The sequence below is a fragment of the Amblyraja radiata genome, chromosome 12 (assembly GCF_010909765.2).
Source record: "Amblyraja radiata isolate CabotCenter1 chromosome 12, sAmbRad1.1.pri, whole genome shotgun sequence".
NCBI lineage: Eukaryota > Metazoa > Chordata > Chondrichthyes > Rajiformes > Rajidae > Amblyraja > Amblyraja radiata.
In genome coordinates this window covers 34,811,256-34,883,344 of record NC_045967.1, presented here as the reverse complement: position 1 = coordinate 34,883,344, position 72,089 = coordinate 34,811,256, and positions in this window count along the sequence as shown.

Genomic DNA, 72,089 nt, shown 5'->3' with positions numbered 1-72,089 from the left:
ATGTGACATGTTTTTGGAACTCACATTCTTTTACTACAGAGAATCAGATGCACCAGGTTGACATGGAGCACCTAAAGCACCAGTTTTGTGTGCTCCATCACCTTCCCAAGTCTTCTGCATTCAGGACACCTACAATTCTAATAAGTGCACATGTTCCCTTTACCCGATGGTCAATTAAGATAAGAGATAGCCTCCCCTTTTTCTCTTGACAGAGAGCATGGACGACTTCCCTAATGCTGCGGTGAGCTTCAGCATGAAAAGTACACCATCGCTTTGAATGATGCAGAGGCTGGGAAATCTAGGGCAACATCGATTTCACCTGCAGGCTGAGCAGTCAAGCATGGGCTGGAATCTAAGTAAGTAAGTTTATTGGCCAAGTATTCAGATACAAGGAATTTGCCTTGGTGCTCCGCCCACAAGTAACAACATGACATACAGTGACAGTTACGAATGACTCAGAAAACACTAAACATTAATAATAATAAAACATTAATGATAAAACACCATTGATCAAGCATGTGAACCAACAAAATACCAGATCAAAGGGAGGCTACAGATTTTTGGCTGTTGAGTAGAGCAACTATTCGTGGATAAAAACTGTTTTTATGTCTGGCTGTGGCAGCTTTGACAGTCCGGAGTCGCCTTCCAGAGGGAAGTGATTCAAAGAGTTTGTGGCCAGGGTGAGAGGGGTCAGAGATGATCTTGCCCGCTCACTTCCTGGCCCTTGCAGTGTACAGTTCATCAATGGAGGGAAGGTTGCAGCCAATAATCTTTTCTGCTGATCGGATGATTCGCTGCAGCCTCCAGGTGTCGTGCTTGGTGGCTGAGCCAAACCAGGCCATGATGGAGAAGGTGAGAACAGACTCTACGGTGGCCGTGTAGAATTGGACCATCATTGCCTGTGGCAGATTGTGCTTCCTCAGCTGCCACAGGTAGTACATCCTCTGTTGTGCCTTTTTGACTGTGGATTCGATGGTAGCCCCCACTTAAGGTCCTTGGAGATGATGGTTCCCAGGAACTTAAAAGACTGTGGAGTGGTAGTAGAGATCCATATCAATGCAGTCTTTGTAAACCTTTGCCACCAAATACATTGGTCCTCTATATCCTTGGCCTAATTCGAGCTTCTCTTCGGTATCCCCGGATGTGTCTGCATTACGATTTGCAAAGCCTGTGCTGCTGTTCCAGTTCATGCATCACACCCACTGGGAACACACACGATAGACCATGGCATAAATGTACCTGGTTAAATGAAAATGTACATCTTCAAAGTTGCTGGAACTGCTTATGTTATACACATGTGGAACATGGCAGTTTCCACAATGCAAAACAGCACACTGAATGAAAAGCATTTGAGTAATTCTCTCAATAGCATAGGTGTAGTAAGTAGAGTGCTATGAAAAACTGATTTGTTGCAAGTGGTTCTTACTCAAAAAATGTCAACCAGTTTCATTTGGGAGTACTCCACATCAGCATAGCATGACTATTGACACCATCTTTGTGTATTATGTAGGTCAAAGGTCATGTGCTCCTCGCGCACTTGTCCCATTATGTCTACGAGTCCTTCATTGGCTTCATTGCTCACCTCAGAACTTACAAAAGTAAAGTGGAAGCAAGTCATTCTTGATGACTATGAACTGTCTCTCAGAAGGAAAGGTACCATACCCAGAAGTACTTGTACATGTTGATGGACTCAGATCCACAGTTTACCATGTTTGTGCAATTATTAATGAAAAGCATAAGAGTGTGCTCATGTAGTGTCACACAATCCTGCACCTGGGAGGAGTTATTAGGAATCAATGTTAATCATTCCATTGTCGGCGCAGAAGCTGAAGGTTTTGAAAAACATTTGTGAAAAGCATAGTAGAGCTGTGCTGCCGCAGACCTTCGTGGTGGCAAAATATCATAACAAAAGAGAGAGGTGCCAAAAAATTAGACCACACAAATTCCTTATTTTCAAATCACATTTTCTATTTTATTTTTATGTTGATGACGAAAAGGTTCAGAACAAGATGTGGTGAACTGGAGGCTATTTTTCAACTAAATTGTTTGATTATCACTCACCCTGTTGGATGGCTTATAATTTTGAAAGGTTGGTGTATGTAAGAGTTGATTAGTTGCACATTCGAGGATGTTAAGATTTTCCTTCACATCTTTGTGGTTATAAAATGACATGGAGTTGTACAAAATAGTTTAAGAAAATCAAGCCATGTGCAGGGTTGCAGTCTGCTATCATTTATTTGAAAATGTAAGAAATTGGATATAATATTGAAAAAAGAAGAGATGATTCTTACATTTGGCACTGCATATAGCAGTTAAATCCTTTTTATATGCTTCTGTATCTATGAATTATGTAGAGAAGAAAAATGCTACGAATGATAAAAAGGACGAGCTGCAGGTTAAATCTGATTCAAATGAGTTATAATTGTGTTATAGGCTCACCTAATGGGGCTTCTCTTCTCTACTAAATTAATTATCTCTGTAAGTGATGTTTGTTTAAATTTTCCAAATGACTGCATTCTTAAGAGACTTTGGTCTAGATTTTCCTTAGAATCACTCATTTAACGATGGTCTTGGGTTACAAACTAAGTAAGTTAAAATGATCAATTCTACCACATCAAAACATCCCCTTAAAAAAATTGTCATCTTACTGGAGCAGACAGGAACATAGAAAAAAGGACACATTCATCCCTTTGAACCTGGTCTGCATTCAATACAACTATTGTTTATCCTTATCTCAATACCATTTCCCCCTCCCCTTTATCCCCAGTGGCTTTTTGTGATTAGAATTCTATTTCCTTCTTAGAATAGACTTGACCTCCATAGGCTTCAATGGCAGAGAATTTTACAGATTCACGTTTCACAGCGTGAAGAAAAATGTTATTCTGTCCTAATGTTTTGCCCCATATCCAGAGAATGTGACCCTTCATTTTGCCTCCCTCCCGTCCAGGAGAAATGATCCCCACTGCATTCAAGCTCTGTCAGAATTTTATATGCTTTAGTGAGATCCTTTCATAATCTTCTAAACTCCAGTGAATAAAATCCTGATCTATTCAATCATTTTTTATAGAAACATCCTGCCATCTCAAGAATCAGAATGGTGAACCTTTGCTACACACGTTTTTATCATGTACTAGGCCAAGTGGGACCTGTTGGGTCCCTTCCCCTCAACGTGGGCAGGGGCAGAGGAATGGCAGGGGATGGGAATGGCAGGGGCAGGGGCAGAGGGAGTGCAGGGGCAGAGGGAGGGGGCAGAGACAGAGGGCAGAGACAGAGGGCAGAGAGCAGAGGCAGAGGGCAGAGGTAGAAGGGCGGGGGGAGGCAGAGAGGGAGTGGGGGACGGAGCGGGGGGGCAGAGAGGGAGCGGGAGGGGGCAGAGAGGGAGTAGGGGGCAGAGAGGCAGGGGGGTAGAGTTTGAGGAGTGGGGGGGCGCGCGGCATCACAGGGGAGGGCTGGTTCCGGAACGCAATACTCCCTCGCCCAGGCTCCAGGCACTGCTTCTGCCCAGGTCCTGTTGCCGGACTCGGCCTGAGGCAGTAATCTCCCCACCATGCGCCGACCCGGGGCGAGTATTGGGCCCAACTTGCTTGTTCTTTCTGCGTCTTTTCAATAACCGGGGGTGGGGGGAGTGGTCGGGGGGAGGGGGTGACGTCACTCACAGTGCGTGGAAGAAGGGCGCATTGAGCTGACCCATTGTGACGTCATCAGGCAGTGGTTTTAAATACAAGTTTTGTCAGATTTTTGAATATTTTCAGTAATAATTCGAGAAATAAAGCCTGAAATTTTCAGATAAGGCGATTTTGGACTCCAAGGGAAAAATTTCTACTGGAACATGTAAACATTTTACCGTTATCACGTCGTTTTTCCACGAAGATGTGATTACACACAGACACACAAATAAATACATATCCAAGATCAGAGTTTTATAAGTATAGAGATATGTTTTCTTAGAAAAGACTGAAACTGCACATAGTATTCCAAGTGTGGTCTCACAAGACCCTGTGTCACTCTAACTTCCTTGCTCCTGTAATGAATTGTGTTGAAGACAGACTGGCCATTTCCTTCTTAACTGAATGCTACCCTGCTATGTTCAATTCCAGTGACTGATGCACAAGATCATCCAAGTCTCTTTATATATTATATATCTATTGTCATTTAATAATACTCTTCCCTTCTCATTTCTGCTAAGTGGATAACTTAACATTTATCACTCATTCAATTGGCCTAAATCACCTTGAAATCCTTTATTTTCCTCATAACTCACAACTCCACCTATTTGTGGCATTAGCAAACTTAAAAATAATACTTTTGGCCCCGCAACCAAATCATCAACGAATATTGTGCATAGGTGAGGTCCAGGGATTGATGCCCATGGCACTCCACTGTTCAACACTACCGTCTGAGAAACACCCATTATTTCCTACTCTGGTTATTATCTGTCAGACAATTTTCATTCCATGCCAGTACACAAACTCCAATCTTATATAGTATAATTTTACACACTATGTCTTACGTAGGACTTTATCCAGGGCTGTCATGAAACGGTAACATGTATTTAATAAATTAAGAGCCTGGTGACATTTCCTTCTACAATGTTTTTAATATCGTGAATGAAAATCCCAAATGATTTGATTGTTGACTTCACCTTATGATCTGACCCACATTAAAGAAGATTATTTGAATAAAGATGCAATGAGACTCTAACACAATCTGATCTTAAGGTAAACTTTGGTTGATTTTATTCACTTTCATTAAATCAATTGTAGCAAAAACCTCAAATCGACCCCTGTAGTTTTGTCAGTTGCAAATTAACAGCCTGCCTGCAATAAATGGCTTATACCACTTCCAAAATCTGGTTATTAAAAAAAAATATGGTTTCAATGAGTGTGTTCAACATTTACAGTATATGGTGTACATCAAAACCCTTTAGTTTTTGCATAGTGGACAATTTGGCCTTCAAGATCATTTTTTTTTTAAAGATGCGAATCTCAGATGTTTGTATGTAGGTGTGGAATTTCATCAATAAAACCATGAGTATGGTGTTGGATCATGAGTTAATGGACAAATTCACACAGGTTCCAAAATTAGATTTCCGGTTCCCTGATTTATGCCGAAAGATGTTGATATCCTGATTTGAATTGTTAGCCTTATCATGATCTAATAGATTTACTGATTGTAATGCATTGTTAGATTTTATCCATGTAAGACTTGGTCAAATATCTGAATATAATATTGATTTAAACTTTACAGTGTAATTTATTATTATAGGAAATACGTTGCTATGAAATTGCAGAATTCAAATCTGATATTGGATTGTAATCATGGAAGTATATTAGATTAAATGATTGCAATACCATAAGCTCGATTATTATCATGATACTATGTTAGATTACAATGCATTATGAGCTATAGCAATTCCTTATATAATACACGAAGATTGTGATATGATGAACAGATCCAATGTGATTTATGTTACAGGATAATTTTTACATTACATATTATTTTTTATTAAGAGATATATGTTGGTTAAATTCTAGATAGTTGTATGTCATTTAAAGTAAAAACTACCATGTGAATTTAGATATATATTAAATTATTATATTCTAATTCAAACTGGAATAAGATTTAAAATTCAATATTGATATTAGATTTGAAGTTCTGATCTAGAAATAGCCAATTGCATATCGATTCAATTTTTGAGCCCTAAAGTTGGAATGTGTTATTTAATTATTAATACATAATCAAAATGTAGAATAATACATAGTTACATTTCAAAATAAGTATGTAATGCTGAAAATGTAGATTATGTATGACGGTACATCTAATTATTACAATATAATGTGTATTAAATTTTAAAATTGCATTGTTGCAAAAGATTAACAATTTACATTAGATGATAACTGGATTTAATTATCACAACTAAGATATAAAAGTAATTATGGTAATAAGTTGAATGGGCACAATTTAATGTAATAGTGGAGAATTATGCTGTAAAATGTAAATTGAAGATTTCAATTTAAATATTTCATTTTGGTACTGGAATTATGAACTAAATGTAATATTAAATTGAAATATTATGATTTAAAAATTGCAGATTTTAATGCAAAGTGGAAGTGAAGAATTGTTATGCTCTATGTAAGGGTTGATAATAAGATCTTAAATTATAGTAGCATCACATTTAATTACTACCAAGTGACAAAGTGTAATATTTCATCATCTGCAATATTAAATAAAAATATTACTATATTTGATAATAATCTGCAGAAATATGGTTAATTTTATTCAGGAATAATTTCTTTCTAGATAGAAGTATTTATAGTTACATTAAAGATATTAGATTATAATGAAATATTGAATTTAAGTGCTACATAATTATTTACACTGATTATAATGTACTGTTGGATTTAAAAGTTAGAATACTATAATAAATATGATTTTGGTTAGGTTGGAGGCTTCAATTTTTAATTATAACTAATAATCCTAATATTTTAGATATTTATTCTGATTGCTGCATATATGCTAGATTTGTTGATTATTGAATAATGGTAAAAGTAATCATGATTTGTGATTTTGAAATGTGAAGTTATAATCCATTATTTGATTTAAGTATTGTGATAAAACATAATAGCAGGTTCTAAAATCAGAATGTGATCAATTACAAGATTTCACATGAGATTTCTGGGCATTATATCATATTTAATTATCATGTAATATTACATTGCAGGATCAAAGTCCTGTAGATTTTAGGACAGAACTGTAATATAATCAATGGTTATTCGTTTATCACATTTTCCTCATTACTATTTCAGCAGAGTATTGATGCTGTTTATTTTACTGAAATTGTAAAGGAATTGTGCCTGAGTCCATTAAGCCTTCTTCAGATAACATTACTGGTATTAACCTTTCCTCTTGAAAGAAAATATTCAAACATAATAATAAAGTATTTGATTTAAAGATAACATTTTATAGTTGTGCTTTCAATGTAAGAGAGAAGATTGTGGACGTTTAATTTTAATGTTGTTATTAAATTTGAATAGAATATATTGTTTTGTTTGGACTTTAACATTCAGTGTCCATTTATGAATTCAAGTCGACAAATGTGCATTTTAATCTAAATTCAAAATACTACAAATATCCTTCATGTAATAATTAGGGAAAGCGTGATCCTCAATCTTCGAGAAACCTTTCACGATGTTTCTTGAAATGAAAGGAACTAGACAAGAAGGCTTCCCCCTGGAGAATATTTGCATATTAGATATGAAAATGGTTATCTTGAGGAACAAAAGTCATTTAGGTTTGCTCTCCAACCTAAAATTAATGTTACTGTGATTTTCCTTTCATAGTTCTTTTTTTATCTTCACTCGTCAGTTTTCTTCCTTGCTCCTGTTCACAGAAGATGTTGAGTCCTGATTGGAATATGATCAAGTGGACCTCAGTTAGCTCTGCCAATGAGAACCAACTGTACTAGTGAGAATCAATATACCATTTCCATAGAGGACACACATAACCAGCCTTATTCTTTGCCCGCCTGATATAGAGACACATGCACCACCGTCATGGGGTTCAGACAATAATCAAAAGTAAGGACCCATGCAGGCTTTCCTCTCTCTGTTTCAAGGATACTGATGGGAACTGTAATACACCAATTTTCAATGCAGCTGAGATCATTTAACTCAGCATTAACTGGGGATCAAACGTGCACTGAGGTTCACCTGTTCACCACACAAACTACACGAATTATAGGAGTAGTTAATCTTTGTTGGTTGAGAAGAAACGTGAGCCTAGCTTGGTTTTAGTTTAGTTTATTATGGTCACGTGTACCGAGGTACAGTGAAAAGCTTTTGTTGTATGCTATCCTGTCATTGATAGCTTGATTACAATCAAGCCATCTACAGTGCAAGTACAGATAAAGGTGCAATGTTTTATGCAAAGATATAACATTGAAGTCTGTTAAAGTCTGACTAAAGATAGCTCAAAGGTCTCCAGTGAGATAGATAGGAGGTCAGGACCACACTCCAGTGCATGAGATGACTGTTCAGTTGCTTGATAACACCTGGGAAGAAACTGTTCCTGAATCTGGAGGTATGCATTTTCAAACTTCTTGCCTGATGGGAGAGCGGAGAAGAGGGAGTGACAGGGATGAGACTGATCCTTGATTATGCTGGCAGCCTTGCCATGGCAGTGTGAAATGTAGGCTGGTGTTGAGTAAATCACACATACTCACGGATCTGGTACAACAGTATTTATTAGAGTAATATATACAACACACAGCAGCATGTTAATTCTACCGTGCTGCATCACCAACTAACAGCACATGTCGGGTTGCGATAATATGAATGGTGTAGTAGTAGGTGGAGCTTATATTAATAAAACACCATGTTGGTTAGTAAGTAATGTAACCAATCTACATCTTTCGTAAGAATAAAAAGTGAAACATCTACAATAAAGATATATATATGTATAAGCACATTACCAGGTGCTGACTGATTAATAATGCAACCGAAAATGTTAGTGGCGCATACAAGGGAATTCAGGTGGTTCAAACAAAGTTGTTGTATCTAAGGGGTGGCCTACAAACCTGTCCCATGCGCGTATGGTACAGATCCGCATCTCCTCCCTTCACTGGCGAGAATGCCGGTGTCCTGGGCGGCAGGAGCACTGGAGACACAGGGGACAAACACGGCGAGGCAGGCGAGCGGGGCACCGAGCGTGGTGGTGAGGGAGCTGGAGACACAACCAGGGGTGGGTCTGCAGCTGCAGGTCGTGAGGGAAGAGAAAGTCCATCAGTAGATGGGTAGATCGGACGCGAAGTATCAGGATATGAGACAGCAGGACATAGTTCCTTCACAAGAAGGAGATGTCGGTGATCGCGCCTGTAGATCCGTCCGTCTGCACTCACCAGGTATGAGCGTGGATCTTTTGCGGGACTGTGGATGAAACCCAAACCGGCCATAGCCCTTGGTGGTTTGAAAGCGGACTACTTGGCCACTGGAGAGAGGTGTAAGTGGTTTGCTGGATTTACCAAAAATCACTGGCTAGTGAACTGACTGCCGTTATCTGACAAGAGGCGTGCGGGGGCACCATGTACGGCAAAATGTCTCACCAGCGTTTGGATTACTGCAGCGGATGTTGGGCTTTGGAGCAGGTCGATTTCGAACCAGCCCGAATACGAGTCAACGAGAACGAGATATTGTTTTCCACACCACTCGAATATGTCAGTAGCAACCATGGACCAAGGCAGAGGAGGAACAGGATGTGAGAGCAGGGGCTGCTTCTGTTGGTGTGGCATCAGGTTGTTGCAGATAGCGCAGGCTTCAACTTTCCCATGCATGAATTCGGTCATTCCGGGCCAGAAAAACATGCTCTTTGCTCAGCATATGCTTGTTTCCACGCCGGGGTGACCCCTGTGGACAGCATCAAAATATTTGTCCCGTAGGGCAGTTGGGATGACTGCCTTGTAACCCTTGATTACGACACCATCCTGCAGCACCAGTTCATCGCGGACCAGGTAGTATGGGCGAATAGGAAGTGGTGCGCGATTTTTTTTATCCAGCTAGCCATGCCGGATGACTGAAGAGTAGCTGTAAAGTGTTATCTGCAGCCGTTTGCTCTGCCAGGTCACTTAGGCATTCTGTAGGGATGTACAACACCATCATTACTGTGAACTGGTCATTTTCAGACGGCTGTTGTTCCCAGGTTTTTCGTGGGGCTCGTGATAGCATGTCAGCCAGATGCATGTCCTTGCCCCTTTTGTAGACAAAGGTGAAATTGAAACTCTGTAGCTGCATCATCATGCATTGCAGGCGAGCAGGAACAGCATGAATGGGTTTGTTCAGAATAGTGACCAAAGGTTGATGATCTGTTTCAACAACCACAGACTTCCCAAAAATAAAGTCCTTCATTTCGTGCAGGCAAAAACCACGGCTAGTAACTCCTTTTCGATCTGGGCGTATCACTGTTCCGTCCCAGATAAGTATGAGAGGCGGAAGCAACAGGCCTGCAGTCTCCCGCGCCGGAATTCTGGAGGCAAGCAGCTCCTTGTCCATAATGGGAGGCATCACAAGTAAGTGTCGGTAGTTTCAAATCGAAATAAGCGAGGGTAGGAGCACTGAACAATTGTAATTTAAGGATTTCGAACGCCCTCTGGTATTGTGGGTACCAAGACCATGTAGTGTCTTTGTGAGTCAGTTGTCGCCGGGGAGGACAGATATTTCGCTGAGGTTGGGAATGAATTTCCCCAAGTTGTTAACCATCCCCAGGAATCTCTGCAAACTTGTCACATCAGGGGGGTCTGGCATCTCGTTGATGGCAATGGTCTTGGAGGGGTCAGGTCTGAGGCCGTCACTGGTGAATACGTGTCCGACAAACTGGACCTCCTTGACACGGAATCTGCACTTCAGAGGGTTGAGTTTGAGGTGGATGTCTTTTGCACGGTCCAGTACTTTTTAAAAATTGGCATCATGTTCACTCATGTTGCGTCCAGCAATGGGAATGTTGTTGACAATGATGACACAAGGATACCATGCAAATAATTGTTCTATTGTACGCTGGAATACTTTGTTAGCAGAGTTGATGCCAAAGGGCATCCGCAGGAACTTGTAACAGCCAAAGAGGGTGCCGAACGTGGTGAGTTAGGACGAGTCGGGGTCCAGCTGGATCTGCCAGAATGCGCTTTTGGCATCCAGAACAGAAAACACAGAGGTACTGCCTAGCTGAGCAGCAACATCCTCCAATGTGCGCATCAGGTAGCGCGGGCGTTTGATTGTGGTGTTCAGATCTCTGGGGTTGATACAAATTCAGATTTCTTCGTTGTTTTTCTGTGTTGCGAACACCATGGTGGCAACCCAGTCAGATGGGTCAGTAGCCGTGGCAATGACACCCAGGGACACCATCCGCTGGAGCTCATTGTGTACTCTGTCACGCATAGCATGTGGAATGCGGTGTGGTGCTCGTACCACAGGTAAGACATTTGCTTCGGTGACAATATTGTACTTGATGGGTAGCTTCCCAAGCTTTTCGTCAAAAAGTTCCTTGTACTGGGAAAGTATCTACTGGGTGGAGCCATCTGCAGGAGATATTTGATGGATGGCTGACCCGAAGGTTACCAGTCCTAGGTCCTGGCATGTGTTAATGCCTATCTGAGTTGCAACTTTCCCACGAATAATAAAAAAGTTCAGCTCGTGAGCTTGTGACGCTAGGTGGCACTGCAGCTCAGCTTTTCCAACTGGGTGCACCTCCCCTCCTCCATAGGCTAACAAAGTAGCCGATGTGTTTACAATACGTTCGGCATTCTTGACTCGTGTAAATTCGGACAATGACATGACGTTACATTTAGCTCCAGTGTCGATCTTTGCAATAGTAATGGTATTGTTGACACGAAGTGAAACTTCAGGGTCGAAGCACTTGTTAATGGAATCAACCAGCGAGTGTATGTTATGTCTGTTATCATCAGGCTCGGAGAGAGTATCTGGAGGAGGTGCTGGTAGCTCCTGGTACTCGTTATCAGAATCTTCATGTTTTAACAGGTGCACAGGCTGCCATGGAACTGAGTGGTTCCCACAGGTTCGACAGCATTTAGTGAAATGATTTATTATTTTGCAAAAGTGGCATAATTTACCAAAGGCAAGGCATAGTTTGCGATCAGCGGGGTGTGACCAACCACAGTTCGAACACTTTTCAATAAATCTGTGAGATTGTTGAGATGATGTAATGGGCTGTGAGCGTTGGGTGCGGTAGGAGGTGTCGGTAGCATCAACACAGTATGAGGAATATGGTCCTGGCCCCATTGATTTAGTGTGAGGCTCGGTGAGTTCATCAATGCGACAAGCATGTTCAGCTCTGACCAGGGTTAGTTTAGTATCACGGAGTAATCCATCACGTACTTTGTCACTGAGGATTCCACCCACCTGTCTGTCGTGGACGAGCTCATCACACAGTTTCCTAAAACGGCAGCGTGCAGCAATATGTTTTAGAGTACTGATATAAGCCTCCACAGGTTCTCCTTGTAGCTGATTTCGAGCAAAAAATTTAGCACGTTCCAGTGCAGAGTTAGTGCGAAGGTCACATAACTGTCTGAATTTGGTGATCAAAACTTCGGGGTCGTCTAAAGTTTCAGTAGGTATCACGATCTGATTGTTGTGATCTAGAACTGCAGGAGCAAGGTCGACGCACTCTGCTCGTTTGATAGCTTATGGGCCAGCGATGGTGAGAAGGATAGAGGCACGGTGGTCTGGTGGAACGTTGCTATGAGCAGCACGAATGTAAAAAGTTAAAGTCGTGCTCGAAAATCTACCAACGTTCAGCGAGGTCTGAGTCAAAAATCAGAGGATCAGGTTTACGGAATGAATTGGCCATAGCAAACATGAGATATGGGACGAAACGGGTGAAATAAAACACTGGAAAGTAAATTAAAACCGATATACTTAAACGCAGAGTGGGTTGAACACGTCTGACACCATGTTGAGTAAATCACACATACTCATGGATCTGGTACAACAGTATTTATTGAGTAACGTATACAACACACAGAGTTAATTCTATCGTGCTGCATCACCAACTAACAGCACATGTCGGGTTGCGATAATATGAATGGTGTAGTAGTAGGCGGAGCTTATATTAATAAAGCACTACATTGGTTAGTAAGTAATGTAACCAATCTACAGCTGGTTTATGTGATGGTCTGGGCTACATCCACAACTCAGCTATTTTGTGTGGTCTTGAATCATCATCGGCTGTGATGCATCTCGATAAGATACTTTCTAAAGCACATCTGTAGAAGTTGTTGAGGGTTATTGGGAACATGCTGAACTTCCAAACCTTCTAGAAAATAGAGGCATTGGTATGCTTGCTGTTACTGCAGATTAAAAAGAGTAACATATTTAGTTTATTTAGCAACTTATACCCAGCCACTGACACTCTCCTCCGCTTAGCGGAGTTGGTCCTCACCCTCAACAACTTTACATTTGACTCCTCCCATTTCCTCCAAACACAAGGCGTAGCTATGGGCACACGCATGGGCCCCAGCTACGCCTGCCTCTTTGTCGGGTACGTTGAACAATCCTTGTTCAATACGTACCAGGGCCCCATCCCCGACCTCTATCTCCGTTACATTGACGACTGCTTTGGGGCCACCTCCTGCACCTACACACAACTGACTGACTTCATCCACTTCACCGCCAACTTCCATCCGGCACTCCAATACACCTGGACCATTTGCGACACTTCCCTACCATTCCTTGACCTCACCATCTCCATCGCAGGGGACAGACTCCTGACCGACATACATTACAAACCCACTGACTCACATGGCTATCTGGACTACACGTCTTCCCACCCTGCCCCCTGTAAAGACTCCATCCCCTACTCCCAATTCCTCCGCCTACGCCGCATCTGTTCCCAGGATGAGACATTCCATACCAGGGCATCGGAAATGTCCTCGTCCTTCAGGGAACGGGGATTCCCCTCCGCCACCATAGATGAAGCTCACACCAGGGTCTCACCCATACCCCGTAACACTGCTCTCTCTTCCTATCCCCGCACTCACAACAAGGGCAGAGTCCCTCTGGTCCTCACCTTTCACCCCACCAGCCGGCAAATACAACACATAATCCTCCGCCATTTCCGCCACCTCCAACGTGACCCCACCACTCGCCACATCTTCCCATCTCCCCCCATGTCTGCCTTCCGCAAAGACCGCTCCCTCCGCAACTCCCTCGTCAATTCTTCCCTTCCCTCCCGCACCACCCCCTCCCCGGGCACTTTCCGTTGCAACCGCAAGGAATGCAACACCTGTCCCTTCACCTCCCCCCTCGACTCCATTCAAGGACCCAAGCAGTCGTTCCAGGTGCGACAAAGGTTCACCTGTATCTCCTCCAACCTCATCTACTGCATCCGCTGCTCTAGATGTCAGCTGATTTACATCGGCGAGACTAAGCGGAGGTTGGGCGATCGTTTCACCGAACACCTCCGCTCAATCCGCAATAACCTACCTGAACTCCCGGTGGCTCAGCACTTCAACTCCCCCTCCCATTCCCAATCCGACCTCTCTGTCCTGGGTCTCCTCCATTGCCAGAGTGAGCAACAGCGGAAATTGGAGGAACAGCACCTCATATTCCGTCTGGGGACCTTGCGTCCGGATGGCATTAACATTGAATTCTCCCAATTTTGCTAGCCCTTGCTGTCTCCGCCCCTTCCTTAACCCTCTAGCTGTCTCCTCCCACCCTCCCATCCGCCCGCCCTCGGGCTCCTCCTCCTCCCCTTTTCCTTCCTTCCTTCTCCCCCCAACCTCATCTCCCCCCCATCAGTCTGAAGAAGGGTTTTGGCCCGAAACGTCGCCTATTTCCTTCGCTCCATAGATGCTGCTGCACCCGCTGAGTTTCTCCAGCAATTTTGTGTACCTTCGATCTTCCAGCATCTGCAGTTCCTTCTTGAACAACATATTTAGTGTAATCATTTAGTGCAAATACTGTTAAATTTTTTTTTTTTTTTTTTTTTTTTTTTTTTTTCAACTTTCACACACTCATTTTATTCAAAATGAACAATTCAAAAATACATATTCCACTTGGCCACCATTGTCCAAGGGCTGCAGATGTTGGCTTGTCAGGGCGTTAGCGCTGCTATTTCCAGTTTATTTTTTGCCTTCAATTCTTTTCTTCCCTTTTTTGTTGTGCTTCTTGGCAAACCGCATGTTCTTTAGAAACTTAGGATCAACTCCTTTCAGGGGTTCAAATCGAAACGATTTGGGCTTCTTGATTCCATTTCTGTGCCACTTGCTGGACTGATTGTGGTTGGTGTGGTTCTTGGACTTGGCCATGGTTCAAGTGACCTCCCGCCAACGACAACGCCACCACCGGATACTGTTACTGTTAATACTAACAAATACTGTTAATGCACTAATGAATAGTTGAAAAGCAAAATAACTGCAGATCCTGGACATCTGAAATAAAAACATTGAGCAAAGTGCTGTCACAGTTGATCTATGAAGAGTTAAGAGCTACCCTGTAAACTAACTGAGAAATGGGTCATCCAGGTCTTGTAATAGATTTGTTTTTAATCAAGTTGTTTTGATTTGGAACTTGATATTTAGCTTTTCTGCTAAAGTTAGTTACAGATTCAAGTGACGCTATATGTTAAACTATGCCTGCTGAGGCTAAGTCAAGCAAACACCATCAAATGCTGACCGATTAACAAATTGTAAGCTTCCCCAATGATTCCTCCAGTAGAAACTCAATCATTCTCTCTCAATGAGATCTTTTGCAGTAACGGGGCCTTAAACAGTATAATGCTTTAAAGTTATTGGAGGTGGGATGCTTATTTGTAAGAATCAGAAACATTTAATGGTGATGCAAGCGATTGCAGATGTTGGAATCTAGAACAAATGCGGGTGGAACTCAGTGCAGAGAAGTGGACAGTCGACCGGTAGGGTCAGGACCCTTATGCTGCTGGATTGAAAGAGTAGAGGGAAGATAGCCAGCAAAAACTCATGTGAGGTGCTGGCACGAAATAGGTAGATCCAGGTAAGGAGGGGTGGCCTGGTGTAAGGCTCAGGTGGGGGAGAGAGGGGTTAAAATGACAACAGAGGCTGGGACATGATTGATGGAGGTAACCATGATGATGAAATTTGATGGGAATGGAAGGTGGAGTATAGGAACAATAAGCAAGGTAGGGTGGGCAATTGGAAACAGTGGTGGGAGGGATGGAGTGGCCAGGTGAGGGACAGATGGAGTGGGTGAGGAATAAAGTTGGGTGAGAGTAGGCAGTGGAACATATTGTATTGATCAAAACTGACGACATTAATTTATCCCAATCCTGCTGACAATCAAGAATATTCTAAACCAATAATCTTAAACAAATTAAATAATTGCAACAATGAAATGAAATAAAATTATAAAAAAACACCTACAAACATTTACAAATCTCTTATCTTGAAATGCATGGTGTTGTGTTCTCTGGTACAGAATGTTTTAATGATTCTATACTTTGTGATAGGAAGTTAACACAATTTTGCTCTTGCACCATTCTGAAAAATGATAGTAAACTGGAGATTGTAATTAAGGGACACATTTGCATTGAAATACCAAAGCTACTTGCAGTTGCATGTGGCAACATTGGCAGTAATGCAATAAAATACTCTTCTTTCTTCTCAAAAGGGGTCATTACTGACGTTTAACATAACGACTTTCAGCCTTTCCTTTAAGTTCTAATTTTAGTCAACCCTATCTTGTAAAAATAGCATGGAAATGACAAAAGTATTCCAGTAAAACCAGTAGCAGTTTGGCAGATTTTATCTTGTACCTGTTATCCAACCGCTGTCGAAAACCACGAGCAATGAAAAGGCAATAATTCAATTCAGTGCTTGCTGTCTGGAGTTGTGCAGGACTGGATGAGGAAATGCAGATGCTTTCACGGTTCAGAGAGTGTGAAATTAAAAGGACCCACATCAATTCCTCCTGCAATGTGGTTCACACTTACAGAAAGCCATTGACTGGGCTACTAATCTCAGAGGCTAGCTTCACATTGCACCACACTGGTTGGCTGTAATGTGACATTTCACTTACAGTTGGCAAGTTGTATGAACTCAGAGTGCTCCATTGGTTGATATTGAAATATTGAAAATTGCAGCTAGGGCATAATATTTTGAATTTATCAATTGAGAATGAGATTATGCTTTTAATGTCGAAACAAGAAATTACAGATGCTGGTTTACAAAAGAAAAACCCAAAGTGCTGGAGAACTTGGTTAGGATTAGGACCCTTCTTCCTGAACCAAAACATTACCTATCTATGTTCTCCATTACTTCAGCGCTTTGTGTCAATTTTTGCTCTTAAACAGGTTTATTCAATGCATTATAGGCGAGATAGAAAGTCGCCCCAAAACATCACCCATTCCTTCTCTCCAGAGATGCTGCCTGTCCCGCTGAGTTACTCCAGCTTTTGGTGTCTGTCCTCGGTTTAAACCAGCATCTGCAGTTTCCTCCTCTGCTAGTCATCCTCAACTTCCATACAAGACTATACTGGAGAATTTTTAAACTTAGTTCATGAGGTGTGGATATAGGCATAAATGGTTACATCAACATTTCTTTTATGAATCACAAAGAATATCCAGAATTCTATCTTGTCTATATGTGAACTTTTCTCTGTTGTTTAAGCCTAGTCAATAGCATTTCAACAGGAACGTTCCCATTATACCAACAAATAATTTATTAAGTTTAGTTTTTGAAGGATTTCATTATTTAATTATGGGATTCTGTATGTTACACGCTTCAAATACTCAATGAGAAAAATATTTATCCAAACACTAACTTGAACATTAATTTTAAATTAACAACTCAACAGTTGTATGGAAATACACAAAAACACACAAGGTGCTGGAGTAACTCAGACTGAAGAAGGGTCTCAACCTGAAACGTCACCTATTCATGTTCTTCAGGGATGTTGGCTCAGTTTCGCCAGCACTTATGTCCTTCTGTGCATTAACCAGCATATACAGTTGCTTGTTTCTACAGTAGTGTATTTGGTCTTTCAGGAGGTGTTTATAAGGTGCCACATAAGTAGTTATTAAGCAGAATGAAGTGATATTCTGGTATGGACTGAGGAATGGTTAACAGGCAGAAGGCAGAATAAGCTATTTTTGGGTTAGGAGATTGTGGCTGCAGTGAATGGTGTGTGGGTCTGTGCTGGATCAGGGCACCAAGAATGCTCTGTACGTCTGGGTGGCAGTTCTGACTTTTGAGGACATAGTGAGGAGTTTTTAAAGCGATAAGTGAAAGAGCAAGGACATGACAGATGGGAAATTATATGGAAAATCAAGGTCATCAACGTTGTTTTAAAAAATAAAAATGCAATTTTTAAATAATGTGTTCACAGATGATGGTATTGAAAATAATCATATGAATCGAGTTAATGTGGAAAGAAAACAAGTATTTAAGAAAATAATTATACATTGGCCCTATTGCAACATGATTTGAGTAAACGACTAAAATCGTTTTTGCCTGGTGACCTGGTGCGACTTAGAATATGGTGCAAAAGTAAAATCAAAGATGTAATTGCAATAGGAAAGTGTAATGAAAGGTCACCAGTTTGACTCCAGAGTTGGGGGGTAGGGGATTGCCTTGTAAGGAGAGGTCAAGCGGAGAGGCCCCAAACTTTCAAAGGTGCACAGGAAGAAGAGATGATCTCATAGAAATGATGCTGAGATGATGTTTCCCCTCCAAGAGTCATAGTCTCAGAGTAAAGACTTGTTTGGCCATTCATGACAAATTTGAAGAGAATTTCCTTTACCCATAAACTAGAGAATCTGTAGATGATCACTTGCTGAGTATATTCAAAGCAGAGATCAATTGTTTTTTCAATGTAAAGGAAGATATGGGGAATGTGATTAGTACAGGGAAATGGTGTTGAGGTAAAGGATCAGTCTTGTTCTTTATCAATGACAAAGCAAGCTTGAGCCGACTTTTTACTTCTATTTCATATGTCCGTATTTCATTGTGTTCTTTATTCTTGACCCCTTTAAATTGTGGTAAATAGCCTTCTGTCATTTCTCTCGCAATATCTTAATATCCAAATGAAATATCCTTTCAATATCTTATTTTCCAATACAAGTAAAGTAGATTTGATGGCTTATTCATTATAACTTTCTAGAATCCTCATTTGTCAAATCCAGTGCAAGTAAGAAAATAGATTGCAGAGGTACACTGTATGCTCCAACTCTAAGAAATGAAAATAAACTCAAAATAAATTAGCCTTGCTAATAAAGTGAAGGTATGTTATAATAATTCATAGTCAAGTTGTTTTATTTATTTATCCCTGTTTTCAGTAACTTTCAAAACAATTGGATATTTTATTGAATGATCAAAAATCACCCAATTCTTTTACCTTTGAATGTGAACTTTTTTCATGTTTCTTCATTAATTATTTTTCTACTCTAATTCCCTCTGCGTGTGTTTCCCACCAATTTAATCATAGACCATTTTAATGAAATATGATGCATGCAGATTCCTTGCTCTTTGACAAAAAAGTGATTTTGTATAAATAATATACAGTAGTTGATGTAGCTGGAAACTAAGAATATTACAGTTTTGTTGCATTAACTGTTTTAATCCTGTTGTCAATTACATCAGATTTTAGAAACAATCTTTTTATAGGCTTTCACCTTGCTGGCCATTAGTTTAATATCAAAAAATGTTGTATTCTTATTGAAATATTCTCCTCTGTTTAATTTACGATGAACATGAGAGGTAAAATCGCTGATTGCATTGAATTCATTGAACACTGTTATCCAAGAAGGAATTTTTAAAATGTTTATTGTCAGATTAATTTTGAAATTGGTTGGCTATAAAATGATTCTTCAAAAGCTTCAAATGCTTTCAAATTTCTCATCAAATAAAAGACCATTCGCACCACAAAACCTGTGCCAATTCTCAGAGAAATCTCATCTCTCATTTATCTCCCTGTAATCTACTCTCTCATTATCAAGCTTCCTCATCCAAAATGTGGGGAAATTTATAGCAGCAAATTCACTTAAAACAATTTAAAGATATTGGAGGAAACTAGAACACTCAAAGGAAAATCCATGCAGTCACAAAGAGAAAATGCAAACTTTACACAAGCAGTGCTGGAGGTCAGGATTGAACCTGTGTTGCTGGAGCTATGAGATATATGGCAAATTTGGACCATTGTTAAATATTTTCTTGAAACACAGTTACACAGCCCTAGATAGATTTAGCCCTCTAATTTAGTTACCTGGTACATTTGAATCACTTTTAAATCTGTGGTCATTAATCCTTATGATATTTTGATTGCTGGATAATCATCTGCAGCGCCCACTCAATCATTTCAATTTATGGTTAATAAACTAAATATTCTTTAATTTTCAAGTTCACTGTTCTCTCTTTTTTTGACTACTATCTTTCCTTATTTGTTTTCTCACTCACTTCCTTGAATATTTAAAATAATATTCTGAGGTGGGGGTCTCGATCCAAAGCATCACCAATTCCTTCTCTCCAGAGATGCTGCCTGTCCTGCTGAGTTGCTCCGGCTTTTTGTGCCTATCTTCGGTTTAAACCAGCATCTGCAGTTCCTTCCTACTCGTTATTCTATCTTAATTTGGTCTGCGTGAACAATAAATCTTTATTATTCAGCAAATGATCACTTTTTTAAATGATTTAATTTTCAAGTTACTATAATTTTGGAATTACTGCAAAATTATCACCTTTTTATTGTCAGGAAGAATCTTGCAATTGGCATTCATCAACATTAATGTTTTATCCGTTCTATAAAATAAAATGTTGGCCAATATTCTGCAAAGAGAGTTTGTACAAATTTTCTTATTCTGTTTTTTGGGAGTAAAAATGTTGAACTCCATGGGAACTTCTTATCATAACTTTAAAAAAGATTATTTAACCTTTCAGCAATAAAGTTGTTGGAAAGAGGTGTGCATGTCGCACAGAGTGACAGTATGTGATGTTTCATTTCATCTCATTTATGGGGTAATAGGGGAAGAAAGGATCATGCAAGCATAAAGGAGGGAATATATGCTTGGAGTCAGAGGATGTAGATGAGTAAATTACCATGAAAACACAAAGTACTAGTGCTATAACTCCAGGATAAGCACTCAACTAAGAAAACCAAGCCCAAAACCAAAGTATTATTAACTATCTAACTCAATATACCAACTTATGCTAACGACAATAAATAACTCCAGATGCAAAAACAGCTACCTACATGTTAATTAATCATATAGATGCACTTGGGGCACTAAATTAGTGCTTTACGTCTGCATTCACAAAGGGGAAGGACATGGAGGATAGTGTTCATAAGTTCATAAGACATAGGAGTAGAATTAAGCTATTTGGCCTATCTACTGTAGTCTACTCTGCAATTCAGTCATGGCTGATCTATCTTTCCCTCTCAATTCTATTCTCCTGCCTTCTCCCCATAACCTTTGACACCTTTATTAATCAAGAACCTGTCAATCTCCAATTTAAAAATACCCTCAGACTTGGCTGCAACAGCCGTCTGTGGCAATGAATGCCACAGATTTACCAATTTCTTGCTAAAGAACTTCCTCTTCATCTCCTTTCTAAAGGTGTATTTTATACTGAGGTTGTACCCTCTGGTCCTAGATTCTCCCACTAGTGGAAATTAGTGAGATCAGTGTGGGATATACTAATATGCTAGTGCAGTTTGGGATCAAGTAGGAGGTGTTGCTGAGTCTCTGGAAAAACATTAAGATGGTTAAATCCCCAGGGCCTAATGGTATCTATCCCAGGTTATTGAGAGAAGCAAGAGAGGATATTTCAGGAACTTTGACAAAGATCTGTGTATCCACTTAAGCCACGTGAGGTCCTGTTGGAATGGAAAATAACCAATGTTGCTCCTTTGGTTAGGGAGGGAAATGGAGATAATGCAGGAAATTATTGGTCAATGAGTCTTACATCAGTGGTACGGAAGCTATTAGACAGAATTCTTGGGAATAGGATTTACTCATATTTGGAAGAGAATCGGATAATTGGGGACAATCAGCGTGACTTTCTCCATGGCAGGCCTTGTCTTAAGGGCCTGTCCCACGAGCATGCGACTCCATGCGGCAAGCGCGACCTAAAGGGCCGGTCCCACCAGCATGCGCCTGCATGCGGCAAGCGCGACCTAACGTGGTCGCTTGAGCCGTACGGCCTCGCGGGGCCGGTCCCACTTCGATCGCCGGAGCCGTATGTAGTTGTGCGGAGCTGGTCCCGACATCACGCGGGGCTCCGAAAAACTGACCGTGTTTAAAAATTCCGCGCGGCAACGGCCTGCCGGCCCGCAGCCGCCTCGACGCCGTGTCACTCACTCGCCCTCCGTGCGGCTCCAGCTTCTTGTTTGGTCGCACTTGCCGCATGCCGTACGGCTTAAACGACCACGTTAGGTCGCGCTTGCCGCATGCAGGTGCATGCTGGTGGAACCGGCCCTTTAGGTCGCGCTTGCCACATGCAGGTCGCATGCTCGTGGGACAGGCCCTTTACTAACTTGAATTAGTTTTTTGAGGAGGTGACTAGGGTGATCGATGATGTTACAATGTTGTCAGTGTGGATTTGTGATGCATTTTATAAAGTCCATTATGATAGGGTGATCCAGAAGATGCTTGGGATCTATTGTGATTTGAAATTTGGATTCAGAAATGGTTCACCCATAGAAGACAAAGGGCAGAAGTGGAAGGGTGTTACCTGTGGCTGGAGGTCTGTGACCTGTGGTGATACAATGATCTGAAGATACTGCTTTACAAAAAAATGACATAAAGTGCTGGAACAACCCATCAGGTCAGGCAGCATTCCTGAGGTGGTGTTCTGCCATGATTAGCGCTGGGACCTCTATTGTTTGTGGTATATATAAATGATGACGTAAATGTAGATGAGTTGATTAGTACATTTGCAGATGATGCCCAAATTGGTGGAGTTGCGCACAGTGGGGAAGGCTTTGGAGAGGGTACAAAAAAGGTTAACCGGAATGCAGAGTTGATTAGAGGATATTAGCTACAAGGAGATATTGGACATATTTAGAATGTTTACTCTGGGTCATCAAGGTTGAAGGGAGACCTGGTAAAAGTATAAGAAATTAGGAGAGACACAGAGAGAATAGACAATCTGAGCCTTTTTACCAGGTGGAAAAGTCAAAACTAGAAGGCATAGCTTTCCCCCTCTGACTTTAAAGTTTAAAGAAGCGTGGGGCAAATTAAAAAAAAGAGAGAGTGGTGCCTAGATCACACTGCCAGTGGCGGTGGTGGAAGCAGATTTTGTTTGAGATGCTTTTAAAAAGGCACATGAACATGCAGGGAATGGAGGGGCATGGATCATGTGCAGCCAGAGGAGATTAGTTTAGTTTGGTATCATGATCAGCACAGATATTGTAGGCCAAATGGCCTGTTCTGGTGCTGTACCCTTCTATGTACTATATGATCTTCCCCAAGGTTGGTTTTCTTGCAGGCCCATTGATTTATGTCAAGAGTTGCTTGCTAGTGTGGACGAAATGTAAGATGGTGATGAGTTTCTTTGAATGTGTGGAGGGCGTTCCACAGTCCCTTCCAAATAATGGAGGCAAGGGTTTTATTTAGATTGAAGCAGATCACATATAGTGGCTGATGGCTGCTCCCTACATTTCTTGTGGGGTGGTCTACAGTACCTCTGCATGTATATTTGGTTAGACTTTCTTCCACCTTGGCAGGAGGCAGTTTAAGGGAATCCTTAACTGTGCACTAGTTCTAAGTTATCTCACTTTCGCATGCTACACACAAGGGCCAATTTACAGAAGCCCATTATCTACAAACTTGCATATCTTTGGAATGTGAGAGGAAACCGGAGAAAGCCCACAGTTCTCAGGGAGAACATATAAACTCTGCACAGACAGCACCCCTAGTCAGGATTGAACCTGGGTCTATGGCCCTGTGAGGCAGCTGCGCTAATGTACTGCCCCACAATACAAACCCAATTGGCTTCATGATATTGTTGCCATTACCAGCAAACTGGTTAGATGAGAAGCCAAGGATTACAGGTGTTCTGCAGGTGCAAGTCCACCCATGCTCCTTCTCATGGATCCTTCTATGCAACTGCAGAAGTTGTAACACTTACCCTTTTATCTCTACCCTTTCCGCTAATCAGGGACCAAATAATCCTTCTAGGTGAAGCAGCGATTCATTTTCCCCTCTTTCAATTCATGTATTGTTTGTTTCTATACAGTGCAGAAAGCAAACATAGATTGGATGATTACATACAGAATACCTCTGTTAATTCCACAATCATCATCGCAATCTTTCAATTAGTTGCCTGCAGCTTTAATTCTCCATCCCACTCCCACTGGTCATGGCTTGTTACTCTGTTCCAATGTAACCTCAAGTAGCAGCTTCTATTTCATCTTCGGCCACAGCGTACTCCCGCACTTGGAGCTCGACAGTAATTTCAACATATTTAGATAACTTTGCAACACGTACCAGATGTGGCCGTTAGTGGATGTGGGAGATGCTTAGCAAGTTAGACCGTGTTCTGTAGGTGAATGGGCAGGTCAATGACCTTTCTTGGTGGTGGTTTTTGGCTTGGGGCATTGTTCATTTTCTCTTTCCACGGATGCTGCCTCGTCGGTCGAGTGTTCCCGGCATTTTCTATTTTTGTGTCAGATTACCAGCATCTGTAGTTTACTTTGCTTTTAACTCTCCACCAGTTGTAATGTAGCTCAGTTCTTCTCTCCACAGATGTTGCCTGATTCAGCATTCTCTTTTACTTCAGGTAACTGCTACGCAACTGCTATGCAACTGCTATGGTCTGTATGTCATATTTCCAGGAGTTTTTTTTCACTGTCTGTTTTCCCTTTACACCTCCACCAGACAAATCAGCTGCAACATCTATCTGGTAGCTCCCATTAACCAACCTTCACTCCCCTCTCCCAGTCCACATCAATCAATGCTATCAGTTTACTCCGGGTCACCACCCTATCATAGACCTTCTCTCTATTCTCACCATTCTTTTACCTTCTCAAAAATGTAAACGTGCCTTTCTAATTTCTAACCAGTTTTAAAGGAGGCCGTCAACTTTCAACATCATCTCTTTTCCTTACTCCATAGTTGCTGCCTGACCTGCTGAATATTTGCAGCAGTTTCCCAGTAATTTCGATTTTTTTTCGGTGACTGTAAGTTGTTTCTTTTGTTTCTAAAACATTTAAGTATGTTTAGCTGTCAAAAATATCCAGATTCTCTTTTGGAAACTTCTCATCTTTGATGTGTTCATTCTGGCAGCTGTTGCATTGTATAAATCTCAGTGTAAGAAAGACAAAATGCATTCGTGTCAGAATTGCAAGGAACTGGCAGCTGTTACTGCACTGACTCTGGCGTTTCTCACTGAAACCAGAGACTGAGCCGACTGTGTGAAACTTCAAAAGTGAGAGCAGCATTTTAAAGATTACAAACTGGGGAAATGATTTTCACCTAATTTTCTCACTGTAGCAAATTTCATGCATTGTATATATAACGCTAATGCAACAGTCATTAAATACTATCCTCTCACCCTTATCATACCATCAGCTGTTTATATAATTGGAAAATTAATATGAAGCCCTCAAGGTATGATTCAAGTTCATTCTGAGTCCTTCTAAATTAGCGTTATTTAATCTATCAGCCACTTAGTTCCAGCCACAACATTGCAGGGAAGATGAGATAGCCCAGAGAGGGTTCAGTTGAGGGCAATGAGCATATCACTGGGACTGGAGAACATCAGCTTTGATTGGCTAGATTTGGACTGTTCTCCTTTGTAACAAAGAAGGCTTAGGGAAGATTTTAATTAAAGTGAATAAGATGAAGTGTATGAGATTAAGTGTATAAGGTGACAGATAGTGAAAATGATCAGACGACACAAGAGACTGCCGATACCGGAATTTGTAGCAACATATAATCTGCAGGAACCCAGTGGGCCGAGCAGCATCTGTGGATGGAAAGGAATAGTTGACATTACGGTGTGAAACCCTGATCAGGACTGAGAGTGAGACGAAGCTAGTGTAAAGAAGGAAGGGGGAGTGGTGAAACAGAAGCGAATGGTCGACCAAGGTGAAGGATGATGGGCATATGGCGACAGGTAAGGGAGAAGGAGGGGTGCAGTTGGGAGGCAGAAGCATTTGGATGATGGCTGGTGATGGAGAGAAGAAAAAAAAGAAATAGAAGTAAAAAAGAGGCTGATGGAGCTAGGTGTGGGGACAGGTGGGTTAGGGTGGAGACACTGCTGGAAGGTGAAGAGCAGGAGCACAAAGGCTACCAGTACTAGAATCTGGTAAGTAAGAAAGGTGGTAATGGGAATCATGAAGGCAGAGGTGAAGGGCAGATGGAACCAGAGCTAGATAGTAGTGGGTGTAGTGGAAATGTGTATGTGGAAGAAACCAGGAGGAGGTGAGGGATGAAAATTGGTGATGGAGAGCAGGGAGAGGAGGGGGGAGGGCAGGTGGGGCTGGTTGGTGACTGGGTAAGGGCACAACACATGGGAGTCATGGGGACTAATTGGAAAGAGATAGAGAGGGGAAATCACCCCAAGGGCAAGGATCTCCAAAAATGGAAATATTAATTGTTCATGCCATTGCATTGCACACTACTTGGGTTCATCTTGTTTGGGTTGGGCTTCATCCTGGCAGTGGTGAAGGCCAAGGATGGGCAAGTTTAGCTGGTTTAAATTCTGCTCATGATAAATCTTCACAGCTCTCCCTCGACTGCAAGTATATCCTTCCATAGATCGGGAGATCCGACCGTTATACAATATTCTAGATGTGATCTCAATAGGGTTCTATGTCATTGGAACAAGGCATCTCCAATTTTAACTCAAATCTCCAGCCGTGAAGGCCAAGATATCATTTGCCATCCTCATTACTTGCCAACAGCAAGTTAGCTTTTAGTGATAAGGACATCTGTTTTTTCCGAAAACCCGCAGATTTCAATCTCGGACCATTTAAATGTCCTTTTTTTTAACTAAAGTGGATGATTTTACAATTTTCTGAGATATTCCATCTGCTGCATACTTGCCGATTCACTTTGTCTGACCATATCCATCTGAACTTTCTCAGCATTCTCTCTTGAATCTAATCTGCCATTGAGATTAATATGATCTGCAAACATGGTTACATTACACGTATTGCCATATATAATTATTGATATAATATATGAACTAGTAGACGTCCAACACCAAACTATGTGGCATGTAAGTGGTCACAGTCTCCCGACTTGAAAGTGATTTGTTTATTGCTTTTCTCTCCTTTTAATCCCTTAACCAATCCACCATCCTTGCCACTATATTACACCTATTGGTGCATTATGAAATGTGTTTATGTGGCACCTTATCAATGGCCTTCTGAAAGTCCAAATACACAATGTGTCTGGTTTACCCTTGCTAAATACAACCTTAAACATTTCATAAAGTTTGTCATATATAATTTTGCTTTCATAAATCGTTGTTCACTCTCCCCATTCAAATTATTATTTTTCAAGTGCTCTCTAACCATTTCCTAAATAATGGATTCCAGCATTTTCCTGATTACTAATTCCAGTATGCAAGTGTCGTCTGTACTTCTACCGCTACATGTGTGATTAATCCACAGTTTCTATTGGGCAATACTCTTCTTAACTGGGTTTCATTCTGGTCCCAGCCCTTTGTCCCTTATATTTCCAAGCTTCCTGTTCCAATGAAGATTATTGAGGAAAATGTGTCCTTGTGCATTGGTCTTCATTGGGTTAAAAGCAGCTTTTTTCAATTTTGTTCCTCACAGAATGATTACACAACTCTTTGATCTTTGTAATTATCATCCGATTACTATTTCATGAAGTCAGCCAACCATGTATTACAGCTCCTCCCATCCGTGACCATTTTGCACTAGCCATTAGGAATTACACCAGACTATACTTGCCTCCATCTCCAACCCTCATACACACTGAAACGGACCAAATATCAGTATTTCACGTGAAACAAATGGTGAATTCATTCTCAGTGGTGATTTTGCATATGTGCTCCCATTTGTTTCATATGAACTTATTGCAAAAGCAAGGGGTCATCTTGTCCTCAGAAGTAATCATAGTGCCTCTAACAAAAGACTTTTAAATTTTGTTGTACCATGTGCAATGACAATAAAGAGATTAATTCATTCATCATTCAAAAGAAACAGCGAGTCAGCATTAACCAAGGAGGCAAGAAGAGCTAATTCTGTGTGAATTAATTCAAGCAGAGAGACTGTGGGAAGGTTCCTTATCTAGGTGCAGTATTAAAAACCAACAAGTAATATCATAATAGTGATTGTTTGATTTAATACACTTTAATAAAATCAAATACATTGTAGAAAGTGTTTCCCTTCGTAGTTTTACACTGATTGGTGGTATCCAAGAGGATCAAATGTGAGTTATTTTTCTTTAATAGTCTACCAGACAAATATTCAAAAATACCTGATACATTGCCTTATCTGGTGCATTTTTAAACGTGTGTAAGAGTCTCTGAATGTGTGTCGATTTTCCTCAGCCTCGGAAGGAAGTGAAGGCTTGGTGTGCCTCTTTGGCTGTTGCATCAATGTAGTCAGTCCACGATAAATCATAGGTAATATAGACGGCAAGGAACTGAAAGCTCTCAATCATTTCTGTATCTGCACCATTGATGCTATTTAGGGCATACACCATGCTTCCTGGTCAATAACTAGCTCTTTCGTCATGCTGACATTGAGGGAGAGGTTATTGTCCTGGTAAAATGCACAAAGTTTTCTATCCACTTCTTGTATTCCGTCTTGTTGATTTGGGACACCATGGTGGTGTGGTCTGCAAACGTAGATGGAAGTGGAGCTGAATTTGGCCATAGAGTCATGAATGTAAAGAGAGTGTAGTAGGCAACTGATAACGCATCTATGTGGGACATCAGTATTGAGAGTTATTGTGGAGGAGGTGTTGTCACCTATCCTCACTGATTTAGGTATGTGGGTCAAATGGTCGGGAATCCAGTGGTGGGGCTGGGAGCTGATTTGTAGCTCCCCGAGGTTGGAGATGAGTTTGGATGTGATTATGTTGTTGAAGGCAGAACTATAGCCAATAAATAGGAGTTTAACATCAGAGTGCTTGTTGTCTAGGTGTTCCAGAGATGAGTTTGTGGACCTGTTGTGACGATCAACAAACTGCAGTAGGTCAAGGCTGGAGTTAATGTGCACCATCGTCAGTCTCTAGAAGCAGTTCATGATGGTGCTTCATACTTAGGTAATTGCTCCAACTGAAGCAATGAGGTAAACATTTATTGGTACAGTAGGATATCCTTAAGGCTGAAAGATCATCATTAACTTTGTTACAAAAAATGGCCAAATGATCTGAAGCAAAGGGAGTTGAGGAAGTGATCGTCCAACTTCCGTTATCTACATTTTCTCGTATCCATCTTTGTGACCTTTACCACGATGGATCATGGATTCAAGGATCTATTTGTAGAATCTGCAAATATTTCCGCCTGGGAAAGCTGACACAAAGAAAAGACATTTCACTAGGAAGTAGATTGTGGGTTCCAACAAGGACTTTGAGCAATGAGCTTGGTTGCTGAGCAGTACCTTGCGCATATACCCACCTAGTTGTCTCCATCTTCACACTCCTTCCCCCACCTTGCTCTTTCTGCCTTTTAAAACATCTGTTTCCATTTAACACCCGCTTGCCTTTGTCTTTTACAGTAATTACACTCTTCCATCCCCCCTCTCCACCTTGATCTATCTTACTTCAATCTTCAGTCCATCAATCACCTTTCCCCCTCTCCCCTTAATACCAGCTATTTTCCCTCTCCATTACTTCTTACTGACGCAGGATTCAACCCAAAATATGGACAATTGCTTTCACCCACAGATGCTGAGTTCCTCCATCAGATTGTTTATTGCAGCAGGATTGGGGTTAAAAATAGGGACGTAATGTCACAATTGTACAGGATATTTGTGAGGCCTCACTTGGAATACTGTGCACAGTTTTGGTCACTTTAATTAAGGAAGGATATTGAAATATATAAAAACTAGGAGGCACGGTAAGGTAGACATTAAGGCGTTTCCATAGGTAGGAAAATCTCGAATGAGAGGACATGGTTACAAGGAAGGAGGATGTCATTTGAAATTACAAGCTTCTTACTGGGGATGATGAGTCTCTAAGAGTTATGATGCAAATCAATGGAAATTGAGTAAAGAAAAAGGAGATATTTTTTTGAGGTAGGTTTATCTGGTAGAGTACTTACCATATGTGTTGAGCAGTGGCGGACTGGGTCTAAAAATATTGGTAGCCAGGAGACAAAGGGGTCCCACTTCATCAGGGGCCCACTTGATATAGGGGGCCGACTTCATCAGGGGCCCACTTGCCATCGGGCAAGCTGACACCCTGGTCAGTCCGCCACTGGTGTTGAGGAATTACTACTTTTGTGCTCTATTGTCGCACTCTAGTGTCCGACCACAGGTGGAAAAACCCCTGCAAAAAATTCAGAGTAACTTTAGAATGCGTATGTCTGTGAGTTCCTGGAATCCTGAGTGATGTCAACTGTTAGGCTTGGGGCTGTTACCATTTCCCAGCAAGTTCTACACTTGTAGCTCTTATACAGAAGCTCAGATGTATGGCTTTACAGACCACATGGGATGAAAGTTCTGCAATATTGGAATAAGATATAATCATGGTGGTCTTGGTGCTTGGGAGTCCTGTAATTCATCTGTCTAAATTGTTTACAGACCAAATATCGATGTCAGTCCATATCACACACCCACAAAAGGATAGTCAACAAACAAGTCCTTTCCTGATGTAGAAATTTTGAGTAGATTAGCCACATGCCACCTGAAACAACAAAGGGTTTTTTAATAAGAAAGATATAGTTGTAATAGATTTTTTCATATAGAATGTGGATAGTTATTGCAGCACATTTAACATGCTTAGCTTATACTGCTTAAAATGCCAAGCGATAGCTAAGTCTTACTGTAGGCAATCATTCAAAACAAAGAAAGAAGATGAATTACGAATTAATCCACAACAATATTATTAGTTAGACACAGCAGGACAGAAATTCAGTCCTGTAATACTGATTTTTCAGAATATGTAACCAACCATTTCCATCACTCCACAAATTGAAAGATAGATATAAAATGGTGGAGTAACTCATTGGGTCAGGCAGCATCTCTGGAGAAAAAGGATTGGTGACATTTTGCGTCAGGACCCTTCTTCAGAAGATTGTTCCGTTGTGTCTATCTTCGGTATAAACCAGCATCTGCAGTTCCTTTTTACACTCTACAAATCCAACCAGTAACCCTTGCCGACCTAGCATCATCCCCGTGTTGAGAATATGACTCAGTTCTCCTTTTGACGGTTCTGTTGGAGATTTAATGGATTTTCTAGGCATCAATTCTGAACTTACTAATTATTTATTCTTGATAGAAATGTTCATTTGACTGTATTCACCAGCAAAAAAATAAACTATTGTAGAAGAGAAGGGTTTCAAATGTTTTAGCATGCAGATGAACACTGTTACATTAAAAATAAGGTAATCTGAATACTTTGTCCATGTATATATACTGTAAGTGGATTAAATGATATTAAGCTGATAGCTCATTTGGATTCTTCACTGGATCCTCTTCATTCACAAGGAAAACAATGGAAGCAGAACACAATAGTTTGACTGATGCTCCCATAGGGCCTTTGAATGCTCCCTGTTAATGACATTGAGAATATGCTTAAGAGCAAGTTAGTGGGTTTGACTGTGGACTCCAGGAGCAGTGCACAGAAGCTCTAATTGCCAGCAGTTCAGAATGGCAGGTGTGTATGTCATTTCCAATCAGGGTAGCAGACAGCTAGAGAGTCGGGAAAAAAGCAGGCAGAGGTAGAAATGGAGTCAGTCTCCCTTTCATTTGCTCTACATCTGTCAACTTAATTATGTGAGTGTGTCCCATGCAGCATAAAAATCTGATTACACAAATCATTATTTATTTTTATGTATTCATTTGTCAGGAAGTCTCTAAGAGAGACAGAAATGATACTAGATCTATTAATTGAAATATTAAAAAAATCTTCCATTTAGTCTTGGGTAACAAAGTGATGACAGAACTATTATATAGATGGTAAAATTGCACTGATAGAAATACATTTTAGCCTGGGAATAATAATGTGATTAAAATGAATGACTTCCTTTGGGAAGGAGATTATGTAGAGTGACAGATTTCACATTGGGAGTGAGAATTAACAAATTGTGACACTTTGAAGTGTGAGTTCTTTTCATTGTATGTGTGTATTGTGCTCTCTGTATAATAGTATGCTGTTTTATGCTGTGTTCCGAGCTAGATATGTTTTGCACAATAAATTGATTACCGAATGCTGTCTACTAAGCCTACATCCATCTTTTATGCTTAATGAGTTACAGTATATCTTGGATATAAAATGCTTGTGCCATTTCCATTGTGCTGTGCCTTTGTTGTGTGTTATATAACATACGTGCTAATTATAAAGCATACAAGATGTTCTTCATGCACAATCTCTGCAGATATTTTGTGCATGACAATTTGTTCAGTGTTGTAGATATTAGCCTTGAATTTGTTGGAACAGGTATTCAACAGCTTGTCCCATTATTTAGACATTTCCTCTCACATGTTGATGGATCAATGGTGCATCTGTTTTTTTTCTGAGGATAGTGGTGAAGCAATGCAAATAAATCATTCACAGAATATCTCTTCCTCACCATAAGATGTAGAACAATCCACATTAATAAAGGCATGTGGATGAAACTTCCTGATGTTTGGCAGAATAATCCAGTGCATTGTGTTTTTCACTGTGAACTATATATATTCTATAATTCATTGAAATCCATGACATCAAATGCTGAGTAGAGCAGCACATATGCCTATGATCAGCCTTGTTTCTCTTTTTTTGTACATATTAATGAATTTGACTTTAATATAGGGGGCACAATAAAAAAAGTTGGTGGTATTACAAATATGAGCTGATTTAGTATCTTGGAGTCCAGGTCCATAACTCAGAAAAGTGGCAATACAAGTAGATAGAGTGGTAAAGAAGGCATATGGTATATACAAACTGCAGGAGTAACTCATCAGGCCAGGCAGCATCCCTGGAGTACATGGATGGGCGACGTTTCAGGTCAGAACCCTTCTTCAGACTCATGGCTACACCTTTAACTTGGAAAATGTGAGAGGAATTGAAAGAGAAGTTGTTGAGGGTGAGGACAAGTTCTGCTAGGTGAACGAGTGTGTTAGTAGAGAGGAATAGTTTGAGTCTCTACACAAGGAAGGAACGGAGAGCCTTGAAACCTTCTTGGTGGAGGATGGAGATGTAAAGGAACAGGATGTCCATGTTGAGATGAGTGAATGGAGGCCTAGAAACGGAAAGTTATTAAATAGTTGAAGGGTGTGTGAGGTGTCTTGGATGTAGATTAGACGGGATTAGACAAAGGGGAATGGTATGTAGAGGGCAAGAATCAAGGTATGTGGAAATAAATTCAGTGGGACATGAGCAAGCAGAAACAATGGGACTTCCAGGGCAGTTCTGTTTGTGGATTTTGGGAAAGAGTCAGAAACGGGCCGTGCAGGACTGGGAAATGATAAGGTTGGCGTCTGTGGAGGGCAGATCGCCAAAGGTGATAGGTCAGAAACAGTCTGGGAGATGATGGCCTTGTGTTCATCTGTGGGGTCATGGTCAAAGAGTAGGTATGAGGAGATATTTGAGAGTTGCCGACTGACCACAGCACGGTAGTTGTCAGGCACCCGGATTACACCGACTCCCCCCTTGTCAGCGTGTTTAATGACTATGTTGGTATTGTTGCAAAATGATTGGAGATATATGCATTCAGTGGAGGTGAGATTGGAGTGAGGAATGGGAGTAGAGAAGTCAAGGGTTGATGTCACACAAGCAGTTGGAAATAAAAGAAGGATTTGATCTGAAACATTGCCTATCCATGTTCTCCAGGGATGCTGCCTGACTCGCTGAGCTTCTGCAGCAATATGTGTTTATCTTTGATATAAACCAGCATCTGCAGTTCCTTGTTGAGGCATATGGTATGCTTGATTTTATAGGTCGGAGCATTGCTGAAAAGAGTCGGGAAGTCATAACGCAGCCTCTACGACTTTGGTTAGGCTGGCTGCTCAATTACAGGAAGAATGTTGAAACTTTGAAAAGGGTGCAGAGCAGGTTTACCAGAATGATCCTGGATTAAAGGTTTATTACCTACAGGGAGAGGTTGGACAGACTTGGATTGCTTTCTCTGGAATGCCAGAGGTTGCGGGGAGACCTGATAGAAGTATATGAAATTATGAGAGGCATTATTAGGGTAGACAGTCAGAACCCTTTTACCAAGATGGAAAAATCAAATACTAGAGGAATACTTTAAGGTAAGAGGGACAAAGTTTAAAGAAGATGTGCAGAGGTAGTGTTTGACACAGAGGGCGGTCAGTGCTTGGAACACGCTTGTTCGGTGTTGGTTGAGGCAGATATGATGGTGACATTTAAGAGACTTTTGGATAGACATATGGATATGCAGGAATTGGAGGGATATGGATTATGTACAGGCAGATATGAGTTGGTCTTGGCATCATATTTGGCACAGACATTGTGGGCTGAGGGGATTTTTCTTTTTTATGTTCTATGTAAGTTTTTTTAGAAGTGATGAATGACAGGAAGATGGTGAATTAGACATAGAAGTGACAAATATAAGTTAATAGTAAGATTAAACGAGAACTTACCAGTTTGAAGTTTGATCTGTATTTTATGAGGAGTTACGATGAGGGATTACGTGAAGAACCCGCTCAGCACGCATGCGCGGCATACTTCAAAGCAGCGGTGTGGAATCACAGATAGACACAGTTATTGAAATAAACATAGTAAAGAAAAGGAGACCTCAGTTATCAGTTTGACCCATATTATTGAGGGTGGGAGCGGAGGGCACGTAATCCCTCATCGTAACTCCTCATAAAATACAGATCAAACGTCAAACTGGTAAGTTCTCGTTTAATCTTACTATTTTACTTCGGAGTCACGTGAGTGACTACGTGAAGATTTTAAAGCTCTGTGATTTCAAACCGTGTAACAGTTCATACTTCACTCACTGCCGAAGTCATTCGAGGGAGGAAGTATGTTATCGTAATCAACCATGAATCTGTTTGTAAAACAATAATGGTGTTATTAACAATAACAAGACCAAAATGCTCCCCCGGGCTTAAATTATATATTTTTTGCAGACTCTTTTTCTGCAAACGATACAGGTTCTGTCAGTGGTTTGTTATAAAAGTTTGGAACGTATACTCCCTAGACCACCCCGCTGTAGCCAGGATATGGTCCATAGGCTCGTCCATCCTCTTAGTCAATGATGTGGAAGCTGTCCTGGTGGAATAAGATTTATACACGTTAGTATTTACTCCAGCAACTCCCAGTACCTGCTTGAGCCACTAGAGATAGTTTAGCTCGTCACCCGACCATGAGGTTTATTGTGGCTGACCCATAAGGCTTTTTCCTCTCCCTCGGTATTGCTTATTGTGTCGATGTAGATCTCTAAGTGGGTCATGACACATAAAACGTGGTTCAGGTGGGTATGCCTGGAATTCCATGACTGGACCTGATGTTCCTGGTCTGTTCTGTTTGGCCAGCCCTTGAATGGGAAATGTGACACTATTTGGTGTTATAACCATGTTGTCCAATCGCAGTAGATGGAAGAACTGGCTCTTTGTGTTGAGGTAAGGCCTCCAGCATGTCCATCTTCAGGGTAGGCTGTTCCAGGGTGAGGGACCTGGCTGGTGATCATCCCCTAAGGTATGTCAGGACTTCACTGACATCCCAATTTTGGGTCTACCTATTTCTGGGGAATGGATTGAATATACCTCTCCTGTATCTGATCACCAGTGAGTGATACCCTTTGCCCTGTTGTCGTGGTGCCCAAGTTGAGTAGGCTGACAGAACATTTCCTTCATTGTGGTGAAGACCTGCCAGGAACTCCAGTACAGGTTTTCGTTGTAGTCCCTGTTTTTGAACAGTTCCCATTTCTTGATGTTCGTCAGGTATGTTCCCTAGTGGATATGCGACGGAGTGCTGTCATCATGTTGATAGTGCTGTCTGATCCAAGCACAGCAGTGGTCTTCCCAATTCTACAATTCTTTTAATGACCATGTCGAGGACCACTGGGAACCATGCCTGTGGACTTAGTCCACTGTATTTTGTATAGTACCCGACTGATGAAGCCGTAGTACCTATTGAAGAGGTAGAAGGAAGGGAGAACATAGAGATTAGATTCCCCCCCTCCCCCCTCAATACGCGAGAATGTATCCATCGCCGCTGCCTTGAGATTGGTTTCATGCGACGTAGGTTAGTACGTGGCGATTTAATTGAATATAAGGAAATCGATATCCGGTGTCCATGTTGCTTAGTAATTTCAGCAAATATTTTTGGTTTAAATGTTTGTTTACAGCATTTAGCTCATCTGAATAGGTAAGTTACTGATGGTCAAACATGTTTGACGACATACGGTTACCAATTGTTAATAAATTGTCACCTAATATCGATGTTCTCCGCCCAAGTGGTTTGGTATATGCCACCACTGTGATGTTGTTAATTTATAAACGAACATGCAAAATGGTGCATTACTGAGCAAATGCTTCACTAGAAGTAAGTAATTTAATGTATAACACGTTTAAGTCAACTCGCATTGGCACTAAGTATTACAAGCTCAGTAACACATCAGAACACATGAGATGTTACTCAAACCAGGTGGAAGTGTACAAACATAATCCTTCCTATGCAGATGCTTTGCCACGTAGTTGATTGGTGGTTAAATGTTACCATAACTGATAGTCTTAATGAATACCAGATAGACAATGTTGTGGATGGTCAACGTAAATATCTGGATATATGACAGAGCCCGCTAAATAGGTTAGTAGCTAATGCAGCTAATAAAGCTATATCTAAGGATAGTCTGCCGTCAATATATAGACATGCCATGACGGAATGTTTCTTAAGTGTCAGAGCTGGTTTGATTCTGGAATAGCTTCGGCTTATATGCCAACTCAATACTCAAATCAAGTTTATTTGTCACATACACACGCGAGATGTGCAGTGAATGAAAATGGCAATGCTCGCCATGGTTACCCCATCCAGGTAATTGTGGTATATCTGAAAACATATATGAAAAGGTACTGAATAGTATGCATCTTCAAGGTCGATGTCTACCATAAAGTATCCTTGGATCCATGGTAGAAGTTATAAATCCCATAAGTGGGTATACCTGGTGAAATACTCAAGTGGTTAATCAATGATGGTGCGACATTCACCATCGTGGGAGGGTAGACCTCTTGGGGTGCTTGCTGAATTGGTGGCAAGATATTATTTCTATTCCCCTTGAATACATTTTTTGGTATATAACTACCAAGAGTGATAGCTTCCTAACCAGGCGCCGCGCATGCGTGCTGAGCGGGTTCTTCACGTAGTCACTCACGTGACTCCGAAGTAAAATCTAGCCATTTATGTGATAACATATTTGGGAGATGCAACAAAGCAAGATGATACTCATTAAATGACAGATTAATGGTTTGAAGGAACAAAATGATTTTGGAATACATACCCACAGATCCTTAAAGATATCAGTAAGTCCATAAGATGGTAAGAAAAAAGCTAATTATATGCTTTGCTTTAATAACCTAAAGTATAGTGTAAGAGGAGGATGATCATAAGATACTGCGCTAGTTTGACTAGGTTGAATATCCTGCACAGTTCTGATCATCATATTGCAGAAAAACTGTGACGGCAGAGCTCATTTACATGGCTGTAACCATGATGAAAGGTTGGATGGGCTGTGGTTGTTTTCTTTTTAACAGAGGAGGCTATGTAGATAAAATTATGAGGACCCTGAAATGAATAAGTAGGAAGGACTCGCTTCCCAGAGCAGATCAAAAGCCAATGATGCAGATTATTGATTATAAAATAATTGTCGTGAGAATTAGAGGGGAGATGAGGAGAAGCTTTTCATCGAGAATTATGCGGGAGTGGTAAAGATCTGCTAGCCACTCCTTGGAAAGGTGGTAAATGCAGAAATATTCACCACATCCACAATTTACATGATCCGAGTGTTGAGATTAGGCTCCGAATTGTTTTTCAACTAGTGTGGATAGGATGAGTCTTCTGTGTTATAAACCTTCTTTTCTTTCATCTTGGTAAGCAAAACCAGTTCCCCATTGCTTAAGCATATCCTTCTAGGAATCAGAATAAAATTCAGCTGGGCAATGGATACTTTGAGGCAGCAGCAACCATTGGGGTTGCGAGCACTAGTAGGATGATGAAGGTTTGGGATTATATCTTTTCTCCAAGATGAATTTCATACTGTTCAACATGTCCCAGATAGCACAAGCAGATTAGATCATGATACAGATTCATCAACTGAATAATTTGGTCACCAAATAGAATCAGGGCATATTTAGGTTAGGAAGACTCCAAAGTGATAATTGAAAAGAAAGGCAGGAGGGGAAATAGCATATTCGGTAGACTGCATATGGAATCGCACAAGGGTTAGCTTTAAGCTACAATTTATAGTGTAAACAGAGTGGTGGCATGATATGTGGTACATTTACATTGCCATAGGCTGCTGTGATGATATATGACTTATGCTGGCAGAGCAGTGATTAATCATTAGCATATTTAATTCACTTTAATTGCTGTAGTTAATGACCATGTTTTTTATACCAGTGAACAAGCTTTTAAGCCTCCAGGCTCCAAGGCAGTGGGCATAAATTTTATATGCACAAAGTTAATCATTAGGTATGTAATTAATATTCATGAATAATGTTTAGAGTATGAAGAAAGACAAATAGTTTGAGTGCAGCACTGATTCAGTTAAAGGAAGTTTTCAGAATGTTAATTAAATACTGTAATCCAGTGTTTTATTATTAGAAACAGTGTATCGAACACTGATGAAAAAAATATTTAATGATAAATTATTTTTTTACATTTCATGTGTTCTTGCTGGAGATTAATCTCATACAAGAACAAGATGTTTTTTAATAAACTATAAGGACAACCCACTGTAAAGAACTGTCCACACCAAGTGAAGTGTTAGTAGAAATTGTGTCGAGAATTTAAGTTGTGCAGACTGGCCACTGAATTAACAATTTATTGTCAGTTTATTGATGCAGATTTCATTGCCACTGATTATCAGAATGACTTACGAGCAATGTTTATATCCTCCGAGTAGCAGGTTCATATGAAGAGAAGAATTGTGGTTGTATAGGAATATTTGAATTATGTTTTGGAAAAACAACTTTGAATTATTAGTGAGATTTTCATTGCAACCTTAAATGTTGCAAAGGGGCTGCAAAACTAAACAATGTGGGTGCACTATAAATATTTTGACCAGACTGTCCTGATATCTCCATTTCATACCTGTAGCTACTAGAAAGATTGATGTTACACAAAATTGCTGGAGGAACTCAGCGGGTGCAGCAGCATCTATGGAGCGAAGGAAATAGGCGACGTTTCGGGCCGAAACCCTTCTTCAGACTGATAGGGGGTGGGGAAAGAAAGAAGGACAAAGGGAGGAGGAGGAGGAGCCCGAGGGCGGGCGGATGGGAGGAGACAGCTAGAGGGTGAAGGAAGGGGAGGGGGGGAGGGGACAGCACGGGCTAGCCAAATTGGGAGAATTCAATGTTGATGCCAAGGGGACGCAAGGACCCCAGACGGAATATGAGGTGCTGTTCCTCCAATTTCCGCTGTTGCTCACTCTGGCAATGGAGGAGACCCAGGACAGAGAGGTCGGATTGGGAATGGGAGGGGGAGTTGAAGTGCTGAGCCACCGGGAGGTCAGGTAGGTTATTGCGGACTGAGCGGAGGTGTTCGGCGAAACGGTCGCCCAACCTACGCTTGGTCTCACCGATGTAAATCAGCTGACATCTAGAGCAGCGGATGCAGTAGATGAGGTTGGAGGAGATACAGGTGAACCTTTGTCGCACCTGGAACGACTGCTTGGGACCTTGAATGGAGTCGAGGGGGGAGGTGAAGGGACAGGTGTTGCATTTCTTGCGGTTGCAACGGAAAGTGCCCGGGGAGGGGGTGGTGCGGGAGGGAAGTGAAGAGTTGACGAGGGAGTTGCGGAGGGAGCGGTCTTTGCGGAAGGCAGACATGGGGGGAGATGGGAAGATGTGGCGAGTGGTGGGGTCACGTTGGAGGTGGCGGAAATGGCGGAGGATTATGTGTTGTATTTGCCGGCTGGTGGGGTGAAAGGTGAGGACCAGAGGGACTCTGCCCTTGTTGCGTGTGCGGGGATGGGGAGAGAGAGCAGTGTTACGGGGTATGGATGAGACCCTGGTGTGAGCCTCATCTATGGTGGCGGAGGGGAATCCCCGTTCCCTGAAGAACGAGGACATTTCCGATGCCCTAGTATGAAATGTCTCATCCTGGGAACAGATGCGGCGTAGGCGGAGGAATTGGGAGTAGGGGATGGAGTCTTTACAGGGGGCAGGGTGGGAAGACGTGTAGTCCAGATAGCCATGTGAGTCAGTGGGTTTATAATGTATGTCGGTCAGGAGTCTGTCCCCTGCGATGGAGATGGTGAGGTCAAGGAATGGTAGGGAAGTGTCTGAAATCGTCCAGGTGTATTGGAGTGCCGGATGGAAGTTGGTGGTGAAGTGGATGAAGTCAGTCAGTTGTGTGTGGGTGCAGGAGGTGGCACCAAAGCAGTCGTCAATGTAGCGGAGGTAGAGGTCGGGGATGGGGCCCTGGTACGTATTGAACAAGGATTGTTCAACGTACCCGACAAAGAGGCAGGCGTAGCTGGGGCCCATGCGTGTGCCCATAGCTACGCCTTGGGTTTGGAGGAAATGGGAGGAGTCAAATGTAAAGTTATTGAGGGTGAGGACCAACTCCGCTAAGCGGAGGAGAGTGTCAGTGGCTGGGTATAGGTTGCTCCTCTGGTCGAGGAAGAACCGGAGGGCTCTGAGGCCATCCTGGTGGGGGATGGAGGTGTAGAGTGACCGGACATCCATGGTGAAGATGAGGGGGTGAGGGCCCAGAGAGTGGAATGCGTGGAGGCGGCGGAGAGTGTCTGAGGTGTCTAGAACATAGGTGGGGAGGGATTTGACCAAGGGGGATAGGATGGAGTCAAGGTATGTGGAGATGAGTTCGGTGGGGCACGAACACGCAGAGACAATGGGTCTGCCGGGAGAGCCGGGTTTGTGGATTTTGGGGAGAAGGTAAAAACGGGCCGTGCGGGGCTGGGGAATGATGAGTTTGGAGGCTTGGTCAGGTAGGGCGTGGGAATTGATGAAGTCGGTGATGGTGCTAGAAATGGTGGCCTGGTGCTCGTCAGTGGGGTCATGGTCCAAGGGTAAGTAGGAGGAGGTGTCCGAGAGTTGGCGCGTGGCCTCAGCTTTGTAGAGATCGACGCGCCAGACTACCACGGCACCTCCCTTGTCGGCTGGTTTGATGACCCAGTCTGGGTTTGTGCGGAGTGATTCGATGGCAGTGCGTTCAGAGGGGGAAAGATTGGAGTGAGAAAGGGGAGTGGAGAAGTTGAGGCGGTTGACGTCGCGGCGGCAGTTCTGAATGAAGAGTTCCAGAGCCGGGACTTTCTGAGGGGGGTTCCACGAGGAGGGGGTGCGTTGGAGACGGGAAAAGGGGTCATCATTAGGGGGCGAGGACTCCTTCCCATGGAAGTGTGCTGTGAGGCGGAGACGACGGTAGAAGCTCTCCAAGTCATGGTGGGCGCGGAACTCATTGAGATGGGGACGGAGGGGGACAAAGGTGAGGCCTCTGCTGAGGACAGACCGTTGGGTGGGGGAGAGGGGGAGGTCGGGGGGGATGGTGAACACCCGGCAAGGGTGGGAGTTGGGGCCAGAGGGAGGCAGGTGGGTAGACTGGGGACGGGGCGATGTGTGGGGGGGGGGTTGTGGGTGTTGGAGGGGTGGTGGGTGGTCAGGGGGTGGGGGGGAGAGAGGGCTGTAAGGTGGGTGGGGAAGAGCGGGTGTGACATGGTTGGGGGGGGATGGGGGAGGGTCAGTGGAGCAGCCACTGAGGTTAGCACGGCTGGGCAGACGGGCGCTAGGACCCAGCCACTGACACTCTCCTCCGCTTAGCGGAGTTGGTCCTCACCCTCAATAACTTTACATTTGACTCCTCCCATTTCCTCCAAACCCAAGGCGTAGCTATGGGCACACGCATGGGCCCCAGCTACGCCTGCCTCTTTGTCGGGTACGTTGAACAATCCTTGTTCAATACGTACCAGGGCCCCATCCCCGACCTCTACCTCCGCTACATTGACGACTGCTTTGGTGCCACCTCCTGCACCCACACACAACTGACTGACTTCATCCACTTCACCACCAACTTCCATCCGGCACTCCAATACACCTGGACGATTTCAGACACTTCCCTACCATTCCTTGACCTCACCATCTCCATCGCAGGGGACAGACTCCTGACCGACATACATTATAAACCCACTGACTCACATGGCTATCTGGACTACACGTCTTCCCACCCTGCCCCCTGTAAAGACTCCATCCCCTACTCCCAATTCCTCCGCCTACGCCGCATCTGTTCCCAGGATGAGACATTTCATACTAGGGCATCGGAAATGTCCTCGTTCTTCAGGGAACGGGGATTCCCCTCCGCCACCATAGATGAGGCTCACACCAGGGTCTCATCCATACCCCGTAACACTGCTCTCTCTCCCCATCCCCGCACACGCAACAAGGGCAGAGTCCCTCTGGTCCTCACCTTTCACCCCACCAGCCGGCAAATACAACACATAATCCTCCGCCATTTCCGCCACCTCCAACGTGACCCCACCACTCGCCACATCTTCCCATCTCCCCCCATGTCTGCCTTCCGCAAAGACCGCTCCCTCCGCAACTCCCTCGTCAACTCTTCACTTCCCTCCCGCACCACCCCCTCCCCGGGCACTTTCCGTTGCAACCGCAAGAAATGCAACACCTGTCCCTTCACCTCCCCCCTCGACTCCATTCAAGGTCCCAAGCAGTCGTTCCAGGTGCGACAAAGGTTCACCTGTATCTCCTCCAACCTCATCTACTGCATCCGCTGCTCTAGATGTCAGCTGATTTACATCGGTGAGACCAAGCGTAGGTTGGGCGACCGTTTCGCCGAACACCTCCGCTCAGTCCGCAATAACCTACCTGACCTCCCGGTGGCTCAGCACTTCAACTCCCCCTCCCATTCCCAATCCGACCTCTCTGTCCTGGGTCTCCTCCATTGCCAGAGTGAGCAACAGCGGAAATTGGAGGAACAGCACCTCATATTCCGTCTGGGGTCCTTGCGTCCCCTTGGCATCAACATTGAATTCTCCCAATTTGGCTAGCCCGTGCTGTCCCCTCCCCCCCTCCCCTTCCTTCACCCTCTAGCTGTCTCCTCCCATCCGCCCGCCCTCGGGCTCCTCCTCCTCCTCCCTTTGTCCTTCTTTCTTTCCCCACCCCCTATCAGTCTGAAGAAGGGTTTCGGCCCGAAACGTCGCCTATTTCCTTCGCTCCATAGATGCTGCTGCACCCGCTGAGTTCCTCCAGCAATTTTGTGTACCTTCGATATTCCAGCATCTGCAGTTCCCTTTTGAACAGAAAGATTGATGTATTCAGTTGTAATTGGCCATTACATTGAGATAAATATATTTCAATATAATCATGTCCAGTGGTTATTAAATAATTATTCATTTAACTAGCCTTTGCTCATCATTGTCAGATTTAGCTATGTAAGCAAGAGGGTTGTCCTTCAGAGTCCTCAACATTGACTCCACTCCCCATGATGTTTCACAACATAGACATGAACCAGGAAACATGCATATTGGAAATGCTGCCACAAGCTGAGTTTCCAGGTGGCAAAGGATGTCTGCAGCCTCACATCAGCCAACAAAACCATCCTCCCAGTCTCTCAAGCACTCGTTCATATATACGGGCTGTACATAAGTGTGTCAGCCTGGGAGGATATGTACAGGGTTTTCTATTACTTGAACGACAGCTGCAACATAGGTACTACTCTGCAATTGGCAACCAAGCTGTCACTATCATCCAGTGATCTACTCCTATCTTATTCCAGGCCACTAGCTCCAAATCACCCAAAATGCTAATTACATGTTTATCAACTGACAAAAGTGCTGGAGTAACACAGCAGGTCAGGCAAAATCTCTGGTGAACATTGATATTGTATGTGACATTTTGGGTCGAGACCCTTATTCAGACTGATTGTAAGGGGGAGAGGGTGGAAAGAAGTAAGCTGGAAAGGGCTGAGGCAGGATAAAACGTTGCAGGTTTTACGTGGACGTAGGCAAGGGTTGATAGGCTGATGGTTGGAACGAAGGTCAGAGGTAAGAGCAGAAGGTGTGAGTCAAGTTTGAGAGTTGCAGACTGTGAAGCTAGAGTGCGGAAAGCAAGTGGGGCGGGGGGTGGTTGAGAGGAGAAATCGGTTCGAGTCCAAGTGGGGAGTTAAAATGGTTAGCAACCAGGAGATGCAGTCGGCCTAGGCGGATCGAGCGGAAGTGTTCAGCGAAATGGTTGCCAAATCTACGCCTGGTCTCACCGATGTACAAAAGGCTACATCGGGAACACTGGATGCAGCAGATGTAGCTAGAGGTCTGCCAAGGCCTGCTGGATCTCCCGGTTGCTAACCATTCCCATTCCCACACTGACCTCCCATCCTGTGCCTCCTCCATTGCCAGACACAAAACTGGCGGAACAGCACCTCATATACTGCTTGGGTAGCTTACAACCCAATGGTATGAACATTGAATTCTCCAATTTTAGGTAACCACTCACTTATCCCCCCCACCCCCCCACCCCCCTCCTCAATCCCCCCCACCCCCCCACCCCCCTCCTCAATCCCCCCCACCCCCCCCACTTCCACCCCCCCTGGACTCCCACCTATTTCTCCCTCCACCTCCCCACCTCTCTGCAACTTGCCTCCATCTGGCTTCTCAAGCTGTAATTCTTCAAACCTGTCTGACACCTTCTGCTCTTTTCTCTTGCCTTTGTGCCAACCATCTGCCTATCAAAGACCCCTATTGCCTATGCTCACCTAATACCTGCTGCGCTTAGTCCTGTCTCTCCCCTTTCCCGGCTTTCTTCTCTTCTCCCTCCCCCCTCCTCCCCCGCTACAAACAATCTGAAGAAGGGTCTAGACCCAAAACATCACCTACCCATGTTCTCCAGAGATGCTATCTGATCTGCTGAGTTACTCCAGCACTTTATGTCCTTTTGTGTATTAACCAGCATCTGCAATGCCTTGTTTCTACAATGTGAACAGCAACTTTACCTTTCCTATTGGAGTGCAAGTTGGAGATGAAAGTGGCAACACGAGTAGATAGAAAGGTAAAGAGGGCACACGGTATGCTTGCTTCACGGGGCAGGGCATTGAGTATAAGAGGCAAGAAATCGTGTCGCTGCTCTATGGTACTTTTGTTCGACTGCATTTGGAGTATTATCTGCATTCCTGGTTGCCCCATTACAGGAATAATGTGGAGGCGTTGAAGATGGTGCAGAATGCTGCCTGGATTGGAGGGCACTTGCAATAAGGAGAGCTTCGACAAACTAGGATTACTTTCTGGGACAGAGAGATTACTTCCTCTGGAACGTCAGAGACCTGATAGAGTATATAAAATTATGAGAGGCATATATAGACAGTCAGTATCTTTGTTGTTCATCCCTTGGGATATCACATCCATGGATCACCAGTGGTCTCACTATGTGCCGGGAGCAGATTAAGTTGCTCAAACAAACTGATTTTGTGGCCTCAACAATATCGGATCTCCACTGGTCCAACTTGTCTGATGTAATGCTATTCTTCTGTCATTGTGTTAGATCATCAACTAAACTGTTACCAAAACTCTGGCTTTGAAGGAGTTATAATGTGCAATTAACTAGCCCCACTTCACTGCACAGCAAGCTGCATGACAAATGTATGTGTCTACTGTTTTAATAGATTGCTGTATGGAAACCTAATACCATTTAAATTCAATCTGTACATTTCAGAGAAGACGTCTGTGGGTGTGGTACATTTGTGAGTCAGTCAGATCTGTCTGTATTAGAGAGAAGAAAGGCTGGTAGAGAGGGTGAACTCTCGGGCGGCACAATGGCGCAGCGGTCGAATTGCTGCCTTATAGCCCCAGAGTCCTGGGTTCGATCCTTTCTGTATGGAGTTTGTACGTTCTCTCTGTGACCGTGTGGGTTTTCTACGGGTGCTCTGATTTCCTCCAACATTCCACGTGCAGGGTTGTAGGTTAATTGGCCTCTGTAAATCGTCCACAGTGTGTAAGATCGGATTAGTGAATGGGTGGTCGCTGGTCGGGGAGCCAAAGGGCTTAATTCCATGCTGTATTTCTAAAACTGAAACTAAATCTAAAACTAAAACTGTGATTTAATCATAATCTGAATACTATCTGGTAGAGGTGGAATGGAGATAAAATATTCTGAGTCTATAGGGTAATGGAAGCCTTTCAGATAAATAGGAGAAAGTGAGAAGCAATAACAGCAGAGACCTATGGATTTTTCTGCTTAATATGGATGCAGTGGAGCAAGATATATAATGAATTTAGATGAGATCCAAAAGTGATTTTAAGTTTCATTTTTAAGTGGCACAACTTACCAGATGTACCTCCTACAGTATTTAATATGCTCATCACTCATCTTCCAACAATCTCCATCCATAGCGATTCAATGCAACCAGTTATACCTTTTACCTCATTCATATTCTCTTAGATACAAGCATCTTGCCCAAACTTCACAACGTGCACACACTGGCAGGTATTCTATTATGACAGCCACAATATCCAAATATATAGTGTGACACACATTAACATCCTTCTCTACTTCTTGCAGGAGAATGTCTCGGACAGGAGCATGAAAGAACTGGAGAAACACGTGGATCTGGTTAACCCCTGTGGAGGATGATCATAAGCGAGGGTGTTACTCAGTCAAGGCCATGATCGCTGTGGATGGGATTGTTGATGCAGTCATCTGCTTATTTTTCTTTTCATAGTAAAGAACAGATTCAGTGTAATTCCACAAACTAATTTTGGGAAGAGAAGGACATACCGGGAGACCTCAGAGATATTGCCATTGTAGCCATCTTCAAGAAAAGAGATAGGTCTGACTGTGGTAACTGCAGATGACTTTCCTTGCTCTCTGCTACAGGGGAACTAGAGATTCTGCATCAGAAACATGCTGACAATCTGCATATATTACCTTTGTCGTCAGTGAGCCAACCTTTGTTACGTTGGCCAAATGCAGCACAGAAATGATTGTTGAACATGAAGGAGCCATGCAAGTAGACAGTATAATAACCATCAAAGGAAGACAAAAGTGCTGAAGAAAATGTAAATTATGTAAATTTTATGTAAATAAAGCATGGTGCACGGACTCCACCATCATCGAGAGTCACTGCTCAGCTAACCTTGAGTTCTTCTTGGTTAGATGCAGACCATTCTATCAGCCCAGAGAGTTCACCTCCACTGTTGTGACTGCAGCCTATATCCCTCCTGATGCTAATGCCAAGCTTGCAATGAAAGAGCTGCATACTGCCATTAGCAAACAACAGACGCACAACCCAGAGGCAGCCTTCATTGTTGCGGGTGACTTCAATCACTCCAACCTGAAGACTGTACTCCCCAAATTCCACCCACGTCTCCTTCCCGCCTAGAGTAGACAAGACACTGGACAAAGTCTACACTAACATGGCTGAAGCTTACAAAGCCGTCCCCCTCCCCCACCTTGGTCAGTCTGATCACCTCTCATTGTTCCTGCTCCCTAAGTACTCCCCACTCATCAGACGGGTTAAACCAACTGTGAGAACAGTTAAAGTCTGGTCAGAGGAAGCGGACTCCACACTTCAGCAGTGTTTTGGAAACAGTGACTGGAAGGCGTTTGCAGCCCAGGCCACCCTTGATTCCCACACGGACATTGATTCCTACACATCCTCTGTTCTGGACTTTATAAACTCCACCATCAATAGTGTCACCTCCCTCAAACGGGTGACCATATTCCCGAATCAGAAGCCATGGATGAACAGCGAGGTCAGGCTACTGCTGAAAGCACGGGACACCGCTTTCAGGTCAGGCGATGCTCGAGCCTACAGTTCATCCAGGGCTAACCTGAAGAGGGGCATCAAGAAGGCCAAGCACTGCCATAAGCTCAGGATTGAGGAGCACTTCAACAACAACTCCGACCCCCGATGCATGTGGCAAGGCATCCAGGCCATCACGGACTATAGACCCACCAACACCACCCCCACATCCAGCGATGCCTCCTTCCTTGAGGAGCTTAACCACTTCTATGGCCGCTTCGACAGGGACAATCTAGAGACAGCCATCAAGGCTGTGCTCCCTGCTGATCACCAACCCCATACACTCACCCCCTACGACGTGCACGTGGCACTGAGTAGGACTAATGCACGTAAGGCTGCTGGCCCTGACGGCATCCCTGGGCACGTGCTCAGGGCCTGTGCTGCGCAGCTGACAGACGTCTGGACTGACATCTTCAACCTGTCACTTGCCCAAGCAGTTGTCCCCACGTGCCTTAAAACCACCTCCATCGTGCCAGTGCCAAAACACTCCACTGCGGCAAGCCTCAACGACTTCCGCCCCGTTGCACTTACCCCCATCATCACCAAGTGCTTCGAGAGGCTGGTCCTGGCACACCTCAAAGGCTGCCTAACCCACACACTGGATCCCTATCAGTTTTCCTACCGCAAGAATAGGAGTACGGAGGATGCCATTTCAACGGCACTTCACTCTGTCCTCTCCCACCTCGACAACAGAGACACTTACGTAAGAATGCTGTTCATCGATTACAGCTCAGCATTCAACACCATTATACCATCTAAACTGATCACCAAACTCGGTAACCTGGGCATCGACCCCTCCCTCTGCAACTGGATACTGGACTTTCTAACCAACAGACCCCAGTCTGTTAGGTTAGACAAGCACACCTCTTCAACCCTCACCCTGAACAGAGCTGTGTGCTGAGCCCCCTCCTCTACTCCCTCTTCACCTACGACTGCACACCTGTACATGGTACTAACCTGTACATGGTACTAACACCATCATCAAGTATGCAGATGATACAACGGTGATTGGCCTCATCAGCAACAACGATGAGTCGGCCTATAGGGAGGAGGTCCAGCGCCTAGCAGCATGGTGCGCTGACAACAACCTGGCCCTTAACTCCAAGAAGACCAAGGAGCTCATTGTAGACTTCAGGAAGTCTAGGGGCGGCACGCACACCCCCATCCACATCAACGGGACGGAGGTGGAACGTGTTTCCAGCTTCAGGTTCCTGGGTGTCAACATCTCCGATGACTTCTCTTGGACCCACAATACCTCAACTCTGATCAAGAAGGCTCACCAGCGTCTCTTCTTCCTGAGGAGACTGAAGAAGGTCCATCTGTCTCCTCAGATCCTGATGAACTTCTACCGCTGCACCATCGAGAGCATCCTTACCAACTGTATCACAGTATGGTATGGCAACTGCTCTGTCTCCGACCGGAAAGCACTGCAGAGGGTGGTGAAAATTGCCCAATGCATCACCGGTTCCTCGCTCCCCTCCATTGAGTCTGTCCAAAGTAAGCGTTGTCTGCGGAGGGCGCTCAACATCGCCAAGGACTGCTCTCACCCCAACCATGGACTGTTTACCCTCCTACCATCCGGGAGGCGCTACAGGTCTCTCCGTTGCCGGACCAGCAGGTCCAGGAACAGCTTCTTCCCTGCGGCTGTCACTCTACTCAACAATGTACCTCGGTGACTGCCAATCACCCCCCCCCCCCCCCCGGACACTCCTCCCACAGGAAAAACACTATGTCTGTATACATGTAAAAAGATTTATTTATTGAAATCATATTCTATGTCGCTCTTCCAGGGAGATGCTAACTGCATTTCGTTGTCTCTGTACTGTACACTGACAATGACAATTAAAGTTGAATCTGAATCTGAATCTGAAGAAACTCAGCGGGTGGAGCGGCATCTATGGAGCAAAGGAAATAGCAGAAGAAGGGTTTCGGGCCGAAACGTTGCCTATTTCCTTCGCTCCATAGATGCTGCCTCACCCGCTGAGTTTCTCCAGCACTTTTGTCTACCTTCGATTTTCCCGCTTTTGCAGTTCCTTCTTGAACATAATAACCATCAATCTGCTTGAAGAGCTGCCTATTATCGCAGTTACACATTGATGGAATGGCAACATTTCTGATGAATGAAAATGCAGAGTTCAAATGAAGAGCATGCAGCGCAGTGAATATGACGTCACTATGCGCATGTCTTCAGTCTGAGCAAATCATGGTGCTCCCTCAACCTACTTGAGCCTGGCAAGAGATAATGAAATGTAAAGCTTCCTTTGATAGAGAGAGCCTCCCGTATGTAGCAGTGTGCAGCAAACAATGAAATATTCCTTATGTTTGCAGTGGCAGCTTGGAAAAAGGCAGTAGCAATAAAGAGCCAAGGACACTGTGAGCAATGGTATAACCAGGCACTGAGACTGCATTTTGGTAGCTGCAAATGGTAGATATGAGCCACAACCTCTTTATCAGAACATATATTTATTAATCAATGTTCATTGTTGGAGCTAGGTAAAAGAATTACCCCTTTTTTCATTTTCCTTCCCTTTCATTTCATTTTGCACTTTGTCCTGGAAGAACAGCCCGTGTTCATCCTGTAACCCTATGATTTTGGTGTGGATTATTTCACTCGCTCTGGGCTGTGGGCAATAATCGTGCTATAGTCAGGTTCTTTACTTTTCTTTAATCACAGGTAATCACCGTTGCAGGTAAAGGGCCTGTCCCACTTGGGCGTCATTTGCTCGTCATTTACGTGACAGGCCAGCAGTGACTGTCCAGCTGTACGACAGTCGCGCGCTTTGCTCTTGAGGGCCCTGCTTCTTTTGGGAGCCATTGCGATGTCGTTCCTACTGTACTGTTATTTTAATCTGATCTCCGCGGCAAGGATTTTCCCAGTGAAAATTTTTCAAAACTCGGCGTGCTTTATACCCGGGTAATCACGTGGTGAGGCGCTCATATGACACGCAAATGGCGGGTCGACGGCGTACGCGGCGACGCATGGTTACGGACGTTGACGCACGGTGACGCATAATAAATTAACATAGGCAATGTTCGTGCGTCACTGTGCGTAACCATGTGTCACCACACGCTACACGTACACCATCAGTACGTCAGCGTACGCCATCAGTATATCAGCGTGCACAAGGGATAAGTCACGCAGGTGGCGTGCGAGGATTTTGAACATTCCAAAATCCTGGGTCGATAGGGAAGCACTGCGCGCCACTCCATACGCCACCAAGCCTCACCACGCTCCACGCACGCGTCACAACGCGCCAACCAATTTTTAGGATGTCGCGTTAATGACGTGCAAATAACGCCCGAGTGGGACAGGTCCTTAACTCTACATGCAGTCTCCACTCGACCTCCCAGGGACTTCCTGCTTTACACAAAATAAGTCCCCAATACAATAATTGCCAGTAGGAACCAAAAATAATGTGGGGTGAGACTGACTATCCAAGATCCTACAAATTAATAATATCAATACAATTAGTAGTCACATAATAATAACTATAGCAATAATATACTGTATAGCATTATTATAAACTTTGCAAATGTTAATGCAATGCAATAAACTAAGATTACAAATCTCCCAGTCTCGTTCAATTCCAAGGCACACTTTTGTAAGTAACCTGTTCAGGCATAGCCTTTCCATTACTAAATCAGATCACACCTAATAGATTATTTAAACTTTGGTTAAGTACTGGGAAATTTAAAAAAACTTGCAGAATTGAACCACCCACCAGAAGAAATCATGGCAACTATCCTGTGTGCAAATTTGTGAATCTTTAAGTAACTCTATCATGGTTGTGCATGATTGAAGAAAGCCATTGAGTGGTATTTGAATACGGAACTAATAGCATCAAATCAGCATTACACACTGAATGATATCGTCATCAAACATTGGTAGGCGGATGCTTGAACACCCCTTCACTGAGGCTGGCTCTGGTACATTTCAAGAGGGCTTGTATACAAAAACAGGGATGTAATGTTGAGGCTCTATAAGTTGCTGGTAAAGCCGCATTTGGAATATTGTGAGCAATTTTGGGCACCATATCTGAGGAAGGATGTGCTGGCTCTGGAGAGAGCACCGAGGAGGTTTACAAGAATGATCCAGGAATGAATAGGTTAACCTATGATGAGAGATTGGCGGCACTGGGCCTGTACTCGCTGGAGTTTAGAAGAATGAGGGGGGACCTCATTGAAACAGGCAGAATGGTGAAAGGCTTGGATAGAGTGGATGTGGAGAGGATGTTTCCACCAGTGGGAGAGTCTAGGACTGTAGGTCATAGCCTCATAATTATAGGACGTTATTTTAGGAAGGAGATGAGGAGGAATTAATTTAGTCAGACGGTGGTGAATCTGTGGAATTCTTGGCCACACAAGGCTGTGGAGGCCAAGTCAGTGGATATTTTAAGGCAGAGATAGATAGATTCTTGATTAGTACGGGTGTCAGAGGTTATGGAGAGAATGCAGAAGAATGGGGTTAGGAGGGAGAGATCAATCAGCCATGATTGAATGGCGGAGTAGACTTGATGGGCCGAATGGCCTAATTCTACTCCTATTCCTTATTTCCCATCAGAGGTCATCGCATCACAGTACAGCACAGAAACGGGTTCTTTAACCTATCATGCCAGGCCGATCTTTTTGCAAAATCTACACTAATCCCATTTGCCTGCATTGTCATTCCATCCCTAGCCTATTGAAGTGCCTATCTGAATGTCATTTAAATGTAGTAATTGTACCTGACTCCACCACCTTAATTGGTAGCGAGATATCCAGATATGTAAAAATACTTCCCCTCAAATTCCCATTAAAACTCTTTCCTCTCACCTTAAACCTGTGCCCTTTTGCTTTTGATACCCGTACCATGGGGAAATGATTTTGACTATCTACCCTGTCTATACCTCTTCATTATTTTGTGTAACTCTGTCAAGCCCCTCAGCATTCTTTGCTAATTGGTAAACAAACCCAGTCTATCTAATCTCTCCCCATTACCAAAGCACAACACTAATTTCACTATGATCTTCTCTGCGCTAAGTTTTTGGGTGCATTACGGTCTTTCGTTTAACACTATTATGGTTATCGAGTATTACATGTATTAATAAAGTGCAGCAGGTAGAATTTCCTTGCTCTGACGTCGGTACATATGACAATTAAAAACTCTTAACTCCTGCCATTCTTGACGACTCTTGATGATTAAAATTTCTTATTTCTCTTGTTTGTGTGAATTATCATTGATTTTCAAGTAATCACCTTGCTCTTGGGTCTTGCCTTTGAGTTATGTAAATGGTTCTGATTTAGTTTAAACTTTGTCACACTTTACAAATTTTGCCTTTGCTTTTCACATATATATACATTTCATTTAGCTTTCCTGTTTGTGTTTGTGCAATCAGTACTGTTTTCCACCCTTGTGTGTATTATTGATATACAGTGATGCACGACCTCATTGACCAAGTGGTTAGAAACACGAGAATAGGTGGTGAGTTTGCAAAGTGGCTGCAGATATATTGGGTATCTAATCACTAATCATGACCTATCTGCCTATCTTCAACATTCAAAACATCCTAAATCCTGGGAGCCACAATAAAGTTGGAGAAACAAAGCCATTGATCATTTTTTATAGCCATCATTTGTTCAGCTTCTTAAAACTCTGCTTGCCTGTCATATTTTTAAGGGTTAAATGTACAAGCACAATGAGTCTGTGAGAGCTGATATAGGAGGACTTTGTACTTTGACGAGTTCACATATTGAAAAGCAGAACAAAGGCAATATGTGTCATAAATCCTGTGCCCAATTAGTCTGTATCAATATTTAATTGGCATTTTCTGTGCAGCCTTCCTCCTTGCTCAGTTCAGAATATTAAGTTTCACCTCTCAGATATATTGTTATGACATGTAATGACTACATAATGATATTGGTAATTAATTATTCAAACGTGGCTGAGCTAAAAGAAGGCTTGTTTCTCAGAGAGATGGGACTGTTTTAAACCCAACTTCCCTCCTGTCAGAGTGATGAGATTAATTTGGTTTCGGCACCTTGTTTTGTCTGACACGACCAACATTCCCGTGAGGTTTTCAGAAAAAAAACAGATTTCACATTGATAATAATGACATCAATGCTGTGCCTCCACCAACTAGGAGATTGCACCAGTTGTAAAGGAAAAATTCCTATAGGATTGAATCAACATTCTTCAAAGAGGGATGGAAAAGTGTGCATGGAGAGAATAATTGTGTACCTTATAATTTTGTATTATATCTCATGAATATATTAGTGCTTGTTAAAACATATTAGTGAGGAATGATCACACAAATTAGGTCACAGTTTAGTCAACATGTAATAATGTAAATGAAATTTAAAACTCTGTTGTATAGTTCATACCGTTTATCAGCGCAATGTTCCGATGAAAACAAAAATCACTGATTTCCTCCCTCCACCCCCAATCCTTTTCCTAGTAACACTGAGGATTCAAAACTGAACATGCAGTGATAAATTGCACCTGGTCCCTTGTTTATAAGCAAAGTAATTTAAATTAGAGTTTGGATTTGAGCTTATTTTTTTAGGCTAGTTTCAGTTCAACACATTGGGGAAATTCAGCAGCATTGTCTTCAGTACTACTCAGATGATTATTGTGGTTATTGTGCACAGCCATTCAAACCAGCCTGACAACTTGACATCCATACATCATCCACCCTGCTAAAGTGATAGATAGAAAAGACAAGCAGTACCAACTGGCCCACTCCAGGCAATATTTAAGCATTTTGATCCTTATTCCCCCTCACGCACCAACAGCTGTGTTATCTTCTGCAAAAGGCTGATGTGAGGGACATAAACCCTGATGTGATCAAAATAATTCACAAAAACAATTGTTTCACTAATTAGTGCCCAACACTACTTGCTTGTATGAAAATAAAGACTTTTTGATGTTGTATATCCTTGATTATGGCATTAATAAATATCAATTCTTGATTAGTAAGGGTGTCAGGGGTTGTGGGGAGAAGGCAGGAGAATAGGACTGAGAGGAAAAGATAGATCAGCCATGATTGAATGGCGGAGTAGTCTTGATGGGCTAAATGGCCTAATTCTGCTCCTAGAACTTATGAACTTATATCTGAGTATGTACACACACAAAAAAAAGGGATTTCAACAGACTCAACTCCCGGTAGGAAGGAATCAGTTCAAGCTATCTGTTAAAGACCATGTTAAAGACCAAGACCTGAAGATTTGGGCACCATTTATAGAAGAACATCTACCAGTATCCAAATGATATTAGTCCACAATACCTGTACCAGCTCTTCATCTTTCATACATCATAAAACATGCCATTATTACCAATGATCAAAGCATTCAACCAATATTCAGAATTGACCTTATCCTGATATTTTTCAATGTTATTTCATAACTAATGATCTCACAAGCACACATGAGAGAAAAAGGACTAATGATGGTGTTTGGGTAACAAATATAATTTGGACACTGGGAAACATACTTCTTTTGATTTTGCCTTCAATGTCTGTAACAGAAATAGATAGAGCCAAGGTTAAGTGACCAATCCGAAGGAAAGCACCCATGAAACGATGACACCAACTATTCCCATGAATGATTCAATTGACAGGGTACTCTTCCATATGCCTCAGTAATTAATAGTGCAGTAAATAGCCTTAAATGTGCAAAGCCCTGTACCTCCAGAGAAACTCAAATGCCATGAAAGTGCTCTGTTCCCTAAACGCCGCATTGTCTAATCAATCTGGATCTCTCTGCTCTGGTCTGGGAGTGTGGCTTCAACCCACAATCCTTTGACCCTGAGGCAGAAATTCTGTCAATTGAGTAAAACTGACATGTCAATGATGGCATTGTTAGCTGGTGATTGTGTTAATGAGGAACTGTTTAAATGAATATACTGTCACGGAGTGACCATGCCTGAATAATGTAGAGTCTAATGGTAGATTAATATCTTTCAATTTTTTACTTGATTGCCTTCAGGGATTATAAAGAAATTTTAAATTGTCACCTTTGATATCATTCTTCCTAGATTTATATGTTATCTATTGAGAGGCAAATTCTTATGCCAAATGTTCCTATATATTTATCTTGATTATATCCAAATCACACCAGTATTATTGCATCAAATTTTAGTCAGAATGATTTTTTTCTGTTGGGTGTATTTCAAAGAAAAGTTGGAAATCAAATAAGATGAACTTTCATTAAAATATTGCATGTATCTTTACAATGTGATGATAACATGTAAATAAATTGGAATTCATTTTGGATTTAGGTATTTCCAAATTGAATATAATTTGGGTCTGATACATGACATTTGGAAGCAATGCCTGAGTAGATCACATATGGAATAATATAAATAGTTCAGATCCATATATCTTAAAAAGAATGCAGGAACACCTATGGTGTAAAATTGATTTACTCTCATGGTAACAGAGCAGAACGATTCGACCTATTATATATAATTGGGCAGAATCAAGCTGTCCCCCCCCCCTCCCCCTCCCACTCCCAATAAAAGACAAATAAATAACCAAATAGAATTTGTTAAGTCTATGAAATATTTCATGGGGTAGATGTGGATAAAATTAGAAATGTATGCCAGTTGGGAGCGTAAAACAGCAGTATCAGTATGATGGACTCTGCATCTGAAATTCATTTAATCAGTGACATGTATTTCAGAAGTAGACTGCCTTATCCTAATATCAGTAAGTCAGCACTACCTACCGAGGAGGAACTTCCAGACAGCTGCTTCCACTTGCAGAGTGATCAGAACTAGGGTGGCAATAAATATGAGATAACGTCCAATCAAGACAGCAAAGAACTCAAGAGAAACCTCTCCACTTTTGGAATGGTTATTGTGTGTAAACAACTGTGACGATGAGTGGTTGGGAGGACTAGCATAAATGCATTTAAAGAGAAGCTAGGTAACTACTAGGGGAAAGGGAACAGAATGGCAGATTAATGGGATGATATTACCAAGAGTGTGAGAACAATTTGCTGGAATGTCAACTTGTTTGGGGAATAGTCATTTTGTGCTGCTAAATACTGTTGACCACAATGTAATAACAGACACTTAATATACCCCTGATTAAATGGTCCAGTAATAAGTGATTTGATTAAATTGTAACTGGATGAATCCAAGATGTAATTCAGACCAATTACCTTCATTCAATGGGAGACCTCCAACACACTGCCATTTGTATATCTTAAACATGGTTGTGAATATTACAGGGCTGCTTCCCCTCTCCAACTTCACATCAAGTTCTGAAGAAGGGTCCCGACCTGAAACGTCACCTATCCATGTTCTTCAGGGATGCTGCCTGCCCCGCTGAGTTGCTCCAGCATTTTGCATCTTTTTTGTAAGCCAGCATATGCAGTTCATTGTTTCTACCTCAAAAATGGAAAACTCTGAGGAAATTTCTAACATTTCGCATCAAGGGCAATCTCTTTGAAACAGGTTTTGCCCTAAAAAGTGCTTGTTGTAGGGAAAGTATGTAACAAAATGGCTAACAAATAAAAGGATATTGATGACTTTGACTGCCTAGAGGCACTGTTAATGCATTCATAGCAGATCAATGGACATTAACACAAGCCTTAAGAACATTCTTTATTATTTAATTATTTAGGCATAAGATAAGGCCTATGGATGTTTATTGTAATTCCTAATAGGTCTCCTACATCCTGACAGGAATGATTATCTTTTTAGGAAATACATCCACAATGTTATTCCAATGTTGAATGAATGTTGATATTTTTGACAAAGAACTCCAGGAACCAATGAATAATTGGAAGTTAAGGGATTTCCGCCAACATGTGTTTAAAACCTAATACTGGATGTTTTTAATCTGACCAAAAACTAGAATCTGTGCCATGTTTCCCTTTTCATAATATGACAGAACAGCTGTTTCTCTTTTATGTACCCAACATAACGTTGCCTTCTCCACATTAGGATTAATGGCACCCCTCAAATGATACATTTCTGAATAGGACACTCATCCCTTGGTAAATGCCCGACCTGGAGCGTCGATCACTGACCCCCATCCCATGTCATGATGCTAATGAGGCTTGACCTCCAAAATGGATTGCACCTCCCTCTGGGACTAGCAACCTGCCAGTCAGTGCAAGTTGTCAGTCAACCACTTGAACTCCCTTCTGGAGGAAGCAGAACTCCAGCCCACTAACGTTTTAATAAATTTGAATTTGGTTTTTATTTTAACCTTTTATGTCCTCCTTACCCTCTTTGATTTGAGGTTTTTAGACCAATTTTGTGTTACTGCCAAATTATGCATAAGTAACAAAAGGAGTTGTTGAAGAATTAGTAGATATAGATATGACATGGTAGACATTGGGAAAGAACCAGTACTAGGGATCGCAAATATAATTTGGATACTGGTAAATCTGATTAGGAACTCAGGAGAAAAGTTATTTCCATGAGAGCGATTAAAAAGTACATTTATTGTAAGTTGGAGTTGATCCAAGTAGCAAAAAAGCACTTAAGAGAGGGCTGGTAAGTTTGACTGAAGTGATTAGAAGTGAAAGATAGGCTGATAGAATGATATAAACTAGATTGGAAGAATACCCTAATGGAGTTAAACACTGCTTACTTTACCTTCAATTTTTCTTCCATTTGGTGGGTTATAGAAGCCAATTCTGACATTATACTCTTCTATCAGATGGAACTGAGAGTAATGTGTTATTATCCTACAAAAATGCAAAATCAGTAAGTACTTCAGATCTGAAATATAATGGAAAAGGCTGGAAGTACACACCAATTCTGGTATCATCTGTGGAGAGGAAAAGCTTGAATTTATTGCAAGACACAACACGGAAACAGGGCCTTTGGCCCACCAAGTCCACGCTGACCATCAATCAACCATTCACACTATTTCTATGTTTACTCACTTTTACAAGCACTCCCTACACACAAGACAATTTTCAGAAGCCAGAAGGGAAGTGGGTGGAATTGGAGATCATTTATTGACTATAAAGTGCATTGGTACATCCTGAAAGCAATATGGAAGGCTCTGTATAGTTGAAAGCCTTTTTTTTGTATTTTAAATTACCATCACTTCGTATGTGAATTTAATAGTTGTAAATGCTTACAGATAGTGATTAAAAATCTAGAGTATTATCGGTGAAGATCACATTAAATTTACTAGTTTGTCACTTTTGTCTCATTAAATCTTTTCATCCAAGGAGTTCTGTGAGTCACAATCCATCCAAACATCACAGTCCAAAGACTTGAACTAATGGGTTTTATTTTTTTTTTAAATATAGCAGAATTTACAATATAAAATAAATGTTTAATCCCTTCTGAAACATTATTATTCATCATCAACTAATATAAATGATCGCTTCTGTGTTGTTATGTAGGCAAATGTGTGTAGAATACTTGTTTGCATTCATTATATGATTGTAATGTTCTGAATACACAATTAGGTAATGTTGGCATTTGCAGTATTTAAAGATTAAAAAAAAAATGAATAACATGGCAAGGTGCCTGAATGCTGCATGACTTAATTAATAAAAATGGAAACAAAGGCTGAGAAAGAGAGCGAGAGAGAGACAGAGGGTGAGTTATCGAAGAAGATTCAAGAAATTGTGAGAATTATACAAAACAAGTCTGGTCTAGCACGAAGCTATGGATATTTTCTCGGAAGACAAAAATGTTAATGGGCAATGGAAATGTTTTGTGTTTAGTTTTTTTTATTGTCACGTGTACTGAGGTACAGTGAAAAGCTTTTGTTGCATGCTAACCAGTCAATGGAAAGACAGTACATAATTACAATCGAGCCATGCACAGTGCACAGATATATAATAAAGGGAATAAGGTGAATAGTGTTTTAAAAAATATATATTTTATTTATTAGAAGTGAGTACAATGCATTGGAACAAAAACAATGTTAACATTTTACATTCTCTGTACAACTTCACTTTTTTTTTTTTTTAAAGAGAGAAGTGAGAAAGGAGAGAAGAAAAAGAGGTTGTGAAAAGTGAAGAATAGATTAGTGAGCGTGGGTGAAAAACCAATAAAGAAAAAGTGAAAGAGAAGGAATAAGTGAAGAAGGAAAGCAGGAGGGAGATTATTCCATTGCCACAGTGAGATGATTTTTAAAAAATATTCTAAATCATCTTTCACCCATACCTGAAACTGTTGGTTTTCATGATACTATGTCACCACATGAATCCAAGAAATCAATAAATGGGGAATAAGTAGAATCAAAGATAGTCCGACGGTTGCCAATGAGGTAGATAGTAACTCATGACTGCTCTCTAGTTAGTGGTAGGATGGTTCATATGATAGATTAGTGAGAAAAATAAGTTGTTTGGTCAAATTAATACATGAAATTTTGGATGGAAAATGAACGTCACATAATTAAAAAGCTTGCAAAGGTAGGTTATTGTTTGTATTATCAGTGAAGGAATTGCTTATCTATGAGACATTGCAATATTGAATACTATTGCAGAATATTATCCTATTTTACATGATGTCCCCATTAAAGAACCGGATAAAGGAATGTTGTACTAAACCCTAATAAGGGCACTTCAGTGTGTCATGAACCTATTGACTGTGGTTTCATTCAAAGCTGTGGAATTCAATTCAATAACTCTGGTAAAGGAAAATTTAAAAAAAAAACTGCTGCTGCTGAGAATCTGAAAATTAAGCAGAAAATGCTGGAAAATGTTAACGTCTGACCCAAGTTTAGCCAGTTAACATTTATTTCACAGTTCAGATGGAGAATCCCAGATCTGAAATGTTAATTGTACTTCTTTCTACAAATGCTGTCTGAATGGTTGAGTTATTCCAGCATTTTCTGTTTTCATTTTAATAAATCGGGTCATCCACGGGCAACCAGGAAGAAGTGGTCAACAAAATAACTAGACCACTTTCTTTAGCAAAATAAATTACTTGTTACAGTTTGTACAACGTATGACTTGGCTTAGAAGCATTATAAATGAACTTGGAGAAATGTATTGACTTGTATGCCACATCTTGAAAGGCAGAATCTTACCCCATTTTCAAAGTCTCTCTGTTATTTCATGGCATTGTTGAAATAATTCCAGATCCTTTGTTTCAAAGTTCCCTTTTACATGTGACTCATCAATGTAATTATCTGTTGCCTCCAACAGAATAATAAAGGACAAAAACAGAGGCTTTGGTCCTTTGATTCCACACTGACAATAAGGCACTCATTTACACTAATCCTACCTGAATCCATTGTCCCTATATTTCCATCGATGCTTCTCTAGATTATATCACTGATCTACACTCTGGGCACACTACCAATCAGCATGTCTTTAGAACACTCAGAGCAAACACAGACATTTATGGGGAGAAGGTGCACACTCCACATAGTCAGCATCGGAGATCAGAATTGAACCTGGCCACTGGAGATGCGAGGCAGCGACTATTCCACTGTATCCTGCGGGGGGATACCGTGGAATAGTTAATAGTGTTTTTTAAGTAATGGCTTTCCATCTATTTACATCTAGAAATAGAAGAATCACTCATGGAAATTCATAGCCTGTATAAGATTTTTGTATAAGATGCTTTCCATAAACAGAAATCAATAAGCAATCTATTTACTTCATAAACATGAAGACGATTCTAGAAATAAGAGGTTGGTGAAGATGTCTGGCAATTTTATGAAAGAAAGTTCATTATGAATGTTTTTAAGAAATGAAGGTGAAGTTTTCTTCTTGTGTATGGTGTGCACAGCCTATAGTTGTAGATCAAGTGACATGAAAAACTACATCTATTTGTTTGTGCACGTCAGGTTGATTGCATTAGTCGAAACAGGGTGGAGCGCATGAAGGTTGCAGTCTCCCACCCCATGGTGAAGTGGGATGACTACAGCTGGGACCAAGAGTGTCATGGCTGAGGGCAAGAAGATCATGGATGATGTGGAAAATCAAGCAGACATGATGTGTTTTTTAGTAAGAAATATAAATTATGGCATTCCCAGAATGTGCTGGAAAACATTTGCCTTTTCCATGCTTGGTCCTCACCTCCTGTGTCCATGTTTCTCGGGAGTCAGAATTCTTAGTTCACCAGGGGATATCGATTGCAAATCAAAGGTGTCCATTAAAATGTTCAATCCAGAAGATGCCTCCTAGGAGCAGGTTGGTAGCCTAACCCATAATCCTATCCCAGCACCTCTGTTAAATCTGGAATGTCCATGTTGCATTGGGTTTGAGTTGGAGACTTATTTTACAGTTGTATTTCTTTACTGAACCAAACCATTCTAATTTTGGATTCAATTTCTCAAAGAAGTTTGGTCATGAAGGAAGAATGTTGAAGCACAGAACTGCAGATGTTGGTTAATGCACAAAAGGACACAAAATGCTGAGTGTAGGAAGTAACTGCAGATGCTGGTTTACACCAAAGAAAGACACAAAATACTGGAGTAACTGAGCGGGACAGGCAGCATCTCTGGAGAACATGGATAGGTGATGTTTCCAATCCATGTTCTCCAGAGATGCTGCCTGTCCTTGAGTTACTCCCGCACTTTGTGCCCTTTTGGTCATAGAAGGAAGTCTTGCAATTTGTAGAGAATCCGCAAAGAGAGGTTAAAGGAACCAGGAAATTCACTTATATCAATATCATTTTTTTGTGCATTGTCAAGGTATAGCAGTAATTTATGCAGCTAAAAGAAAGGCTTCTCTAACTTTGAAATAATGTTTTGGAGGAATAACCTAACATATATAAGTTCATAAAGTCATGAGCCATCCTTAGAATATAAATTTATAATTTCAATCAATTTCTATTTGATAAAGAAGAAGCAGGATTAAAAAGGCAAAATTTCAAAAAGGCAAAACAAACAATGCAAATACATAATTTTGTGATTTATCAAGCATTATTTAGTTATCAGACGCATCAAAGCTGGATTGTTTGTCATTGTGTCCTCTGCTGTTTCACAAATGAGATACAAGGAGAAGTTGCCTGCACCTTAGAACTGCTCTATTCACTGTAGAAGTATCAGTACATCAGAATGGGTATTGACATGGAATTGCATGCTCTGGGTCAAGATGTCTGCTGAGTTTGAATATCTCCAGATCAGCTGGTAGTCATATTCAAAGAGGTAATACCAGGGAGATTGGGGAACTTTTATGGAATGTTCAAGACCTTGCGAAATATAAGATATGCCACAGCTCTACAGGTAAGAGAAAGGTAGTCCCCGAATCATTAAATTCTGTGGCATTTAATAAGGGGAAAATATAATTAATATCATTTATAGACAGATCTGGTAAGATTCTTTTAAACAAATTCCATATCTTTAAACTTACTGCTGGAATTAAGTTAAAACTTGATAAATCAGAAAATGGAGCTTCGTTATTCCTGCCAAATGCACTCTTACACTTGGGAATCTCAAAATACAGCCCCTGGAGATGATAGCTAAACCTAAAAGATTACATTCATAAATATGTAAAATATTATTTATCCTTTAATGAAATGCATTTAAATTGAACTCTCTTGGAAAGGCACTGTCCCTTGAAGAGCTTCAGAATGTGACATTTCCAAATAATTGAATTTTTGTGTACTTTCGTTAAACATGCTCTGAATGCGCCAAGAGTCACAGAGAGTTTGCCCTACACAAGAGGCCACACAGTTGGACTGTATATGTAGGAGCATGCTGGATGCTTTTTGATGGCGTGGTACAAAATGTGAGGAAATTCTAGTGGAAGCTCTGGAATGGCATTCTGGTTGAAACTAATGAGATCTACTCGAAGCTATGCAAACTGTGCACTGAGATTTTATCAGCTGCTGTATGATGAGAATCTGCTTCATATGGTGTAATGGGATTCTGCTGGGTTGAAGGTGATTCTAATTATTGGATTTTGATGTAGAATCTCAGACAACGACGAGAAGGCCTACCGGGAGGAGGTGGCTGGTCTAGCACTCTGGTGCCAGGATAACAGCCTCCTCTTGAACATCAAAAAAACAAAGGAGCTGATCATGGACTTTAGGAGGGCACATCATCCGAGGACGTACACTCCATTGAGGATAAATGGGGATCCTGTGGATAGGGTGAACTGTTTTAAATATCTGGGAGTCCACATCTCCGAGGATATGACATGGGCATCACACGCCTCAGCACTCGTGAGTAAGGCAAGGCAGCGTCTTTACCACCTCAAGCAATTGAGGAAATTCAGAGTGTCTCCGAGGATCCTCCAGTGCTTCTACGCAGCGGCGGTGGAAAGCATCTTGTCCGGGAACATTACCATCTGGTTTGGGAATTGCTCTGCCAAGGACAAGAAGGCTCTGCAGAGAGTAGTGCGTTCGACCGAACGCACTATGGGAACTTCACTTGCCCCCCTGCAGGAACTATACATCAGGAGGTGCAACTCCAGAGCCAACAATATCATGAGAGACCCCTTCCACCCCTGCAACGGACTGTTCCAGCTGCTACGGTCAGGCAAACGCCTCCGTTGCCATGCGGTGAGAATGGAGAGGTTGAGAAGGAGTTTCTTCCCAGAGGCCATTCGGACTGTAAACGCCTCTCACCAGGGACTAACTCTACTGAACGTTTTTCTTCCATTATTTATTATGTAAAAGAATATGTGTGTTATGATTGTGTTTATAGTTTGTTTGGTTGTTTGGTTGTTTGTCTTTTGCACAAACGTCCGCGAGCATTGCCACTTTCATTTCACTGCACATCTCGTATGTGTATGTGACAAATAAACTTGACTTGACTTGTATAAGTTATTTTGAAATAGCCACCACACATGTGAGCTTATTGTGAGCAAAGATACGAATGGACTAAGATAAGGCTGCTCAACTGGAAATATGCAATGTTTAATTGACCAAAATTAACTTGGCAGTAAAGTTTATTAACAAGACTTCAAATTTTATTAAAGTTTATTAACAAGATTCTTCAAATAGATCTGAAGTTTACAAAATATATTTATGCAAGGCAGAAAGACTATGATAAAAGCCAGAGCCTGTGGATAATTAGTGATTAACATTAAAATGAAATTTACAAAGAGAGGGTCAAGATAAAACTAGAAACAAAGAACTGCAGATGCTGGTTTATACCAGCATCTCTGGAGCAAAAGGATAGGTGATGTTTTGGGTCGGGACCCTTCTTCAAATAAAACTAAGCCTGAGTGTGCAATATGAGTGCAATCATGAGTGTGCAATAACTGTAAAGGGGAGGTGAAAATTAAGTTTGGAATAACTCAAACAACATTTGAAAAGTAATTGCAGATAATTTTGATGAAAGTAGCAAGACCTATAGAAAATAAAAATGATAACAAAGATAGACATAACAATTGTGGAAATTGAAAATGGTATGGTTATTTAACAATGATCTTATATCAGGTTTGCTGAAGAAGCGTTGCAAGAGTTTAAGCGTGTTTGGCATTACACTCATTTCTCGATGGTGACCTGCTTTATTTTGCTCTTCCTTTTGTGCCAAGGTGTTAGGTTGGACAGGTTTTCACCCCATGAAAATTTTTTTGTTTTTTTTAAATTTTATAAACATAGAATGGGATTCACTACTTTTGATATATTTCTCTTCAGAAGATCACAAATAAATGGCTTTGCTATCTGTCTCAATCACATTGTTCAGAAATGTTATCTGTTAATATTTTGTCAATGGTTAACAGTACTGCTTTTGCCATTCTTTTTCTGGGAAGGGTATAGGACCTCAATGAAGCTTCCTCCATGGCACATAGATCAGATTCAAAAAAGGGCACTATGGAGATGAGGAAGGGGTGGGAGATTGCAACCTTCACTTGGTCCGCCCTGTTTCGACGAATGCAATCAAGTAAGATCAAATAGAACAAGTTGTCCTACAACTTTAGGCTGTGCTCACCATATGCTGAAGAAGCAGCAGAAGAAGAAGAAGAAGAGATGAGGAAGATCCTGGTGGAGGGGAACACAAGCCATCTGTGCGAATGAGTGTTCCTCATAGAATAGGCTGCACTGATCAAACAGTCATTGGAACTGACTTCACTGCAGTGGGGAAAGGTACAGGATGATAAACAAGGTAGATATGTTAATTCTGGCCAAATTGGAGAGGCCAGGACACTAAAATTGCGTAAAGGCTTCTCTATCCTATTCTCTATCCTATTTCATCAAATTTGGTCAATTTAAATGTGCCTTCTGCAGAAATGGGACAAGCTGCAGAATGGTGCTAGTTTGTCTAGAGCCTAGATAAGAGCTGCAGGAAGAGAATGCAACATCTGCAGATTCTGACAATTATGTGCAAATTGCATGGAACAGATTGGATGAATGCAAACCAGACATACACATTGTAAATAATGTTGCAAAGCTTTACTTTGCTAGATGTTGATTGGATTAAGTGTTGAGCCTTGTGTTCAAAAGGGAACTGCAGATGCTGGAATATCGAAGGTACACAAAATTGCTGGGGAAACTCAGCGGGTGCAGCAGCATCTATGTAGCGAAGGAAATAGGCGACGTTTCGGGCCGAAACCCTTCTTCAGACTGAGCCTTGTCTGGGTTTCCTGACAATCAAGGCACATGTTGCATAATTCATCTCAGTTAAGTTGCATCTAGAGACTTCGTCGGATACATTGTATTGGTCACTGTATTATTGGGTTGGGGAAATGTCTATCATGTACTGTGTTAATCGATATCTGTTATTGGACTATAAAGAGACCACCCCCATATGGTTCAGCCCCTCAAGGTTCGGGGAACTATAAAAGGCTGCTTCCACGAGGTCCTTTGTCGACCTTCTGGGAGAATGCTTGGGACTGCGTGACTTTTTGGAGTGTCTCTGCTTGAACGAGGCTAAGAGGGCTTGGCCAGGCAAATACAATGATCGAACCCGCGGTGGTTAGGTATAGTAGTGGGAACTGTTATTGTGCTTTTTACAAAATAAAGTTTAGTTGTGCAAGGCCTTGACTCAGTGATTTTTTACTGAAACTAGACTGGGGGGAATCTTAGAACGAGCTATTTACATTGGGGGCTCGTCCGGGATCTCAACTGACCCCCATACACAAGTTTGCGATCAAGGGTGTTGAGTTGTTTCGATCGTAAGTGCAGAAATCGGGCCCACTGTGCCGTTTTTGCATTGATTTTCGTCACTTCACTAGTCGGAGCGGATCGATCATTCATGGGCTTGGGAAAGGGTCCCAACGAGATTCTAGAACAGAGTCTAGCAAGCACGGGGGTGGATAGCATTCCTTTGGGTTAGAGGCCCATAAAACAAGGTGAGGAGTGGCCCAAAACTTGGTCATAGTTGGCAGACTGCAGCTGCTTAACGAGAGCCTGATACCCTTTGAGTGCGAGGGGTAGCCCATTGTTCCAGATTTGGTATCCAATTGGTGGGGTATTGAAACACAAGTATGGTTTAAGTATTGATCTGTCATTGCCGGGAGTGCTAATTGGAAAGGTGCATTCCGAAAGTCGGCATCAACTGCCAGCGCGAAGATGCTGGGTGCTGACCCCCGGTGCCAAGCAGAGAGGGGTGTCTGTGTGAAGATATCTGAGTCCCTCCCTGAAGTGACGGACGAGGAATCTCGTAAAGGCACTGGGCTCGGTGGCTAGAGTATAGATTGGCTGGGAATACTCTAGTTTAGAGTTGCTTCCTTACCCAACAGAATGGGAAACCACGCCAATAAAGTTATGACCGCTGACTCTGCAAGAAATATGCAGTGAATTTCCACAAAAAGCTGATCGATTGAGGATCCTTTCTGGATCGCTAAATAGAGAATTAGGGAACTAATTATGGCCCAGAGGGGGCATAGATACAGTAAAGGAATTAAAATACATTGAGCAGATTAAATTGCAGTGCAGCGATAATACAGAGGCACAGGAATTAAATGAATTGTGGAGAAATTATTACGAGGAACAGAAAGCGAGTAGAGCAGAGGAAAGAATGGCAAGTTGGATGGAAGCAACTCTAAAACGGGGATAGTATTAGAAGATACTGAAGTATTTGAACCTCCGGGTAGCCTAAGGGAAGAGCCTGAGAGTGTTAAAGATAAAAGAAAAAGGAAATCCTTCATAGAAAGATTATCATCCATAAGTCTTAAGCGCGAGGTCCCGATGGTTGGCACTGGTTATGAGGGGGATGACGATGATTGTTTAGATGACTGGGAGAGTGTTAGAACCAGAAATTCAGGGCCACCACCTTATTCATCTATCGATCCTATTTCATCAAATGCACATCACGGAGTTCGTAATAGGAATGGACAATCAAATCCCAGGGTACAAACTTCCTTAACCCCGACCACTCCGTCCATTACAGACAGTCCTAGAGTTCACGGTACCAGAAGCTAAATTAAGAAAAAGACTAAATTAGTTATGGAAAAAGAAGAGCATACCCCTAGACAAATTGAACGAGCAGTTAAGGAAGGAAGGAAATCCTTTAGAAAGCACCGTGAACCCCCTGGTGAAGGGGAAGATACATCAGAGTGTGAGACTATAATTGAAGAGGCTGAGGCACATCCTGAAGCTAAACAAACAACCTTTAGAGTAAGGGAAATGCCTAATCCTTCTTTTGATCCAGCCAATGCTGTAATTGCAAATAATCCCCGTACAATTAGAATCTATTCCCCATGGAAGCCTAACGAGATGATGGCTATTTTGAGTCAAATACCTGATCATAGAAAATCACCCGCTTCTTTTGTGGATCACTTAAGAACTACAATGCGCGTCTATCACGCTGATTCCCGGGATGCATGGGTAGTGATCCAGCAAATAATTACCCCAAGTGAGCATGCCAGATTCCTAACGAATTGAGGACCTCCGTCGCATGAAGCTCTTGCAAATATAATAGCGAACAATGGGGCAAGGGAGGAAGCTGTTTCAACAGCTCTTGTCTACACCCTTCAGAAACCAATCGATTTGGCCAGAATATTGGATGTAAGACCAAAAAGGGGAGAATTTTTAGAGCGATTTTCTGAATTATATATGGATCAATCGGGTGACTTAAATTACAGAAATGGAGTAAATCCCCCACAATATTGTGCCATCATACTGAATTGTCTCCCCACCAACGTAGCAGAAGCCATTAAGACTAATAACATGGACTGGACAGAAAATAGTGCCAGTCAAATGGCTAGGGCTGTAAGATATCATTGGAAGGAAATAAAGTAGCAGGATAGCCTGCCTGCAGTAAAACCAAGAACTGAATATATGATCAGAAAAGAAATTAACAAAATTTGACTCTGAATCATGGATCCCTAGATCAGCAAACTATGGACTGGGAGAAGTTAGAGTTCCGGAATATCCAGATCGATGTTATTGGGAAGCATCTGCCCTAGAATCAGTCCTCCAAAGACCAGAGTTAAGGACAGGCCGGCCACCAGTAATGAGCCAGTGTTATTATTGCGGAGGGGTAGGTCACTGGAGTAGGGGGTGCCCAAATAAAGAAAGGAACGACAGAGGGGATCACAGAAGAAATCTCCAAGATCATAGAGAATGGAGGGATCAACGGGATCCTAGAGAGCACTGGCAGGAAAATCAGGAGCCAAGGGGACAAATCTCCTTTTCTCAGAGTAACCCATTTACATGCCTGTGATTAGCAAACCTGGTAGTGACTGGATGCAAGTCTGATGAGGAACCTATTTTGTCTCTACAGGGTGAAGGTAAAATCTGCACCTTCCTAGTAGACACAGGCGCATCTATGTCGTCTCTTCAATCAATATATAATTTACCAGAATCAAAAGAAGTTCAGAATCTGTCTGGGTTTCAAGGGCAAATTTGCCAGTATCCCATCTCTGAGCCAGTCGAAGTAATGTATGGAGGAAAGACAATCAAACATAAATTTGTGATAACTACCGTATTAGATTGCAACCCGATGGCGAGAGATTTACTCTGTGCTTTCCAACTAAAAATAGAATGTGGCGATAGAGGTATAGTAGTGACCCCCTGCGCCCCTGCACGACAATGTTACTTTATAGTGACCCCTCAATGGTGGATCCTAGATCTGGACAAAGATCCCCCACTTCATATTTCACTGGCTTATGATAGAAGTGGAAAGACTAATGAGCTGGAAGCCTTCTTTAAATCATACGAAGGACAGGAATGGGAAATAGAAGTGTTGGAAGGAAAATAGAAGGTGAAAGGAAAAGAGGGAGCTGCCGAATATGCTAAAATACCACCTATAAGGGACAACAATATACCTGAACCAGGTTTCCTCAAGGATTTGTCAACGCGCCTACTTTATTTTCCAGGTGTCTGCAGGATCAGTACTTTAAAGTTTAAAATGAATTCAACATTAGTGCAGTACAAGATACAAGATACAAGATACATTTATTTGTCACGTGCCAGATGTCACAGTGAAATGAGATTCCCATACAGCCATACAATAAAAATAAAGAACACAACACACGATAGAATTTAACATAAAACATCCCCACACAGCAGAATCAAAGTTTCCCACTGTGAGGGAAGGCACCAAAGTCAGTCTCTTCCTCCAATGTTCCCCAATGTTCACCCGTGGTCGGGGCCTCCCCGAGCCCTCCGCAGTCGCCGCTACGGGCGGCCCGATGTTCAGGCCCGCTCGCCAGGGTGATCTAAGTCCGACGTCGGGGCTGGGGGACGTCCTCAGCGGCCTGGACAACAGAGTCGGCCACCTCCTACCGGAGTCCTCGGCTCCCAAAGTCCGCAGGCCGCGCCGGGCGGAGACTCATGCTGGCGGCCCTCGGCAAGGAGCCCTAGGACTCCGCGATCAGCGCCGCCCGCGTTGGGAGCTCTCCGCACCAGAGCTCCACGATGTTGGAGCAGCGGCCCAACGCTCCGGAGCTCCAAACGGCGACCCAGGTAGGCATCGCCCGCTCCGCGGTGAATCCAGCACTGCGCCGCCGCTGTTGTAGCTCCGGTTCCCGGTCCCCGGCAGGAAAGGCCGCTCCGATCCAGCTGGTAGGCCACGAGGTGGGGGGCGAGGACGCGACTCAGAGAAATAGTCGCGTCCCCTCCAGGAAGCGACTGGGAAACAGTTTCCCCCTTACCCTGCCCCCCTCCCCCACATAGAAAAGTTAAAGTTTCCCCACAAAACAGACATTAAACTAACTGAAAATTTTAAAAAAGATTGAAAATATACGAACAGGCTGTAGGCAGAGGCTGCCACCAATGCAGCGCCCCTACTGGACCTGTATGTTGATGACCTATTGGTAGCTAGTTAAGATGAATCCAGTAATCGGGAAAACACTGCACAATTACTAAATCATTTAGCCGATCTAGGATATGTGGTTTCCCCATCAAAAGTGCTGGTAGCTCAGGAGAAAGTAAAATTTCTAGGGATTATAATTTGGGCCACTGAAAGAACTTTTGAGAAGAGCAGACTCTAACCTATTTGCGAATTTCCTGTCCCAAAAGAAGCCAAACAAATGAGGCAATGGTTTGACTTGGTCAATTCTTGCAGACCTTGGATTCCAAATATAGCTCTAGAAACAGAGGAGCTAACACCCTATACCAGCAAGGAGGGTGAATTTAAACTAACAAAAGAGGCACAGGAAGCATTTGCGAACTTGTAAAGATCTCTGATGCGAGTCCCGGCATTGGGAAGGCTATTATATGATCGTCCCTTTCAGCTGTCTTGTACAATTCTATCTGTTTGTGCCACTTCGGTATTAACGCAAAAGCATGGGGATGGACATAGACCAGTTGCATATTACTCCTCCAAATTAGATCCAGTAGCTTGGGGACATCCTCTTTGCACTCAAATCTTAACTGCAATCTACAATAGTTTACAATTGGTTGCTAATTTGACACTCCAGCAGGAAATTGTAGTGTACATTTCACATTCGGTATCGGCATTGTTGGGGCAGCTTCAATCCCAGCATTTGACAATGGTCCGCCAATATAAGTATGAGACCTGCTAAACAATCCGAAATTGCAGTTTAAACACTGTACATTAATTAACCCAGCCTCTTCTTATTTCACCCCCAGAAGAGCGAGCAGTAGCAGGACACAACTGTCTATTTTACTTCGGAGTCACGTGACTGATTCCGTGAAGAGCCCGCTCAGCACGCATGCGTGACATTACGTTTCAGCAGGCAACAGCGGCAGGCGGGAGTCAGGCGCTCCCGCTACAAGCCTGAAAGAGGAAGCTTTAGGTAAGTACTTACCTTCCGTTTAACCAGCGACTCGCGTCTGTTTGTTGCTCCAGGTGGAGCAAAGCAGCAGACGCAAGCGGCCCCCGTTGGACTCCGGGGAAGGAGCGTTCCGTTTGCGGAAGGGGGAGAGACGCCACCAGGACTGCACACGCTGCGGACCACGGACAGGGAGCTGTGCTGGTGCCAGTCCAGACGCAAGCGGCCCCCCTTGGACTCCGGGGAAGGAGTGTTCCGTTCGCGGAAGGGGGAGAGACGGCACAGGATCGCACACGCTGCGGTCCACAGACAGAGCTGCGCCGGTTTCCAGTCCAGAGGCACAGCGAGAGTCAGGCGCTCCCGCTACAGTTCAAGGAACAAGACTCTCCAAGAAACCTGTCCCCAGCTCGGCTCCAGCAGACAGGCGTCTCATCAGTGGGGGACAGAGGGCGGTAGGACCGCCAACCCGGCGCTCCGCCATCCCCGACACCGAGCCGAGCCCAGTTCCGCTAGCGCCTGAGCAGCGGACTGGATGTCAAGACATCCGGCCG